Raw genomic sequence first — 72,089 nt, 5'->3', positions numbered from 1 at the left:
TAGAAGAAGCATCAAAAAAATACCTCACAATCAACACCCATAAAGGTCTCTACCAATACAACCGGCTGGTATTCGGAGTAGCATCAGCTCCGGCTATTTGGCAAAGGGCAATGGAACAAGTCCTGCAAGGGATTCCAGGGACCCAGTGTTATTTGGACGACATCCTGGTCACGGGCGAAAATGACAGTGATCACCTTGCCAACCTGGAGCAGGTGCTCACTAGATTGCAGGAATATGGGCTCCAAGCTAACTGCCCCAAATGCGAGTTTTTTAGAAAACAGATCTCGTATTGTGGCCACGTTATCGATAAAGAGGGGTTACATAAGTCCCCAGAGAAGATTGAGGCAGTAGACAAGGCTCCAGCACCGGAAAATGTGTCACAACTGAGGTCGTTCCTCGGGCTGGTAAACTGCTACCTTAAGTTCTTGCCAAATTTGTCTACAGTACCACACCCACTGAACACCCTACTGCAAACTGGGGTGCCACGGAAGTGGAGTGACGAATGTAGATGAGCTTTCCAGAAGAGCAAAACACTAATCACATCGAAAGAGGTATTGGCCCATTACAACCCGGCATTACCAATTCGGTTGGCATGTGATGCGTCACCCTACGGCATTGGAGCGGTGCTGTCGCACAAATTCTCGGACAGCTCAGAGAGGCCAATGGCCTTTGCGTCATGGTCACTAACCTCAGCCGAGCGTAACTATGCCCAGATTGACAGGAAGGCCCTCAGCCTAGTGTGGGGAGTGAAAAAGTTCAATCACTATCTGCACGGGCATAAATTCACCTTGCTGACTGATCACCAGCCTCTTGTCTCCATTTTTAATCTGAAGAAGGGCGTTCCAGTGATGACTGCGCAATGACTACAAAGATGGTCACTTTTTCTAGGGGCGCACCACGATGAGATTGAATATAAGGGCACGAAACAGCATGGAAATGCTGATGGGCTATCACGCCTGCCACTGCCTACTGCGGAGGAAGCACCAGCAGTGGATCCTGTCGAAATATTCCATTCGACTATAGTTGAATACCTGCTGGTAACTAACGCTTGTTTCGAAAAGGAAACCTGAAATGACCTGACACTGTCTCGGGTATATGATTTGACGGTGAAGGGATGGCCAGCACATGGTGACTCACTGTTGCCAGCATTCTTGACAAGGAGAGGACAGCTGTCAGTGTGCCGGGGGACCTTGATGTGTGGATCCCGAGTGGTAATTCCACCCAAGTTAAGGGATAGAGTGCTCAATGAGCTTCATGAGGGTCATCTGGGAGGGGTAAAAATGAAAAGCCTAGCCAGGGCTTATGTGTGGTGGCTGGGAATCGATAAACAAATCGAGGACCCGACCAAGAGTTGCTCAGGATGCCAGAAAGTCCAAAATGCACCACCACAGGCCCCTCTACACCCATGGGAGTGGCCCTCATCTCCATGGCAACAGGTGCATATTGATTTTGCTGGTCCATTCATGGACTCAATGTTTTTAATAGCCGTGGATGCGCACTCGAAATGGCCTGAGGTCATCAAAATGTCCTTCACCACCACGGAGAAAAATTTTGCAGTCCTACAGACCATTTTTGCCAGGAATGGCTTGCCAGAACAGATTTGCTCCAACAACGGACCACAGTTTGTGTCCGAAGAGTTCCGGAGGTTCTTGAAAAAGAATGGGGTAAGGCATTACACATCCGCCCCGTATCATCCAGCCACAAATGGATTGGCTGAGAGGTTCGCACAAACCTTTAAGAAGGCAATAAAGGCTATGTACAATGACAACATTCTGCTGCAGCACAAGGTGGACAATTTCCTGTTCGCCTACCGGAATGCGACACATGCAGTCACCAACCAGGCCCCAGCCATGATGTTCTTTAACCGAAGGTTAAGATCTCGCCTGGATTTGCTCAGACCAAATGTACGAAGAGATGTTGAGAGTAAGCAATTCCAGCACATCCATGAGAAGCCAACAAGGAGCTTGAATGTAGGGCAACCAGTCTTGGCCCGCGACTACCGAACAGAAAAATGGCAGCCAGGAAAGATATGCACACGGCAGGGCCCACTAATGTACACAGTGGACGTTGGGGAGAGCATCGTGAGACGCCATGCTGACCAGATCCTAGAGTCACAGGAACAAGTCAACCCCATGCTTCGCCCACACGTACCTGGTGAAGAACCCAATGTACAGGTCGCATCTACACCAGAAACAGTAGCTTTGGAAGCTGATGAACCAACCGACGACAGGGGGCCAGAATCGCCTCCGCACCAAGAGCAAGACACTCGGGAAAGGCGCTATCCAGAAAGGATCAGGAAGCCTCCCCAAAGACTGAATATATAAATAGACTATTTTCAGCTAATTTTGCATGTTAAAAGTGTAAATTGAAATTAGTTTGATATTTAATTGTTAAATGAGTGTTATGGTACTGTTAATCTAAAAGGGGAGTGTAGTTTATGTGCCTTTAAGACAGAGCTACTTTTGCAGCTCCTGTATACTGTAGTGCCGGCAGTGACCACACCTGTATATAAGCTTTGCGCATGTCTTTGTACCCCCAGTCTTGAGACTACCCTCCTCCAGTAAATACCTGTTTATTGTTAAGTTACAGCATCCGTGTGGTTATTGAATAACAGCATACCCTCAGAATCACGGATCTAACAGTGGCGACGAGTGTCGATTCGAATCTACATGCAACTAAAAAAAAAAAAAGTCGAGGCCAGGAACACGGGCGTCGACCACGAGCAACCGCCCAGTCATCAGGCAGAGAGTGAACATCGCAGGGGAGGCTGTGGAGAGCCGGGCTTGGTTCCCCAGCCACGACGATCAGCAAGAGACTGACGACAGGTCCAGCACAGACCCTTCCCAGGCAGCGGCGGCTGGAGCCGACCGACGGCGGCGAGAAAGCAGAGCAGCGTCGACGGGGTAAGACAGAGGGTGAAGCGTGCAGGGCACAACCGGGGTTGAAAACCGAGCGGTGTCGAAAAAAAAAAAAAAAAAAAACGGAGATAGAGAGGGTAAAGCAACAGTCGGGTTCAAGACTGAGCGGCGTCGAGAAAAAAATAAAAATAAAAAGAAGAACGCGCAGAGCACAGCCAGGGCTCACAGGCTGAACAGGGTCCACGGGGAGAAGAAGGGAGAGTGCGGGAGACGCCATTGAGCCGTGGAGAAGAAGGAAGAGCGTGGGAGATGCCATTTTTAGAAGCCGCAGCGGAGAAGAAGGGCGAGCGCTGGAAGGAAGGAAAAAGCGGGAGACACCATTTTGTGCCAGCGGAGAAGAAGGGGAAGTGCGGGAGACGCCATTTTTGATAGTTAAATCACACCCAGGGATGCCGAAGAGTGGCAGTATCTCTACGTTCGACAATGAAGTCGAAGATTGGGCGACATATGTGGAACGTATTGAGGTGTACTGCAGGGCGAATGAAGTGCCAGATGCTAGTAAAGCACTGGTTTTGTTAAATTCCATGGGTGCAAAAACTTATGGGTTACTGCAGCATCTAATAACCCCGGAGAAGCCGGCGAACAAGAATTTCGAAAGCATAGTAGAAATCCTACAGGACCACTTAAACCCCATGTATTGATTTCTTTGTGGGTTCAATGACGAGACATTTATGAAAGAGAATGTCTTTTAATCTAAAGTCTGTTCAACTCTTTTTAACAGCATTACAGGAGACACCATGCTAGTGATCCATCTAAAAGCGAAACTAAAACTCCACTGCTTGTCTCTGTCACATGCCCTGTGCTGGTCAGGCATAAGTAATCAATCAGGCAAACATGCTGGTAAGGCATCATAATCAAACAGACAAATACCATCACTATTTGCTGATGTCATTACATCTCCCTTTCTTAAAACAAAAGTATTTTACTTTTAACTAACAACATGTTTTCTTTGTATTAATCTGCATTTTAACTGTAACACTTAATGAACTTACATTAACATTAACATTATCAAGTTTTATTAAACCTTGCTTTGTGTGTTCACATGAAATATGTAAATACACTAGAACTTGAAGAAAGAATAAGATAACATTACTTCCTTCTATAACAAGAGTCCTTAAATTTGCTCAATGAGTCTCTCAGGAGGCTTCATGTGTCTTGAGGATCTTCTGATTGATTGTCCTTGAATCTGAGTTGTTGCCTCAGACGATGATTTCTTAGCTGTGTTATAAGGTTGTTCAACAGTATCAGTCTTTTGACTTGCTGTGGCTGGTCCCATGAGAAGATCCCGACGATTTCTTCTCAGAACAGCACCCTCATCTGTCTGAATGGTGTATGATCTTGGTTGAACTTCACTCAGGACAGTTCCCTTCTGAGTCCATATGTTTGTTTTGTCTTTGAACCTTACTTGGTCACCAGTGTGGAGTTCAGGTAGGTTTTGTGTTCCTCTGTCATAGTAGTACTTTTGCTTTTCTTTCTGTTGTTCTTTGAACTTCCTCACTTTCTCCCCCTCTTTTGTTTTCAGGAGGTTCTCCGGGATGGGTAGGTTTGACCTTAGCCGACGTCCCATAAGGAGTTGGGCTGGTGACTTACCACACTCGAGCGGCGTTGTGCGGTATACAAGCATGCTCTGGTAGAAGTCAGTTCCACTGTCTTTTGCCTTGTACATCAGTCTTTTCACTGTTTGGACCGATTTTTCCACTAGTCCATTGGACTGTGGAAAGTGAGGACTTGACGTTGTGTGGACAAAGTCCCACTCTTTGGCAAAGTGTCGGAAACTTTCATTGTAAAACTGGGGTCCGTTGTCTGTGAAGACCTCGCTTGCCACGCCGTGTCTGGAGAATATGGCTTTCATACATGTTATCACAGCATCTGCAGTGGTGGTGTGCAGTCTACAAACCTCTGGATACAGGGAGTAATAGTCTGTGACGACAAGATAGTCCTTCCATTGACATACGAATAGGTCAGCGCCTACCTTCTGGTATGATCTGTCTGGTGCTGGGTGAGGCTTTAGTGGTTCTACCGGATTGCTTGCTCGATATTTCAGGCATATTGTGCAGTTTGACACCTCATTTGTCACATCTTGGTTGATTCGTGGCCAGTACATCACCTCGCGTGCTCTTTTCTTACACTTTACAATTCCCAGATATCCTCCATGGATCCTTTTTAGCATCTCTTTTCTCAGACTCTTTTGGATAACTATTTTACTTCCTTTGTAGATGATGTCTTCGACCTCTGATAATTCTGCCCTGCAGTTCCAGTACTCTGCTATGTCAGGTGAGCAGTCTTGCTTCATGTTGGGCCATCCATCCAAGATGCTTTTTCTCGGTAATCTCATTGTTTCATCTTTGTTTGTCTCAGTCTTTATGAGCTCCATTTTTGCATCTGCTATGGGCAGTGCACTTGTGATCATGTCCACGCAGGCGTTCACTTTTTCATCCATTTTGGTGTTTGCGGGCTCACTTGGGTCAACAGCTCTGTACAACGTGTCTGCTGTATACATCAGCTTACCCGGTGTGTACGCAACATTCAGTGTATAGCGTTGCAGCTTGATCATCATTCTTTGTATTCTAAGCGGACAGCTATTTAGTGGCTTTTGGAACAATGCAATCAAGGGCTTATGGTCAGTCTCTACACTGATTGCTTGTCCTGCCACAAACTGGTGAAATCTTTCACAGGCGTATGTGATGCTGAGCAGCTCCTTTTCTATTTGAGTATATCGAATCTCTGCGTCTGTCATTGAGCGTGATGCATATGCAATAGGTTGCCAGTAGTCATATTTTTGCAGAAGAACAGCACCGAGCCCACTCTGTGATGCATCTGATGATATCTTGATGGGTCTCGCCGGGTCATAAAACCTCAGAACTGGTTCCTCTGTGAGCAGTTTCTTTAGATTGCTCCATGACTTCTCATGCTCATGATTCCATTCCCATTCTATGTTCTTTTCAGTTAGTCTTCTCAGTGGCGCCATCTTTTCTGAGAGGTTGGATATGAATTTACCCATGTAGTTGATCACTCCATTAAACCTCTGCACGTCCTTTTTGCATTGTGGCTTTGGCATATTCTCAATGGCGGACACCTTTCTGGGATCTGGTCTGATGCCCTCACTACTAAGGATATCTCCCACGAATGTCAGTTCTGTCACCCCGAGCTGGCATTTCTCTCTATTCAGCTTCAGGTTTGTTTTCCTTGTTGCTTCCAGCACTTTTTTCAGACTCTCGTCATGCTCAGTTCTCGTGGTTCCCCATACTATGATGTCATCCATTGATGTATCAACTCCCTCCAGGTGCTCATAGATCATATGGATAGTTTTGTGATACACTTCAGGAGCTGAGGCAATGCCAAATGGTAACCTTAGGAATCTGTATCTGCCAAATGGACTGTTGAACGTGCACAGTCTTGAACTTGCCTCGTCCAATTTCATCTGCCAAAATCTTGATGATGCATCTAACTTGCTGAAATACCTTGCATTTGCAAACTGTGCCATGATTTCCTCATGTGTAGGAAGCTTGAAGTGCTCTCTCTTTATTGCTCTGTTTAGATCTCTTGGATCCAGGCAAATTCTGAGCTTTCCATTCTTTTTGTCCACAACGACGAGAGAACTCACCCATTCAGTTGGCTCATCTATCTTCTGAATCACGTTCAGGCTTTCCATCCTGTCCAACTCTGCCTTCAGTTGCTTTTGAAGAGCAAACGGAACTTTTCTGCATGGATGTATAACCGGTGTCATACTTTTATCTACTCTGATCGTGTGTTCTCCTGGAAGGCAGCCTAGACCCATAAATAGATCGTTGTACTCTTTCATGAGTTCATCATAGACTGCCTCTCCTTTGCTTTCCACAACGAGGACTCTCTTTACCAGGTTCAGTATCTCACAGGCTTTTAAACCTAGTATGGCTTGCACATCCTTTGGCACCACGATTAATGCTAGCGTGTGCTCTCTGTCCTTGTGTGTCACTTTGACAATGCATCTTCCTTTCACTGGTATATCAGTACCTGAGTATCCTGTCACTTTCACTTTTATTCCATGTATCTTTGGTCTGGGTCTAATTTTCTTAAAATCAGTCTCTGATATCACATTAACTTGTGCTCCAGTATCCAATTTAAATGGAATATGTATGTCATTCACTTTTAGTGTCAACATCCAGTCTCTTTTTTCTTTCTTGTTTTCAGACACAACATCTACATAGAACTCCTCTATCTCGCTTTCATCTACTGCATGGACCTTGCTTTGTTGCGCTTGGTTCTTGCAGCAACGGGCATAATGGTTGTTTTTGTTGCAACTATTGCATGTTTTACCATATGCTGGACACTTTCTTGGTGTATGCTGTGTACCGCATCGACTACATGGCTTTCGATTGCCCTTTTCATTTTTGTTCGCTGGCCTCTTTTGCCTGCAATTTCACAGTCTCTGTAGCCCTACACAGTGCTAAGGCTTTTCCCAGGTCTAGATCTTGCTCTCTTAGCAGTCTTTCCCTTAGACCATTATCTGGAATACCACACATCAGTCTGTCTTTTATCAGCGAATCTGTCAGTTCCCCAAATTCACATGTTTTGCTTCGGTTTCTCAGTTCAGTCACATACTGATCAATAGTCTCTCCCGTTTTCTGTACACATGTGAAAAATCTGTGCCTCTCAAACGTCACGTTACGTTTAGGTATGCAGTAGGCCTCAAACTGTTCCATTATTTTATCTAGCTTCATTTTGTCTCCAACAGCAGCGAATGTGAAGTTATTATACACCTCCAGCGCTTCATCACCCATGACATGTAAGAACACTGACGATTTCTTTTTATCACTTTTCTCATCAGCTCCGATTGCCACTAAATACAACTCTAAACGTTGTTTGAATCTCCTCCAATTTTCAGCCACATTACCTGTCAACTGAAGCTTCGCCGGTGGGTGAAAACCTTCCATTTTTTCCACTTCGTTAGCTATTCTCCAATGGTAAGTAATGATTTTCTCTTTTGGCTTGCTAATAGGTGGAGAGCTGATTTCACTTCAGATTTTTCCTCTTCATCTCTTTCAATCACTTCTGACACCATGTATTGATTTGTATGTGGGTTCAATGACGAGACATTTATGAAAGAGAATGTCTTTTAATCTAAAGTCTGTTCAACTCTTTTTAACAGCATTGCAGGAGACACCATGCTAGTGATCCATCTAAAAGCGAAACTAAAACGAAACTGCTTGTCTCTGTCACATGCCCTCTGCTGGTCAGGCATAAATAATTAATCAGCGAACTATGCTGGTAAGGCATCATAATCAAACAGGCAAATACCATCACTATTTGCTGATATCATTACACCCCACACCACTGCTGATAGCAGAACGATTTAAGTTCCATAAAGGGAACCAACACAAAGACGAAAGCAATGCTGAGTACCTAACGGAACTGCGCAAGCTATCAACACACTGCCAGTTTGGAGCGGGACTAGCAGATACGTTAAGGGACAAGTTTGTGTGTGGGCTACAAAGTGAAGGAACCCAGAAACGGCTTCTATCAGAAAAGGATCTTACGCTGGACAAGGGTTTCAGTATGGCAGTATCACATGAAGCAGCCGCAAGGGGCGCTGCAGAGATACAACGGAGACCGCAAGAATATGGCACCAATGAAATGTCCTATGGAACAGGGAAGTGGTATCGCTGCGGCAGAACAACACATGACCAGAAGGATTGTTGGTTCAAGGACCAAGTGTGCAGACAGTGTGGAAAATCAGGACACATAGCAAGAGTCTGCAGGTCTGGGAAGAAAACCAACAGTAAGAAATCTCCACAGGAGAAGTACAAAAAGGTACACCAGGTGATGGACAGTGGTTCAGATGAACATAAAAGTGACACAGACTCCGGAAGCAAGGAGCTGGGTTGTCTGAAACTACATAAGGTAACCGAAATGGAGGATCACCAGACTATCTGGGTTACACTCAAGATAGACAGAGTCCAAGTGAAAATGGAATTGGACACAGGATCAGCCCTAACAGTCATAAACCAAAGGGATTACAAGCAGCTATTTTCACATATACCCTTGAAAGCTACAGAGATTGTCTTGAAGACGTATACGGGGCAAAAAGTCTACCCCAAAGGAAAAATAAGGGTGAAAGTGATATATAAAGGCCAGGAAATACCTAAAATGGATATATATGTATTTCCAGTTGGAGGACCACCACTGCTAGGATGTGAATGGATCCGGAAGATACAATTAGATTGGTATTCCATACAGGCACTTAAGGTTGAGGCCAAAAAGGATGACGACATCACACCTGGACGACTGTCAAAAATGCTAACTGACGCAAAAGAAGTGTTCCAGGAGGGACTAGGAACACTAAAAGGCATAACAGCAATGATTAAATAGAGGAAAATGCAAGCCCAAAGTTTCTTAAGTTCAGACCAGTGACTTATGCGATCAGACCAGCTGTTGAAGCAGAGCTGGAAGGGTTGGAACGTTCAGGAGTACTGTCCAAAGTGGACTGGAGCGAGTGGGCTACACCCATCATTCCTGTAATGAAGAGGTCGTTGAGTAATACGCCTGGGGAACCAAAGAAGGTCCGCATCTGTGGGGATTTTAAGGTGACAGTGAACCCAGTCCTTCACACGGTACAATATCCGCTTCCACGAATTGAGGATATTTTTGCCTCGCTATCTGGAGGTAAATGCTTCACCAAAATTGATCTAGCCCAGGCGTACTTGCAAATGGAGGTAGAAGAAGCTTCGAAACAATACCTTACGATCACCACTCATAAAGGTCTCTATCAATACAACCGGCTGGTGTTCGGGGTAGCCTCGGCTCCGGCTATCTGGGAAAGGGCAATGGATCAGGTCCTGCAAGGGATTCCAGGGACCCAGTGTTATTTGGACGATATCTTGGTCACGGGCGAAAATGACAGTGACCGCCTCGCCAACTTGGAGAAGGTGCTCACCAGATTAAAGGAGTATGGGCTACGAGCTAATCGCCACAAGTGCGAGTTTTTCCAGAAACAGATCTCGTATTGTGGCCACGTCATCGATGAAGAGGGGTTACATAAGTCCCCTGAAAAGATTGAGGCAGTAGTCAAGGCTCCAGCACCAGAAAATATGTCACAACTGAGGTCGTTCCTCGGGCTGGTAAACTACTACCACAAGTTCTTACCAAATTTGTCCACGGTATTACACCCACTGAACACCCTACTGCAAACAGGGGGACCATGGAAGTGGGATGACGGACATAGACGAGCTTTCCAGAAGTGTAAAGAATTGATCACATCAAAAGAGGTGTTGGCCCATTTCAACCCAGCACTACCAATTTGTTTGGCATGTGATGCATCACCCTATGGTATTGGAGCGTTGCTGTCGCACAAATTCCCAGACGGGTTGGAGAGGCCAGTAGCCTTTGCGTCTCGGTCACTAACCTCAGCCGAGCGCAACTACGCCCAGATTGACAGGGAGGCCCTCAGCCTAGTATGGGGAGTAAAAAAATTCAACCACTATCTGCATGGGCAGAAGTTTACTTTGCTGACTGACCACTACCACTTGTCTCCATCTTTAATCCTAAGAAGGGCGTTCCAGTGATGACTGCACAACGGTTACAAAGATGGTCCCTGTTTCTAGGGGCGAATCAATATGAAATAAAATATAAAGGCACGAAACAGCATGGGAACGCTGATGGGCTATCGCGCCTGCCACTGCCTACTGTGGAGGAAGCACCAGCAGTGGACCCTATCGAGATATTTTATTCGTCAATAATTGAACGATTGCCAGTAACGAACGCGGATATAGAGAAGGAGACGCGCAATGATCTGACGCTGTCTCGGGTATATGATTTGACGGTGAGGGGATGGCCAACACATGGCGACTCACTGTTGCCAGCATTCTCATCCAGAAGAGAACAGCTGTCAGTATGCCAGGGGACAGTGATGTGTGGACCCAGAGTGGTGATTCCACCCAAGTTAAGGGAGAGAGTGCTAAATGAGTTACATGAAGGTCACCTGGGGGGAGTGAAAATGAAAAGCCTTGCTAGGGCTTATGTGTGGTGGCCGGGAATCGATCAACAAATCGGAGACCTAACTAAGAGCTGCTTAGGATGCCAGAAGGTCCAAAATGCACCACGACATGCCCCTCTGCACCCATGGGAGTGGTCCTCCTCTCCATGGCAACGGGTACATATTGATTTTGCTGGTCCATTCATGGACTCACTGTTCTTAATAGCAGTGGATGCTCATTCAAAGTGGCCTGAGGTGATAAAAATATCTTCAACCACTACAGAGAAAATGATTGCAGTCCTACAGACCATATTTGCCAGAAACGGGTTGCCAGAGCAGATTTGCTCTGATAATGGACCACAGTTTGTGTCCGAAGAATTTCAAAAATTTATGAGAAGGAATGGGGTAAGGCATGACACATCTGCCCCATATCATCCAGCCACAAATGGATTGGCTGAGAGGTTCGTACAAACCTTTAAGAAGGTGATAAAGGCCATGTGCGACGATGAAATTCCACTACAGCATAAGATAGACAATTTCTTATTAGCTTACCGAAGCGCGACACATGCTGTTATCAACCAGACCCTGGCCATGATGTTCTTTAACTGAAGGTTGAGATCTCGTCTGGACTTGCTCAGACCAAATGTGCGAAGAAATGTTGAGGACAAACAATTCCAGCACATCAATGAGAAGCCGACAAGGAGCTTCAATGTAGGACAATCAGTCTTGGCCTGTGACTATCGAACAGAGAAATGGCAACCCGGAACGATATGCACAAGGCAGGGGCCATTAATGTACACAGTGGATGTCGGGGAGAACATTGTGAGACGCCACGTCGATCAGATCTTAGTGTCACAGGAACGCGTCAACCCCATGTCTCGAGTACCTGGGGATGAACCCGACATACCGGTAGCATCTACCTCAGAACCAGTAGCAGTGGAACCCGATGAGCTACCCGATGAAAAGGGGTCAGAATCGCCTCTGCACCAAGAACAAGAACCTCAGGAAAGGTGCTATCCTGAAAGGGTCAGGAAGCTGCCGCAAAGACTGAATCTATAAATGGTCTATTGTTATTTGAATATTAGGGGTACTACTAATCTAAAAGGGGAGGAATTGTAGTGTATGTGCCTTTAAGACAGAGCTACTTTTGCAGCTCCTGTATACTGTAGTGCCGGCAGTGACCACACCTGTATATAAGCTTTGTGCATGCCTCTGTACCCCCAGTCTTGAGACTACCCTCCTCCAGTAAATACCTGTTTATTGTTAAGTTACAGCATCTGTGTGGTTATTGAATAACAGCATACCCTCAGAATCACGGATCTAACAGGGAGGAATTGTAATGTATATACCTTTAATGAGGGAACTATTTTTTTCAGCTCATGTATACTGCAGTACCCGCAGTGACCACACCTGTATATAACACTGAGTAGTAAACTGTACAGATCAGTTGCAGTGTGAGCCACGTTGAGTAAACACCTGTTGTACCGTTCTCCGCAGTCTGTGTCTTATTATACACGGACGTAACAATATTAACAATCCCCTTATGCTTATCCCACCCCCTATACCTAACTAGATTACCTTGAAACCCTTCTGCCCTAGCAGCTCCAGCAGTTTGGCCAATTGCGGGCCATGCTCCTCTTTCGAATCAGTGAACAGGAGAGGTCATCCACATATTGGACCAACTGTCTGGGCTGGCTAAAATCCTTTAAGCTGTTGGCCATACACTGATGGAAAATGCTGGGGCTGTTGTGGAAGCCCTGATGCAAGCAGTTCCACATGTACTGTTGCCCTTTAAACGTAAAGGCAAACTTGTACTGATCCTCCCTCCTTAAAATTGGCCAAAACCCGTTGGAAATATCCAGCACCGTGAAAGTGGTCGCGGATGCTGGAATACTCCCTATGAGGTCGGCAACTGCTGCTACTGTGGGGGCACACGCTGGGATATTACTATTGAGCACCCAATAGTCCACTGTGGCCCTCCAGGAATTGTCTGGCTTTCTGACCGGCCATAATGGAGAGTTCACGTGGGTAGAGATCGGTCTCAGAACTCTCTGCTGCACTAACAAGGAGATGGCTGCTTCCATGTCGGGCTCTGCTTCCCTGGGGAAGTTATACTGTTTCTGTAGTCGGGCCATGGGGTCCCCATCTACACTGACCTCAAACCCGTTGACCCTCCCGCAGTCGTGCTTGTGTGTGGCAAATGTGGCCAGGTGGGCCTGCACAAATGCCTGGAACTCTTGTGGGGTGTTGCCCCCAGGACCCCTCTTCCACCCTCCACTTCCCATTTCATCAGGACACAGATCCACTTGGAGCGGAGCGGTCCTAACTGAATGGCGAGCGGGATGGAAAATGAGCCAGCCTGTTCTTTGCCTGTGAACCCCGACAGAATGTGTAGGACCCCGTTAGATAGAGGTGATGTGGTGGGATTAGCTGAGTAGACCATGGTGCATGATGCCCCCGTGTCCAACAGATAGGTCCCCATCACCTTTTCTAACTCCATCTCCAAAAGGGGTCTTTTCCATTCATCATACCGGAGAGAACACATTTAAACAGGCTGCGCTGGCTCTAGTCATGGCTGTGGGTTGGATGGGGCTGATGGGGTCAGAGCACCGGTGGAGGCTGCTGCACTCACCTGGCCAGTCAATAAGGACCTCTTGGTGTCCAAAAGTGACTCGACCTCTGCGGAAGGGATCCCTGCCCCCGCCTTTTGGGCTGGGGCTGTGGAATGCTTTCCCTTGTTATCCTTCCAAGGGTTTTTGCACTCCTTCCACTAGTAACCATCCTTCCCACACCCGTAACAATTGGTCTTTGTGTTGGGGGGTTTACTCCCTTCCTGGTGCCACTCTTTCCTACCTGGTCCGGGTTTTGCCTCATGCACCTTTCCTTGGGTGGGTGTACATCGGCTCCCCTACCATTTTTATAGGCCAGAGTGAGCTGCCTAATCACCGTAAGTTCAGTGGTCTGGGGATTTTTGGGGTCGAACCAGGCTTCTGCCTTGGCCTGGACCTGTGGCAAGCTGTTTGCCACCAGGCAACGGAGCCAATGGGCCAGGGAATCCCCGTTCAGGAACACTCGGTCCGGCGTCCCCAGACAGGCCCTCCGGTACACCGGCCACAGCCGGTCCGCAAAAGCCTGCGGGGTTTCCCCTGGGAGGTGGATCGTCTTCTCCACATGGAAGAAAGGACTTCCCTCATTCATCCCCATGGCCTCCAGAACCGCATCTCTAAGCTCCTCATACCCGCTCTGCCCCCTTTTACGTTTGTCAGAGAGGGATTGGAGAAGACTACTCTCCAGGGAAAATAGCAGCATCTTGGATTTCTCAGCATCATCGCAGTCATTGACGCTGGCTGCCTGCTCTACTTCCCTGAAGTGGATCGAGGGGTCTCCCTTTTCGGAGAGCCGTGGGATATGGTTGACCATAGCCCTAAGCTGTTGGGTGATACGAACTGGTTTTGGATGGGTCCCTCATTGTCGCCATTGGCGGATGGGCCGAATCTCCGATGCCGTGCTGGGCACATTGGTCCCGGCTCCAACATCTCTGGCGGGGGTTGCTCCATCTCTGCCTCCACCTCTGGCTCCACCACCCCTTGCTGCCAAACCTCGCTGAAACTTGGCGCTATGGGTGGTGGTCGTGAGATCTCCTCTCTCTCAATCGGGTCATCTCTGGGCACTACCGGTGACGTTGGAACTGTCCTCCCCTCGTTCCCCATAAAATCAGTCTGGCCTGCCTTCGGGCTTATGAGGCAGATCATGCCTTTTGCCTTCTGGAGGGCCCGGCTCAGATTTTCTATCCGCTCCTTACAGGGGCCTTGGTCTGCCTCCTCAAACCCCTGCTCGCTCGCTCGCTTGTAAGCGGCTTTTACCTCCTGTACTTTCTCTTCCTGTTCCCTAATCTGCCTTGCCAAGTGGGCATTCTTCTCCCGCAACCTTAACTCATTTCCCTTGGCCTCGGTGACTTGGCACTGTAGGTACTCCAACTGGGCCTTGTGTTCTCCCATTAAATGATCTTGCTCCTGATTTAGGGCCTGAAAAGCTATTAATAACTTTTCCCCTGCTAGAGCCTTATCCTGGATCTCCAGGGCTGACTCCCTTAACTCGAATGCCTGTGCTGCAACGAGCCTGTCCAAAAGCTGGACCTGCTTTTTAAAACACATCAGCCAAACTGCCTTCTCTAATGACCTCTTGTGCTCCTTTCCCTCAATCCACTTAGCTGCTGCATCTACCGGACGCCCAGCCTTTAACAGAGTGGTGATCCACTTCTTTGTGATATTCACCTTGCTAAACACATAATCAGAAATCCTTTCCTCCATCATGGTTCGCTCATCCGAACCATTGTCTGCTGTATCGCAACCCTGTTGCCGGTGTCCTGCCGTGGTCGCCATTCTGTAAGGGGGGGTGGTGGGTGTGGCGCGTGCGCCCAGTCAGTTATGCCTCTGACTGTTTGGTGAGCGGTTCGAATCGCTCCCATGCCCCTTGGGTTCTAGACACCGACTTAGGTACAGGCGGCGATACAGAAAGACTCGAGTAGACAGGTGGTTTGGATGTAAGAAAATCAAGATTTTATTAAAATGGAGAAATAACACAGTCTTATGAGAAATTACTAGCATAAAATACAGGCAAATACAAAATAACTATACTTATACAGGGAATGGGGAACACACGGCACATCGAGGGAAAAACAAACTATATTAACAATCCCCTTATCCTTATCCCACCCACTATACCTAACTAGATTAAGGTATGAGGGGCCAGAATTCATGCTCACCAATCCAAATCAAAGCCAACTGTTAACGAAATGCGGAGTTTGAGGTCTGGTTTTCTGTCCTCTTAGGTACCCCATCGCCAAATGTTCTTCAGGGGCGTGGTGCGAGGGCTGCTCCTGCGGCGCACCTTCTTCTCCTCCGGTACCGTCGTCATCTCGTCCCAATGGGTACTCCTCTTCTTCTCCCTCGGGCGGTCGTCGGCGGTAATGTTATATTTATCGGACAGTCAACAGTCTTTTTCGTTTAGATTTTGTTATCCATGCATCGAACGACAGTTTATTCGTCGAAGCCTAGGCACCTGCATTACAGTGTTTACCAAGATGCTTGTCTTCCCAAGCGCCAGCTTATAACTCGACGCTTGAGTTTTTATTCGATACATTTTTCACTGCCTCGCTCTACCCTTAGTTTATCGAGTTTATCGTCTTCTTCGTCTCTACTCGTCTCGTCTACCTGTCACCTGCTCGAATTCGTCTCGCCTCTTTTGCAGCCTGGGCATCCCAGATGACGAGGGACTCGGGTCTCGTTCTCCTCCCCGGCAGTTGGTATGGTGTACTTAGCTTCTGAAATCTCACCGCGGGGAGCGAGGAGAGACCTGCCACGAGGCCAGGGCACGAGTGAGCCAGGAACCAAGAGCGAGGGCACAGCGCCAGAGAGCAGAGACAGAGCAAGCCAGAGCGAGCCTAGATTGTTACCTGGAGCCTGCAATTATACCCGTCGTTTCCATTTCTTTTCTGTGCGCCAAATCAGGTTGGCTCATTGTTCCAATTTTGGCGGGCTGTTTTAAATAATTACAGCAATATAAACTAAGTGTTTTTAAATGGCCGTTTATCACACCTAATGGCCTGATGTCCAAGCTGTATTGTTATTAATGCATTCTGATCGGCCTGTCCGGCCTCGATGGCTTCCTTAAGCTGTTTGCGATTATTTATGCAGACCACTTGATGGCCTGAATTATAGGCCCGACTGGTTCTGATCTGTCTACGATCTGGCTTAATGCATATTCTAATGTTTGCTGTCTACTTTTTCAAAACACAAAGTCCTTTTCACAGAAACTGCATTTTAGGTTTCGATTTCCCCACAAGCTGCTTGTTCTGTGCTGCAGAGATCAAGCTTTAAAACTTGCAGGCTTTTGGTCACGAGGTGCGGACGCCATCTTTTGGGTACCCTTTTTTAAAAATGTCCATGCAGGGTCCCTTTTATTAATAACTTCGGGGAAAATGTGGAAATTTTGTGAATCCTACACACCAGGCCGACACTCCTTACTAGTGGCCCTCAAAGTCACCACCGCACTCAACTTTTTTGCCTCAGCCTCCTTCCAGCGATCAGCAGCAGACATCAGCAGCATCTCCCAGGTGGCCGCACACACTTGCATCACGCAGGTAACCGATGCCCTCTTTGCCCTCATGCACAATCACATCCATTTCACCAGGGATCGCGCAAGTGTGAGGGCGCGAGCGCTTGGATTAGCTCATCTGGCAGACTTTCCAAGGGTGCAGAGCATCATTGACTGCACACATGTGGCCCTTAGTGCACCCCATCGCAATCCAGGAGTTTTTGTCAACCGCAAGGGCTTCCCCTCCCTTAACATTCAGCTGCTGTGTGACCACAAGAATGGGATTTTGCATGTTTGTGCCAAGTACCCTGGCAGCTGCCATGACTCCTTCATACTGCGCCAGTCTACAGTGCTTCCGCTATTCAGGCCGCCAGATGAACTTCAGGGATGGCTACTTGGAGACAAGGCTATCCCCTGCGGACTTGGCTAATGACGCCATTGAGGAGACCAACCAACGAAGCTGAGGAGCGCTACAACTCCAGCCACATTTCCACCAGACGCATTATCGAGCAAACCATCGGATTGCTGAAGATGCGCTTCAGATGCCTGGATAGGTCAGGTGGAGCCCTACAGTACTCAGCAGCCAGGGTCTCCAAAATCATCGTGGTTTGCTGTGTACTTCACAACATGGCACAGCGTCGTGGCTTGCAGATTCCTCAGGACCAAGTGGCTCCTCACAGACCTGCCTCGGATGAAGATGATGCTGAGGAGGGGGAGGAGGAGGAGGAGGAGGAGGGCGAAAACGACCATCCAGCAGAGGCGCATCAACCAGCGGCACCATTATGCGAGAACATTGCTGCCCGGGATGCAAGGAACGCACTCATCCTGTCCAGATTTACTTAGCCTAGTACATCAAACACTGTAGTCTTACTGCTTCTTAACTGAGCATAGACAATGGCCAAACCCTGCGCATTCCTACCTATTTGACCAGCATCCTGACAACGGCAAGTAATGCTAAGGCCTCAAAGCGAAATCCCCATTCGCCAAATGACACACGCCACAACTGCAGCAGTTGCCATCAGATTTTTTATAAACAAGATACTGATGACATAATAACTATGTACAAAACTTTTCACCCAAGTGACTACCCTTGTGATTAGTGGTGCTTTATTTTACTCTTACGCATGCTCCTACGTAGTGGTTCCCCTGTGGCTTCAGCAGATGTGGAGGCACCTTGCTGACTTTCCTGCTGCTCCTGTCTCAACACCTTTGGCGGGCGTCCTCTGGGGTGGTGAGCCTGTGAGGGCTCGCCAGCAGTCTGCTGCTCCTGCGGCTGTGCAGGGGTTGAGATGCCTATCTCACTTGGGTGTGGACTCCAGCGGGGCTCTGACTGAGGGCTCTGCAGTGGCATGGAAGTGTGAGCGCGTGGAGAGGAACCCCCACTTCCTTGAGGTGTGCCAACAACCTCCCTCTCATGGGTCAGGTCCTCCTCAGCTCCTGCAAGTGGCTTGTAAGGTTCCCAAAATTCCAACATTCCCCCAAGGTTATTAATAAAATGGACCCTCTATGGACAATTTAAAAAGGGTACCCAAAAAGATGGTGTCCGCACCTTGTGACCAAAAGCCTGTAAGATTTTAACAGCATGGACTCTGCAGCACAAGCAGGCAGCTTTGGGAAATCGAAACTTAAAATGCATTTCTGTGAAAAGGAGTTTGTGTTTGAAAAGCCAGACAGCTCGGCAAACACTGAATATGCATTGCGTCATATTGAAACAGATCAAGCCCAGTTAGGCCTAAGCATAAGGCCATTAGTTTGTCCGCATAAATAATTGGACCAGCTCAAGGGAGCCACCAAGGCTGGACAGGCCGATTAAAATGCATTAATGACAATACAACCCGGACATCGGGGCCATTGGGTGCGATAAAGGGTCATCTAAAGCCAGTTAACTCAGATTGGTATAATTATATTAAACGAGCCCGACTAAATTGGACAATGGACTGACCTGATTTGGTGCGCAGATAAGGGCCTTCGACGGGAGTATAATTATAGGCCCATTGGTAGCCACACTTCTCTTCCTCCTGCGCTTGCTACCTGGCCACTGCCCATGTCTTCCGCAAATCCATCAGGGATGCCCGGTACAGCACCAGGCGAACACAGGCTGACCAGGCCAGAAGAGACGAGATGAGACGAGACGAGATGAGATGAGATGAGATGAGATGAGATGAGATGAGATGAGATGAAATGAGACGAGACGAATTGTATAGAAGATTGAAGAACGCTTTGAATAATCGGGCCTTCAATCCAACGTACTTGCGATTGTCTTCATGCAAAATTCAACTACTGCCACCCGAAGAAGAAGAACCATCATCCCTGTGAGGTAAAGTACGCAAGCAAGACTTTAATCTCAGGGTACTTTACCAGGATTACGCCCTTGCAGCGCCCTGAGACAACGTGATGACGGCAGGCCGCAGAGAGCACAAAGAGCGAATCCCAAAAAAACGCAACCGGCTTAATCGACAGGTTTTTGAACTGTCAAAGGAACCCCATTGGTGAGCATGAATTCCTGGCCCCTCTTAGCTTAATCTAGTTAGGTATTATAGGTGGGATAAGGGTTAAGGGATTTTATTAATGTGTGTTGTTCCCTCGATGTGCCATGTGTTCCCCATTCCCATTTGAGTATATTCTTCTGATAAGCCTGTAACTACTTCGTGATTTTTCAGTATTTGTAATATTTATTCATGTTTTAATAAAGTTCACGGGTTTCTTGCACCAAACAAATTGTCTACTTGTTTTCTGTATCGCCGCCTGTACCTAAGTCTGGTGTTGAGAACCCAGGGGTGTGGGAGCGATTCAAACCGCTCACAGGCAGTCTGGGGCATAACTGACTGGGCACACGCCACCCCCTACAGAAAATGATGACCACGGCAGGACACCGGCAACAGGGTTGCGATACAGTAGACAATGGTTCGGATGAGCAAACCATGATGGAGGAAAGGATTTCTGATTATGTGTTTAGCAAGGTGAATATCACGAAGAAGTGGATCACCACTCTGTTAAGGGCTGGGCGTCTGATAGGTGCAGCAGCTAAGTGGACAGAGGGAAAGGAATATAAGAAGTCCTTAGTGAAGGCAGTCTGGTTGATGTGTTTCAAAAAGCAGGTCCAGCTTTTGCACAGGCTCGTTGCAGCACAGGCAGCCGAGTTAAAGGAGTCAGGCCTGGAGATCCAGGATAAGGCTCTAGCAGGGGAGAAGTTAATGGTAGCATTGCAGGCTCTGAATCAGGAGAGATTGTATTTAATGGGAGAACACAAGGCCCAGTTGGAATACCTACAGTGCCAAGTCACCGAAGCCAAGGGAAATGAGTTAAGATTGCGGGAAAAGAACGCCCGTTTGGCAAGGCAAGTTAGGGAACAGGAAGAGAAAGTGCAGGAGGTAAAGGCAGCTTATAAACTAGCGAGCGAACAGGGGTTTGAGAAGGCAGACCATGGCCCCTGCAAGGAGCGGATAGAAAATCTGAGCCTGGCCCACAGGATTGCAAAAGGCATGGTATGCATTAAAAGCACGAAAGCAGGTCAGGCGGATTTTATGGGGAACGAGGTGAGGACATTTCAAACATTACCGATAGTGCCCAGGGATGACCCGGTTGAGGGACAGGAGGTCTCACGACCGCCACCCGTAGCGCCAGGTTTTAGCGAGGTCTGGTAGCAAGGCGGGGTGGAGCCAGAGGTGGAAGCGGAGGTGGAGCAACCCCCGCCAGAGAGGTCAGAGCCGGGACCAATGTGCCTGGCCCGGCAACGGAGGTTCGGCCCACCCGTCAATGGCGATGATGAGGGACCCCTCCAAAACCAGTTTGTATTACCCTATAGCACCCAACAGCTTAGGGCTATGGTGAGCAATATCCCGAAGCTCTCCGAAAAGGGAGACCCCTCGATCCACTTCAGGGAAATAGAGCAGGCAGCCAGCGTCAACGACTGTGATGGTGCTGAGCAGACCAAAATGCTGCTACACTCCCTGGAGAGTAATCTCCTCCAATCCCTCTCTGACGAGTGTAATAAGGGGCAGAGCGGGTATGAGGCGCTCAGGGATGAAGTTCTAGAGGCCATGGGGATGAATGAGGGAAGCCCTTTGTCCCGTGTGGAGAAGACAGTCCAGCTCGCAGGGGAAACCCCGCAGGCTTTCACGGATCGGTTATGGCCGGTGTTCCAGAGGGCCTGTCCGGGGACGCTGAACCAGGTGTTCCTGAATGGGGATCCCCTGGCCCATTGGCTCCGTTGCCTGGTGGCGAGCAGCTTGCCACAGGTCCGGGAAAAAGGAAGAAGTCAGGTTCGACCCCAAGAACCCCCAGACCACCGAATTTATGGTGATCAGACAGTTGACTCTAGCCTATAAGAACGGTAGGGGAACCGATGCACACCCACCCAAGGGGAAGGTGCATGAGGTAAAACCCAGACCGGATAGGAAAGAGTGGCACCAGGAAGGGAATAAACCCCCCAACACAAAGACGAATTGTTAAAGGTGTGGGAAGGAAGGTCATTGGCGGAAGGAGTGCAAAAACCCTTGGAAAGACAATAACGGAAAGAATTCCACGGCCCCAGCTGAAAAGGCAAAGTGGGAATCCCTCCCGCAGGGGTCGAGTCATTCTTGGACACCATGAGGTCCTTACTGACTGGCCAGGGGTGGGTAGCAGCCGCTACCGGTGCTCTGACCCCATCAGCCCCACCCAACCCACAGCCCTGACTAGAGCCAGCGCAGCCTGTTTACCTGTGTTCTCTCTGGAACGTTGAATGGAAAAGACCCCTCGTGGAGATGGAGGTGGAAAAGGTGACGGGGATCTATCTGTTGGACACGAGGGCATCATGCACCGTGGTCCATTCAGATAATCCCACCACCTCACCGCTCTCTAACGGGGTCCCAGACAGTCTGTCAGGGTTCACAGGCAAAGAACAGGCTGGCTCATTTTCCATCCCGCTAGCCATTCGGTTTGGACCGCTCCGTGCCAAGTGGACCTGTTGTAAGGGTTGGGGGCTTCTTTAAACTGGTTTAAAGTAATTTTCCTGGTCTTGCAGCCTTTGCCTGCACTCAGACCAATTCCAATAAAACCAATTTTAAAACAGCGGTTCCGAATCGCTACCCCTCCTCTAGTTCTGAGTGGAGGAACTTATAATTAATGATTTTAAAATGGAACAAGTGATTTGGATGAGAGAAAAAAAATCAAATTTTATTACCTAAATAAACTACAATCAAAAGAATAAACTATACCACACGAACACAGTAATTACAGTAAAACTATATAACAGGGGGTTGCAGACGGCGAAAACGAGGGATACAATGGCTACAATGTTATTTAAACAATCTTAGCAATACCCTTAAATCACCACCCCAAACTCCTGCTAGGTTGCCTTGTTGAGGAGTCAGAACACTCTGCTCACCTGTGGTCCAGCGAAGAGAGAGAGAGAGAGAGAGAGAGACTCACCTATGGTCCCAGGAAGTAAAGGGAGAGATAGCTTCTCAGAAGCTATCTTATATATGGTGAGCCCCCCCTCCCCCCTGCTGCTCTGCCCTGCAAGGGCTGTGTGCAAAATTCCCCGCCCAAAGGGCCCAATACACAAGAGAAAGCTGTGATTGGCTAACTCAATGTGGTTAGACTGGGTTAATGTGTCTTCCGGAGCTCCCTGGGCTGAAACAAAAGAATGCAACAGCCCTATTGTCCAGTGCTGGGTGATTTAAAACCCATTCAATTCTTAAACGTTTCCCATTCAAGGTACAACAGTCTCTTCTGCAGTTTAGATATATCCACTCGATATACAAACAAATGCTAATAGCATTCAATTGCTTTGTAAACAAAGCATTGTCCTTTGTCTTCGGCCATGTGGTGACAGCCATTTTTATCCCTGGAAATTTAAAAGCACATCGCCCAGGGATTCTTTAATCAAAAAAATTGATCTTAGAACTGTAAATTATTGCGAATTCGTACACTGTGTCCTGATGAAACGGGAAGTGGAGGGCGGAAGAGGGGTACTGGGAGCCGACTTTATTGTAGGCCATGGGATTCTAGTAGATTTGAGGAATCATTGCTTATGGGGTGCAAGTAAAGGAAAGGACGGCGAGATAGTAGTAATCCCAGGAAAGGAAGGGAAGGGGACTCTATGCACCATGAAGCAAAAAGAGGGTTATAACCTCAAGCTCATGGTCAGTAACACCCCACAGGAGTTCCAGGCATTTGTGCAGGCCCACCTGGCCACATTTGCCACACACAAACACGACTGCGGGAGGGTCAACGGGTTTGAGGTCAGCGTAGACGGGGACCCCATGGCCCGACCACAAAAACAGTATAACTTCCCCAGGGAAGCGGAGCCAGGGATGGAAGCAGCCATGTCCTTGTTAGTATAGCAGGGAGTTCTGAGACCGATAGCCACCCACGTAAACTCTCCATTGTGGCCGGTTAGAAAGCCGGACAATTCTTGCAGGGCCACGGTGGACTATTGGGTGCTCAATAGTAGCATCCCAGCCTGTGCACCCACGGTAGCAGCAGTTGCCGACCTGATAGGAAGTATCCCAGCATCCGCGACCACGTTCACGGTGCTGGACATTTCCAGCGGGTTTTGGTCCATCCCTTTAAGGAGGGAGGATCAGTACAAGTTTGCCTTTACGTTTAAAGGGCAACAGTACACGTGGAACTGCTTGCCACAGGGCTTCCACAACAGCCCCAGCAATTTCCATCAGTGTATGGCAAACAGTTTAAAGGATTTCAGTCAGCCCAGACAGCTGGCACAATATGTGGATGACCTGCTCCTGTTCACTGATTCAAAAGAGGAGCATGGCCCACTACTGGCTGAACTGCTGGAGCTGCTAGGGCAGAAGGGTTTTAAGGTTAACCCAAAGAAAGCGCAGATCGGCCAGCAGGAAGTAAAATTCCTGGGTCTGTCTGTCCGCGCTGGAGAAAAGGCCATAGATAAGGCTAGGAGGGAGCTGGTACAGGAGTTACCGGTCCCCAACACAATCACGGGTGTGAGGTCGTTTCTAGGGCTAACCGGGTACTGCAGAGACTTTATTGAGGACTATGCAGCCACAGCAGCCCCTCTGCTCCAACTCCTACACAAGGGAGTGGAGTGGCTTTGGGGTGAGGGTTGCCAGGCAGCATTTGTCAGGCTCAAGAAAGATTTGCAGACCGCACCATCTTTAGGGGCCATAGATGGGGGGAAACAGTTTTTCCTGGAGGTAGCAGCCAGCGGGGATAGCCTGAGTGCTGTGCTGCTCCAAGAGCAGCACGGCAGGCTAAGGCCGGTGGTCTACTCCTCCAGGATACTCAGGGATGTGGAGAGGAGCTACGCCAATTGTGAGAGGCACCTCTTGGCCACAAATTGGGCTGTGAAGAGATCACTGATCTTCTCAGGCACCTCTCCCATCACCCTCCTCACCCATCACACACCCACCCAGATGCTTCTGGATGGGAGGACCAAGGATGGAACAGTGAGCAGTGCCCGCATTGCCCGCTGGACCCTACTCCTCTCACAGATGGATTTTCAGGTGAAGGGTCACTGCGAGCCAAAGCTCGGAGTCAACATTGTATATCCTGGAACAGCCCACTGGTGTTCCATTGAAGGGGTTTGGGAAGTGAACATAGGTTTACTGGCTGGGATACATCACACGGGCCACGAGATCTATGTAGACGGTTCCAGCACGGTATCTGCTGGCGAGCGTCTCATGGGGTGTGGAGGTTATGACCCAGTGGCAAACATTGCCCTGGCGATTAAGCTCCCCAGCACCATGAGCGTCCAGGAGGCTGAACTGTCCATGGTAGTGTACGTCGTTACACACCCCAAAATCTTCCCTACCCCATACATTATTTGCTCGGACGGCATGTTTACGTGCAATTCGTGTACGGAGTACCTGGCCATCTGGTCCCGCCGTGGATACACCTCCGCCGACGGGAGACCCCTCACAGTAAAACCCCTGCTGGAAAAGATCCTAGCAGCAGTGGGGGAGGAAGAGGAGGTTTTCATCCACAAGGTGAAAGCCCATTCCTCCACAGAACCCCGCAGTCAAGGCAACCAGCAGGCTGACATGCTCGCCAAGGAGGGTGCCCGCGCAGGCACTTTATGGACCCGTATGGGTCCAGACCCATGGCGGCGGTCAGAGGTAGGGACGGGACCCAGGGGAGTACAGGGATAGCTTTAGCCCCGGACCTTAAGATGTTCCAAGCCCAAGACCCCGTCCTCAAGGCGGTCCTCAGTGCGGTGACCGAGGGAAAAGGGGTAAAGGGTCCGTACGGCACAGCAGCCCTCTCCGTCAAAGAGGGCATGCTGTTCTAGAGGGAACAGTGGGTTGTGCTGCAGCAGCACCGGAGGGAATTCCTTCAACTGGCCCATGAGGGTCCAGGAGCGGGACACCCCGGGACTGAGACCACCTGGCAGCGGGTGGAACAGGTGGGATGGTGGCCAGGACTCAGGGAAGATGTCCGCGAGTTCTGTGCCGGCTGTCTTGTGTGCGCTGCTAATAACCCTGACCCCCACAAAAGGAAGGTACCTATGGGACACATCAGGAGGGTAGAGGGACCATGGCAGTTGATACAGGTCGACTACATCAGGCCCCTGCCCACCGCCCAGGGACGCTATAGGTACTGCCTAGTCCTGGTGGATGTGTTCACCAAATGGGTAGAAGCCTTCCCCTGCAGAACAGCCACAGCTCTGGGTACTGCCAGGATCCTGGTCTAGGAAGTGTTTTCGCGGTGGAGACTACCACAGTATGTGGAGTCCGACCAAGGGAGCCACTTCACCGGACAGGTGATGCAAAATACCCTTATGCTGCTAGGCATCGAGGGGAAGTGGCACATGGCCCACAACCCACATTCATCAGGGATTGTGGAAACAATGAATAGGACCTTAAAAGAAAGGTTGTGGAAGGAGACGGTGGACTTGCCCTGCAAATGGGCTGAAGTCCTACCATTGGTCTTGATGGGGATCCGGGCCAGCCAGTCTTAAAGGACGGGGTACTCCCTGTATGAGCTGATGACTGGCAGGGTTATGCAGACCCCCACCCATGTACTAGCCCCGGTGCTCACAGAGGGTCAGCTCAGGGAGGTAAACCGGGACAGGTTCGCCCGAAACCTTTTTGAGCACCTTAAACAGATCCACGAACAGACGGCTGGGAACATGGGAAGACAGCATCGGAGTAACCGATTGCTGCTCGAACCCCGAAAGCACCACGAGTGGGAGGTAGGAGATCAGGTCATGGTGAGGAACTATGCCCGAGTAGGAAGTTTGGAACCATTGTAAATGGGGCCCTACAGCATTGTAGATAAAGGCAGCCCCATGGTATACGCCATTAAGATGCCTCGGCGTATGTAAGATTTGCAAAATTTCCACATTTCCCCAGGGTTATTAATAAAAGGGACCCTATGGACAGTAAAAAAAAAAGGGTACCCAAAGATGGCGTCCGCACCTCGTGACCAAAAGCCTATAAGATTTTAAAAGCTTGGACTCTGTGGCAGCACAAGCAGCTTTGGGAAATTGAAACTTAAAATGCATTTCTGTGTAAAGGACTTTTGTGTTTGGAGAGCCAAACAGCTAAGCAAACATTTGAATATGCATTACATCAGATCGAAGGCAGATCATAATCAGTTAGGCCTATACTTGAGGCCATTAGGTTGTCTGCATAAACTGAATAAATAATTGGAAACAGCTTATGGAAGCCGCTAAGGCTGGACAGGCCGATTAAAATGCATTAATGACAATACAGCCCGGACATCGGGCCATTAGGTGCGATAAACGGCCATCTAAAACAAGTTAACTTAGATTGGTACAATCATTTAAAACAGCCCGCCAAAATTGAAATAATGAACTAAACTGATTTGGCGCGCAGATAAGGGGCCATCGGGAAAGGTATAACTGTAGGCCCTTAGTAGCAACTGCTCTCCTGGTGGTGGACTCTTCTCTCCGGTCGCTCTGCCCTCATCAGGCTTGGGGCTGCCGCCACTTGCACTCGTGCCCTGGCCTTGTGGCGGGTTCTCTCCTCGCTCCCCGTAGCAGAGTTTCAACAGCTAAGGACACCATACCAACTGCAGGGGAGGGGAACGAGACCCGAGTCCGTAGTCATCCAGGACACCCAGGCTGCAGAAAGGGGCAAGACAAAACTGAGCAGGTAGCCCAGGGCTTGTATAGTAGCTATACATGACGAGACCAGTTGAGACGAAGAATAGGGTAGACCCGACAAAGAGCAGAGAAGGGCAGCAGAAGACGTATTAATTAAAAACCCGAGCGTTGAGTTATAAGCTGACGCTCAGGGAAGAAAGTATCTGGGGACAGTGAGTCAAAGTTGGTTGGGCGAACCTTGCAGTTAAGCTGGCGCTTGAGGGCAAGCCTCTTGTTGAACTTTGCGAATAAACGCAGGTGTCCACGCCCTGATGAATATGTTGGCGTTCTAAGCTTGGGTAGCAAAATCTAAGCAGCAAAAACTGCTAATCGTCTCAGTGATGTAACGTTGCCGCTGACAACCGCCCGAGGAAGAAGAAGAAGAGAACCCAGCGTGACGAAACGATGACGGCAGCTGAGGAGAAGAAAGGTGTGTCACAGCAGCAGCTCCAGCACCACACCCTGAGACCACGTGGCGACGGGGTACCTAAGAGGACAAAAGACCAAACCTCAAAACCATCATCCGTTAAAACAATTGGCTTCGCTTTGGATTGGTGAGCATGAATTCTGGCCCCTCATAGCTTAATCTAGTTAGGTATAGGAGTGGGATAAGGATTAAGGGGATTGTTAAAGTAATTGTTTTTCCCTCGATGTGCCGTGTGTTCCCCATTCCCTGTATAAGTATATAAGTATTTTGTATTTTGCCTGTATTTTATACTATTGACTTCTCATAAGACTGTTTTAATTTCTGTTTTAATAAAATCTTGGTTTTCTTACATACAAACCACCTGCCTACTCGAGTCTTTCTGTATCGCTGCCTGTACCTAAGTCCGGTGTCTAGAACCCAGGGGCGTGTGTGCGATTTCAACTGCTCACCAACAGTCAGGGGCATAACTGACTGGGTGCACGCACCACCCGCCACCCCCTACATGTACCAAATGGTTTCACATTAACCAGTGCAAACTGTATAAACCTGAGAGGAGAAAACAGCCAATTGGGGTAGGGTCTGAGGATATAAATACTCAGCCTGCAGCAGGAACGAGTTCACAGACTGCACGGGCAGGCGCTGTGACTTGTTTAAGGGGAGGAGCCATCCCGCCCACCGATTGGGACACTCCCCCGCTCTTCTGGCCCCCCAGCTAAGATTTATGTAGACAAGGAGGCACCGCCAAGGTTTTTTAAACAACGACCTGTGCCTTATGCCATGAAGCCAAAGGTAGAGGCTGAGCTTGAGTGTCTATTGAGAGAGAACATACTGGAGCCGGTGAAATGTTCGGAATGGGCAGCTCCCATAATACCTGTTTTAAAACCAGACAATTCGGTAAGACTCTGTGGAGACTACAAATTGACTGTCAATTGGGTGTCCAAACTAGAGCAGTATCCTATTCCGAAAACAGAGGATCCCTTTGCAAACCTGGCTGGAGGAAAGAAATTCACAAAGTTGGATATGAGTCATGCCTACTTGCAGATTACACTGGATGACGAATCAAAGAAGTATGTCACCAAAAATACACACAAGGGCTTCATTACATATAACCGCTTACTGTTTGGTGTCTCATCTAGTCCAGCTATCTTCCAGAGGACAATCAAAGGTGTACTGCAAAGGATTCCACATGTTTCCATCTATCTGGATGACATTCTGGTGATGGGAAGAACCGACCAGGAGCATCTGAGCACTCTGAGAGAGGTACTACAGAGATTGGAGAGGGCAGGGTTCCGGCTCAAGAGGAGTAAGTGCACTTTCCTGGGGAATGAGGCAGTGTTCCTGGGACACAGAGTGGACACCACCGGGCTCCATCCACTCAAGGAGAAGGTACAAGCGCTGCAGGACGCCCCTGCTCCTACAAATGTGGTTGAGTTAAAAGCTTACCTGGGACTGCTGAACTATTATAACAGGTTTTTACCCAACTTGTCAACTGTGTTAGCAACTCTTCACAAACTACTGCGCAAGGAGACACAGTGGCAGTGGGGAGAGAAGCAGGGGGTTTCATTTGAATAGTCCAAGAAACTGATGCTGTTGTCGGATGTGCTGGTTCACTACAATGCAGAGAAAGACATCATTCTCTCTTGTGACACTTCACCTTACGGGGTGGGGGCAGTTCTTTCACACTGCATGGAAGATGGAACTGAAAGACCAATAGGGTTTATGTCCTGAACTCTAACACCAGCGGAAAAAAACTATTCCCAGTTAGACAAAGAGGGGTTAGCAGTAATGTTTCGGTTACAGAGGTTCCACAAGTACATATATGGCAGGAAGTTCACCATATGCTCCGATCATAAACCTCTTCTCTCTCTTTTCAATGAAATGAAAGCAGTTCCACAGATGGTGTCACCCCGGATCCAGAGGTTGGCAGTGATGTTGAGGGCATGTGAGTAGGTCATTGTCTACAAGGTGGGCAAGTACCATGGGAACGCAGATGCCTTGAGCCGTCTTCCACTGCCAGGCACACCTATCCATGCAGCTCCAGAGGACAGAGTATTGATGTTGGAGGACACTGACACGGCAATTGTGACTGCAGAGCAAGTAAGAACATGGACAGGTAAAGATCCAGTAATATCTAGAGTTTGAGAATATGTGGTGAGGGGATGGCCACAGCATCCGGAAGGGGCTGACTTCACACCCTACAGTGTCAGGAAAACAGAGCTAAGTGTGCAGGATGGCTGCGTGTTGTGGGGAGCACAAGTGATTATTCCACAGCCAGCACGACAGTCTATCCTAGTGCAACTACATCAGTGTCATCCTGGGGTCTCACGTATGAAAGCCTTGGCTAGGAGTTACTTGTTGTGGCCAAAGCTAGATGAGGAGATAGAAAATCTAGTCAAGACATGCAGCACTTGTCAGGAACACCGGAAGGCACCAGCAGCGGCTCCTCTCCACCCCTAGGAGTGGCCGGATAAACCATGGAGAAGATTGCACTTAGATTATGTGGGTCCATTCATGGGGAAGTTGTTCCTCATAATCATTGATGCACATTCCAAATGGCTGGATGTTTATCCTGTAAATTCTGCTCCCGCCACTACTACTACAGACTGCCTGCGTCGGAGCTTCAGTGATCAAGGGCTACCGGAGATCGTGGTGAGTGACAATGCCACTTGTTCTGTGAGTACAGAGACATAAGGGTTCTTGAGAAAAAATGCCACAGTGCAGGTAACCTCAGCTCCATATCATCCGTCCTCGAATGGACTTGCGGTGAGAGCCGTACAAACATTTAAAGAGATGATGAAAAAAAGTGCAGAAGGGAGTTTAGCAGCCAAAGTGTCACGGGTTCTGTTCAGCTACAGAATAACACCTCAATCCACCACAGGACTCTCTCCTGCTGAGATGTTATTAGGTCGTAGACTACGCTCCACTCTTGACCTTGTCCACCCAGACATAAAAAGGAAAATGGAAAACAGAGAAATCAAACAAAAAGAGAACCATGACAAAAGAACAAAGAGCCGAAGTTTTGGAGAAGGAGATGCGATCCTTACCAGGAATATCAGTTATGGACCAAAGTGGATTCCTGGCTTCATAGACTCAATGACAGGTCCAGTATCATAAAAAGTCATGTTGGGAGATGGTAGGGTAGTACGCAGACATGTAAATCAGATACTTCCCAGACAAGGTGAAATTGAAATGAAGGTTCCAGATGCAATGACTGAAGACAGGGTTGACCCCAGTTATCCAAGTGCATCTGTGGTGCCACCACCAGGGACAGAGATAATTCCACAGGAACCTATCTGTCAAGAGGAAACCATCGTTGCAGAGTCAGATACTCTGAGCACTGCTCAGGAGCAACTGGTGGCTTCACCACAAACAAGCAGGGACTTTACTGTTAGATGTTCACAAAGGACTCGCAAGCCACCAGAGAGATTGATACTGAACTGTTAGATTCATCAAGTATGGAACATGATGAATGGAGACTCCTTATGTGACCCTCAGGAATGGTTGTTTGTTAAGAAATTCTTACTGAAATCTTAAGGGGGGAGGGATATAGTAACCTGGGATATTACGATTTAGGTTATCCACCAGGTGGTGCTGTAGCCAATGCTGATACTAAGGTCAGAGGTTTGCTTCCTGTTAAGGTCAGAGGTTTGCTTCCTGCTTAGGTCAGCACAAGGTGGAATGCCAATATGCTGATGCAGGCTGTCTGTAAACGTGTTTCCCAGTTGTTAATAAAGTACTCGTGTTAATTCTAAGATATTGCCTCTTTGAGTCCTTGTTCCACGAAATGGATTTATCACAAAACCCCACCCGCCAAAGTCCCTAGAAGGTCCCCACGGACGCCCCAGCTGAGAAAGCCATGGTCACCAGCTCCCCAGTTTAAAAGGACAGCCTCCCGAGCCAGGGGGAAGTCAAAGGACAGAGGTCCCCAGCCAGCAGCCACGGGCGGCGAGGGACCAACAGTGCAGGACAGTGTGGCCACGCCAGAGGGAGCGGTGTGCCACATCCCAACCAGGAATTAGCCTGGCCGCCCGGAGATGGGCAGCGGATGTACATAGTTTAGGTAATTTAAGTTTTGGTTATTGTTAAGTTTAGGTATTTAGCTTAAGTTTGGGTGTTTTAGCTTAAGTTAAGTAAGGTGATGGGTAGCTTTAATTAAGTAGTAATCTGCTAAGAGTGTGTATATTTGAGTCGAGGTTGCGAGACCCGACAATGCTTCACCCAAGTCAGAGAATCTCTTGGGGACCTGGCTGTATGTTTTTGTATCTGTTGCAGAAAGACTTTCAGAATGAAGGGGAGTGTAATCCTACTCGCCCTGATTGGACTGAGCCTTAGAAGGAGGGGCGATGTAGAGGACTCTCATATCTATGGGTGCTTGGGGGAGAGAGCACCTATAGCAACCGACAGAAGCGGCAAATGGGATGTGGAGGAGACCGCCGTCTACGTCCACGACGGAAGGTGGCCAGGGTCGCTTGTGTCCAATTCATCTCAGTACTCCAGCCAGGCCAGGTTCACGTACGGGGAGGCCTCCCTCCTGTGCCCCAGGGTACGGGTCATTACGACGAGGGTCAGCGTCACTGTAGGGAAACGTGGATGTTTAACGTGCAAGGGACACATTCCTTTGGATAGGTGGTGGTGGCTCAGAAAGCTGAGCAAAGATATGAGAAACCCTGCAGTCGAGTGGGAACGGTTGGGGAACAATACCCACCGGATAATTACAGGGACTCACGGGGGATTAAGTGTGTGTTGGGACAAGTGGTGGGAACCAGATCAAGGGATTTACATCTGTATTTGGGGGTCAGAGAGAGTCTGCCCCGCAGGCATATCCATTGATTTCCACCGACAGTGGCGAGACACCGGGGAGGGGTTGAAGTGGGATACCAGCCGGAAGGTGTGTGCAGTCCCATTCTCCCCAATCCCAGTCAATGCCACTGAGCTTGTGACCCATCCCCGAAGGCCCCTGCCCACGGCACAGGTGGCGAAGTTACCCAGGGAAGGGTGCCCCACCACCAACAAGGTACCAGGGAATGGGCTGGTACTAGTGCCTACGGATCAGGTACTGTAGCAAGGGGTGCACTACGTGGTAGCCTCCGTGATTTTAAATCTCACTGAGGTACATTTACCGGAGTGGTATCCCAAAGAAACAGAGCAGCTATACCAGGCCCTATTAAAGGACATGTTCAGGAAGTTTTATGAGTTCGATTTTGCCAATGTCGACAAAACCAAACTGTACACCAGACACTGCGAGTTTTTGGGTAATACTCAAAGCCGTTACGGTTTCACAGAAACATTTTTACACTCTAGAGCAGGAAACAGTAGAGATAGGGGCTAAGATATTGAATATTGTGATTCTACACTGGTGGGACATTTTCAATAACATAGAGTTCCCTTCATGGATCAGACTGGCTTCCCACATTCTATTGGTCTGCCAGTTAGGGATAGTAATTGTGATAAATCCATGTAGTGAGACAAGGACTCGAAGAGGCGATATCATAGAATTAGCACGATTACTTTATTAACAAACAGAGTAACAAACATCATGCCTGCATCCTGGCATTTCACCTTTGCTGACCTTGACAGGAAGGAAACCTCTGATCTTAACAGGACGCAAACCTCTGACCTTAGCAGCAGCATTGGCTACAGCACCACCTGGTGGATAACCTTAATCATAACATCCCAGATTACTATATCCCTCCCCCCTTAAGATTTCAGTATGAATTTCTTAACAAACAAACATTCCTAAGGGTCACATAAGGAGTCTCCATTCATCATGTTCCATACTTGACGAATCTAACAGTTCAGTATCAATCTCTCTGGTGGCTTGCGAGTCCTTTGTGAATGTCTAACAGTAAAGTCCCTGCTTGTTTGTGGTGAAGCCACCAGTTGCTCCTGAGCAGTGCTCAGAGTATCTGACTCTGCAACGATGGTTTCCTCTTGATGGATATGTTCCTGTGGAATTGTCTCTGTCCCTGGTGGTGGCACCACAGATGCACTTGGATAACTGGGGGCAACTCTGACTTCAGTCATTGCATCTGGAACCTTCATTTCAATTTCCCCTTGTCTGGGAAGCATCTGATCTACATGTCTGTGTACTACCCTACCATCTCCCAACATGACCTTGTATGATACTGGACCTGTCATTGAGTCTATGAAGCCAGGAATCTACTTTGGTCCATAACTGAAATTCTTGGTAAGGACCGCATCTCCTTCTCCAAAACTTAGGCTCTTTGTTCTTTTGTCATGGTTCTCTTTTTGTTTGTTTTGTCTGTTTTCCCTTTTCCTTTTTAGGTCTGGGTGGACAAGGTCAAGAGTGGAGCATAGTCTATGACCTAATAACATCTCAGCAGGAGACAGTCCTGTGGTGGATTGAAGTGTTATTCTGTAGCTGAACAGAACCCGTGACACTTTGGCTGCTAAACTCCCTTCTGTACTTTTTTTCATCATCTCTTTAAATGTTTGTACGGCTCTCTCCGCAAGTCCATTCGAGGACGGATGATATGGAGCCGAGGTCACCTGCACTATGCCATTTTTTCTCAAGAACCCTTTTGTCTCTGCACTCACAAAACAAGTGGCATTGTCACTCACCACGATCTCCGGTAGCCCTTGATTACTGAAGCTCCAATGGAGGCAGTCTATAGTAGTAGTGGCGGAAGCAGAATTTACAGGATAAACATTCATCCATTTGGAATGTGCATCAATGATTATGAGGAACATCTTCCCCATGAATGGACATGCATAATCAAAGTGCAATCTTCTCCATGGTTTATCCGGCCACTCCCAGGGGTGGAGAGGAGCCGCTGCTGGTGCCTTCCAGTGTTCCTGACAAGTGCTGCATGTCTTGACTAGATTTTCTATCTCCTCATCTAGCTTTGGCCGCCACAAGTAACTCCTAGCCAAGGCTTTCATATGCGAGACCCCAGGATGACACTGATGTAGTTGCTCTAGGATAGACTGTCGTGCTGGCTGTGGAATATCACTTCTGCTCCCCACAACATGCAACCATTCTGCACACTCAGCTCTGTTTTCCTGACACTGTAGGGTGTGAAGTCAGCCCCTTCCGGATGCTGTGGCCATCCCCTCACCACATATTCTCAAACTCTAGACAGTACTGGATCTTTACCTGTCCATGTTCTTACTTGCTCTGCAGCCACAATTGCCATGTCAGTGTCCTCCAACATCAAAACTCTGTCCTCTTGAGCTGCACGGAAAGGTGTGCCTGGCAGTGGAAGACGGCTCAAGGCATCTGCGTTCCCATGGTACTTGCCTGCCATGTAGACGATGACATACTCATATGCCCTCAAAGTCAATGCCCACCTCAGGATCCGGGGTGACACCATCTGTGGAACTGCTTTCACTTCATTGAAAAGAGAGAGAAGAGGTTTATGATCGGTGCATATGGTAAACTTCCTGCCATATATGTATTTGTGGAACCTCTGTATCCCAAACATTACTGCTAACCCCTCTTTGTCTAACTTGGAATAGTTTTTTTCCGCTGGTGTTAGAGTTCGGGACATAAACCCTATTGGCCTTTCAGTTCCATCTTCCATGCAATGTGAAAGAACTGCCCCCACCCCGTAAGGTGAAGCATCACAAGAGAGAATGATGTCTTTCTCTGCATTGTAGTGAACCAGCACATCCGACGACAGCATCAGTTTCTTGGACTGTTCAAATGAAACACCCTGCTCCTCTCCCCACTGCCACTGTGTCTCCTTGTGCAGTAGTTTGTGAAGAGGTGCTTTTAACTCAACCACATTTGTAGGAGCAGGGGCATCCTGCAGTGCTTGTACCTTCTCCTTGAGTGGATGGAGCCCGGTGGTGTCCACTCTGTGTCCCAGGAACACTGCCTCATTCCCCAGGAAAGTGCACTTACTCCTCTTGAGCCGGAACCCTGCCCTCTCCAATCTCTGTAGTACCTCTCTCAGAGTGCTCAGATGCTCCTGGTCGGTTCTTCCCATCACCAGAATGTCATCCAGATAGATGGAAACATGTGGAATCCCTTGCAGTACACCTTCGATTGTCCTCTGGAAGATAGCTGGACTAGATGAGACATCAAACGGTAAGCGGTTATATGTAAACAAGCCCTTGTGTGTATTTATGGTGATATAATTCTTTGATTCATCATCCAGTGTAATCTGCAAGTAGGCATGACTCATATCCAACTTTGTGAATTTCTTTCCTCCAGCCAGGTTTGCAAAGAGACCCTCTATTTTGGGAATCGGATACTGCTCTAGTTTGGACACCCGATTGACTGTCAATTTATAGTCTCCACAGAGTCTTACCGAATTGTCCGGTTTTAAAACAGGTACTGGGGAGCTGCCCATTCCGAACATTTCACTGGCTCCAGTGTGTTCTCTCTCAATAGTCGGTCAAGCTCAGCCTCTGCCTTTGGCTTCATGGCATAAGGCATAGGTCATTGTTTAAAAAACCTTGGTGGTGCCTCCTTGTCTACATAAATCTTAGCTGGGGGGCCATTAAATGCACTGAGTTCCTCCTTGAACACATTCTCATGTTCACTCAACACTTTTTGCAAAGTCAACTGTTTGCCCGCATCTATTTGATGTACTGCTCCCCAGTCTAATTTAAGTTCTTTTATCCAGCCCCGACCTAACAGGTTTGGTCTGGTACACGATACTATAACTACAGGTAGCTGTTCCGCTGTGTCCCTGTGTTGCACAGTTACATTAGTTGTACCTAATGTCGCTACTCGTTCACCTGTATATGTTATAAGATGCAGGGAGCAAGCCTTTAACTCTGGAACTTTTGCACGGTTCCACAATTTTGAGTACTCTGCCTTGTTCATTATGGTCACGCCACACCCTGTATCCACTTCAAAGTTCACCTTGGAGTCATTTACTGTCAGTTGCAATGTGATAGGAGCCACTTTTGGAATGTTCTCTAACATGCTATACATTATGAACATGTTCACTTCTTCCTCAGCTTCCCCGCTGATGTGGTGTGCTCCATGTTTTTTCACTTCTCTCCCTTGGTTTTGCTGTCCTCCCCCTTTTGGTTTGGATTCCTCCACAGGTGATTTTGCCCTGCAAGCTCATTTTATGTGTCCTTGTTTCCCACACTTGTAGCACTTTTCCTCCAGAAACTAGCATTCACTCGCCAGGTGATCGCCCTTGCATCTATAACATGCCTTCACATGCTCATGTTGTGGTTTCTGATGCATGTTCAACTTGTGCACAACAACCTGACCTGCGACTTGCGTAGCATTAGCCCTGTCTGAACCCTGTATTTCTTTTACATCTCGGTTCGCTGTCTTTATGGCTTGAGCAAGTTCCAATGCTTTTTCATAAGTAAGCCCAGTCTCAGATAATAATCGACGCTGCATTCGGTTGTGCATAATTCTGCAAACTAGCCTATCTCGCAGCATTTCCTTCAGGTTGTTCCCATGATTGCAATCTTGTGCTAATTTAAGCAACACCGCTATATAGTCCATTACGCCGTCTTCCTCTTTCCTGTTCCTTGAATTAAACTTGAACTGCTGTACAATCTCACTAGGCTTAGGGTTGAAATGTTCTTTTAGCAAAGCCACTAATTCAACAAATGATTTGTCTCCAGGCTTTTCAGGACTGAGCAGATTCTTCATCAAACTGTAGGTTTGGCTTCCCACTGAACTAAGCAGAATGGCTTTCCTTTTTCCGGCATCATTTATTTCATTTGCTTTGAAAAAATAACCCAACACTTCACAGTATTCTTCCCAGGTTTGTGTTTGAATATCAAAAGCGGAAACTGTTCCTAACGTGGCAGCCATGCTCTCTTCCAGCTTGTAGCTAACTTTAGCTCGTGATTTTGTTGTTTAAATGTCCCGGCAGACTTTTCTTCTTTATGCAGGGTCCTTTAGCTGCCTTGTCGCCAAATGTGATAAATCCATGTAGTGAGACAAGGACTCGAAGAGGCGATATCGTAGAATTAGCATGAGTACTTTATTAACAAACAGATTAACAAATATCATGCCTGCATCCTGGCATTTCACCTTTGCTGACCTTGACAGGAAACAAAACTCTGACCTTAGCAGCGGAATTGGCTACAGCACCACCTGGTGGATAACCTTAATCATAACATCCCAGATTACTATAGTATTGTATCTAGTCTGCACTCAGTGCAAGGGAAAAAGTCAGATGCTAGAATTCCAAAACCAGAGGATGTGGAAGGAACATTATGTGAAGGTGGAGGGAGATATGCCTGTTTGAGTTTTGTTTGTATTTTTGATTAAAGATTGTTGTTTCTTGTGTTTTGTTGTATTTAATAAAGATTTTTGCGATGCGTTGTTTTAAAAATGTATGTGTACCAAGTGGTGCAGGGTTGTTGGACCCCCTCCATGCTTGGATGTGTGTAAAAGACTGTAGTTATTCTATGTATGCTTATGTACACTACATTTTCACGGAATGGGAAGTGCATGTGTCGTGGAATCATAGATAGGTAATTACAGGGGAAGATTGACTATGGAGGGTCAGAAATTTTGCTCACCTTGTAAGGATGATACTTCAAGCAAGTTTCAGTATCACAGGGGGGAGTGCAAGGTTCCCAAAATTCCCACATTCCCTCAAGTTTATTAATAAAGGGTCCCTGTATGGACAATTTATAAAGGGTACCCAAAAAGATGGCGTCCGCACCTCGTGACCAAATGCCTGTAAGATTTTAACAGCATGGACTCTGCAGCACAAGCAGGCAGCTTTGGGAAATCGAAACTTAAAATGCATTTCTGTGAAAAGGAATTTGTGTTTGAAAAGCCAGACAGCTAGGCAAACATTGAATATGCATTGCATCAGATCGAAACAGATCAAGCCCAGTTAGGCCTCAGCATAAGGCCATTAGCTTGTCCGCATAAATAATCAGAAACAGCTCAAGAGAGCCACCAAGGCTGGACAAGCCGATTAAAATGCATTAATGACAATACAACCCAGAAATCAGGGCCATCAGGTGCGATAAACTATCATCTAAAGCCAGTTAACTTAGATTGGTATAATTATATTAAACGAGCCCGTCTAAATTGGACAAAGGACTGACCTGATTTGGCATGCAGATAAGGGCCTTCAACGGGAGTATAATTATAGGCCCATTGGTAGCCACCCTTTTCTTCCTCCTGCGCTTGCTACTGCCCGTGTCTTCCCCAAATCCATCAGGGACGCCTGGTACAGCACCAGGCGAACACGGGCAGACCAGGCCACACGAGACGAGACGAGACAAGACGAGATGAGATGAGATGAGATGAATTGGAAGAAGATTGAAGTACGTTTTGAATAATCGGGCCTTCAATCCAACGTACTTGCGACTATCTTCATGCAAAATTCAACTACTGCCACCCGAAGAAGAAGAACCATCATCCCTGCAAGGAAAATACCCAAGCAAAGACTTTAATCTCGGGGTACTTTACCAGAATGATGCCCTTGCAGCACCCTGAGACCACGTGATGATGGCAGGCCGCGGAGAGCACAAAGAGTGAATCCCAAAAAACCGCAACCAGCTTAATCGACAGGTTTTCGAACTGTCGAATGAACCACATTGGTGAGCATGAATTCCTGGCCCCTCTTAGCTTAATCTAGTTAGGTATTATAGGTGGGATAAGGGTTAAGGGATTTTATTATGTGTGTTGTTCCCTCGATGTGCCGTGTGTTCCCCATTCCCATTTGAGTATATTCTTCTGATAAGCCTGTAACTACTTAGTGATTTTTCAGTATTTGTAATTTTTAATCCTGTTTTAATAAAATTCACAGTTTTCTTGCACCAAACCAATTGTCTACTCGTTTGCTGTATCGCCGCCTGTACCTAAGTCTGGTGTCGAGAACCCAGGGGTGTGGGAGCGATTCAAACCGCTCACAGGCAGTCAGGGTCATAACTGACTGGACACACGCCACACCCTACAGGCTGGAGAGTGCCTTGCTGCACATGAGGGGGGCCATGGGGGCCCGTATCTGCACTGGAAGTCCTACTCAGAAGGACTTCCATTAAGGTCTGGTTTCTGTGTTCAATAGATGCCCATCGCTCCTCAAGAGATGTCATTCTATGGTATATAGACATCCAAACAGTAATGCGGAGGTTGGGGATGGCATTAAAAGGGAAATTAGAGAAGCGTGCAATAAGGGCACAGCCATCATCATGGGTGCCTTTAATCCACATATAGATTGGGCTAACCAAATTACTAACAATAGTGTGGAGGAGGAATTCCTGGAATGTTTAAGGGATGGTTTCCTGGACCAATATGTCGAGGAACCAATCAGAGATCAGGCGATCTTAGACTAGGTATTATGTAACAAGAAAGGATTAATTAGCAATCTTGCTGTACGAGACCACTTGTGTCAGAGCGATCATAATATGATGGAATTCTTCATTAAGATGGAGAATGAAGTAGTCGAATCAGTGACTAGGGTCCTAAATTTAAATAAAGGAAACTACGATGGTCTGAGGCACGAGTTGGGTAGGATTGATTGGGGAATGGCACTCAAAGGGTTGACTGTGGATAGGCAATGGCAAACATTCAAAGACCGCATGGATGAACTACAGAATTTGTTCATCCCAGTTTGGCATAAAAATAAAACAAAAAAGGTGACTCAACCGTGGCTAACAAGGGAAATTAGGAATAGCATAAGATCCAAGGAGAGTAAATATAAATTGGCCAGAAAAAGCAGTAAACCTGAGGATTGGGAGCAGTTTAGGATTCAACAAAGGAGGACAAAGGGTTTAATTAAGAAAGGGAAAATAGAATATGACAGTAAGCTTTCAGGGAACATAAAAACTGACTGTAAAGTCTTTTATAGATATGTGAAGAGAAAAAGATTGGTGAAGTCAAGCGTAGGTCCCTTACAGTCAGAATCAGGGGAATTTATAATGGGGAACAAAGAAATGGCACACCAATTTAGTACATATTTTGGTTCTGTCTTCACAAAGGAGGACCCAAATAACCTCCCAGAGATGTCGGGGAACATAGGGTCTGATGAAAGGGAGGAACTGAAAGAAATCAGTAATTGTCGGGAAATGGTGTTTGGGAAATTGATGGGATTGAAGGCCGATAAACCCCCAGGGCCTGATAATCTACATCCTAGGGTACTTAAGGAAGTGGCCCTAGACATAGTTGATCATTTGCTGATCATCTTCCAGCATTCGATGGAATCTGGAACAGTACCCATGGATGGGAGGGTAGCTAATGTTACCCCACTATTCAAAAAAGGTGGTAGAGAGAAAACGTGGAATTCCAGACCAGTAAGTCTGACATTGGCAGTGGGGAAAATGCTAGAATCCATTTTAAAAGATGTAATAGCAGAGCACTTGGAAAACAGTGACAGGATCGGACAAAGTCAACATGGATTTACAAAAGATAAATCATGCTTGACTAATCTACTGGAATTTTTTGAGGATATAACTGGTAAAATAGATAAGGGAGGACCAGTGGATGTGGTGTATTTGGACTTTCAGAAGGCTTTTGATAAGGTCCGGCATAAGAGATTAGCGTGTAAATTTAAGGCACATGGGATTGGGGGCAAGGTATTGAATTGGAGAGAGAACTGGTTGGCAGACAGAAAGCAAAGATTTGGAATAAATGGGTCTTTTTCCGAGTGGCAAGTAGTGACTAGTGGGGTACCGCAGGGATCAGTCCTTGGGCTCCAGCTATTCACAATATATATTAATGATCTAGACAAGGGAACTAGATGTAATATCTCCAAGTTTTCAGCTGACACAAAGCTGGGTGGGTGTGTGTGCTGTGAGGAGGATGCCGAGAAATTCCAGGATGATTTGGACAGGTTGGGTGATTGGGCAAAAGCATGGCAGATGCAATATAACGTGGACAAATGCGAGGTTATCCACTTTGGTGGCAAAAACAGGAAGGCAGATTATTATCTGAATGGCAATAGATTGGGAGAAGGGGAAGTGCAACGAGACCTGGGTGTCTTTGTGCACCAGTCGCTGAAGGTAAGCATGCAGGTGCAGCAGGCGGTTAAGAATGCAAATGGCATGTTGGCCTTCGTAGTGAGAGGGTTTGAGTACAGGAACAAGGATGTCTTGCTGCAGTTGTACAGGGCCATGGTGAGATCACATCTTGGGTATTGTGTGCAGTTTTGGTTGCCTTATCTGAGGAAGGATGTTATGCCATGGAAAGAGTTCAGCGAAGATTCACCAGGCTGATACCTGGGATGGCAGGATTGATGTATGAGGAGAAATTGGGTCGATTGGGCATATACTCGCCGGAGTTTAGAAGAATGAGAGGGGATCTCATTGAAACTTATAAAATTCTGACAGGACTGGACAGAGTAGATGCAGGAAGGATGTTCCTGATGGTCGGGGAGTCCAGAACCAGGGGTCACAGTCTAAGGATAAGGGGTAGGCTATTTAGAACAGAAATGAGGAGGAATTTCTTCACCCAGCGAGTGATGAACCTGTGGAATTCTCTACCACAGAAGGCAGTTGAGGCCAACTTATTAAATATATTCAAGAAGGAGTTGGATATATTTCTTAAGGCTAGGGGGCTCAGGGAGTATGGTGATAAAGCAGGGACCGGGTACTGAATTTGGATGATCAGCCATGATCGCATTGAATGGCGGAGCAGGCTCGAGGGGCCGAATGGCTTACTCCTACTCCTATCTTCTATGTTTCTATGTTTCTATTCTGAACACTCACCATGTTTTCCATAACCTGGCGACTAAGCTCCTCCATGGCCGTAGCCTTCCTCTCCTCTACCACAGCCATCCTCTCCTCTACGGGAGCCAGCCTTACCACAGAGGTAGCCATCTTTTCCGTGGTGATGTGTTCATGCGCCAATGACTCCACTAAGGCTCTGCTCATTTTCGCTATGGACTCCTCCATTCGCTCCACACTCGCAGCGATCCTGGAGACAAAACCTGCCAGAGACTCCTGCATCTGTGCATGGAGATCCATCACCTTTTCTCTTGTGGATGGACCCGGAGGCACAGGGTCGACATGCAGTTGAGCTGAGATGGCAGAGTCCTGCGCACTCCGACGAGAACTCTCCACTGCTGTCCCTGTCTCCACAATCTGCTGATGCTCACTTGTGAGCTGTGAAACAACAGGTGACAACACTACTCTATGTCCCGAAGCTCCCCCCGAGGTGTGAGTGTCTGCGCTGGTGCTGTGTTCGCTTACTTCTGCTGATGCTGCACCCTCAGATGTTGGAGCTTCCTCTGAGGATTCTGGCTGCTCAGCCTCTTCCTCCTCCACAGTGGGGACGGGGGCTCTGGATGGTCCTGTGAGGGAGTAAAGGAAAGAGTTCGATATATGATGCCAAGTTTACATGCACATTGGATTTTGCAGATGCTCATAAGTCCAAATGATGTAGCTTCAGAATCATAACAGCTTCTCATGCTATGTCAATGAGAGAGATGGGAAACTATTCTGTCACCAGCTTGCGGGACTGCCCCTGTCTCTCCTTCCCCAACTTCCGCAGCCACATCAGCACCGACAATTTCCAGCACTCCTTCCTCCCAGAGGGTCAGGTGGGCTATTGAGGGTGGGCCTCCTCCAGTCCTGGCTCGCTCTCTGTTGTTGTGAGCTCTCTTTTCCTGCAATGAGGGAGACAAGTGGAGTTTGAGTGAGAATGAAGGAATGAGTGTAGAGATTGCATAGCATAGACACTTAGAGGGAGACACAGATGGTGTGAGGCTGTAAGACCAAGGGCCCTCCCTGTGTGTTGTCAGTTGTGTTCAAAGCATCAGAGTGAGCGGGATTGTGAGGGCTGCATGGTGGAATAGTTATGTGAATGTGAGCATAGAGAGAGGGAATGGGTAAGGGTGCATGGATGTGACTGTGAAGTGGGATGTGGAGGAAGAGAGTGCTAAAGCTGAGTGCTGGTGGGGAAAGTCAATGGGGATCAGTTTGAGGGTGATGGAAACTTCATACTTAGTTTTTCTGTGCGGTGAAGGTCATGGAATCGTTTCCGACACTGTATCCAGGTTCTTCTGGTGACTCCCAGTGAGTTGGCATTTGCAGACACCTGCACCCATGCAGCCTTGGTCTCAGTGGGAGGCCTCTTCCTCCCTGACCCATGGTAGAGGACCTCCCTTTGGGCCCTAACCCCATCCAATAATGCCTGCAGTGAAGCCTCGTCGAATTTGGCGGCAGCTCGGGGTCTGGCACTGGCCACAGCTGCTGCAGGCTCCTCTGCCATCCTGTATGGTTCGTTTGGAAGCCTGCAGAGGAAGCAATGCTTGCTGTGGACCTTAAAAGCACCACAAATGATGACATCATACTGTGCGACTTTATGACTGGAAGTAGTCAATCAGCAAGGGTTCCCACACGCTGGAAATGAATTGGCCAATTGAGGGAAAATTGCATCAATCTGGCAGACCCATTTCGATTCGTGTGGGAACCCGACATTCGGGGAACCCGACTGTTAGATCCGTGTATCTTGATGTTATGTCCTTCAATAATTAGACAAGAGACTGCAGAGAACAATCAACAGGTGTTTACTGAATGAGGATTAATCTAGAACTAACTGTAAAGATCACTACTCAGGGTTTATATACAGGTGTGGTCAATGCCGGTACTACAGTATACAGGAGATGTAAAAAGTAGTTCTCCCTTTAAAGGTACATACACTACAATTCCTCCCCTTTTAGATTAACAGTACCATAACATTAATTTAACAATTAAATATCAACTAATTACAATTAACACTTTTAACATGCAACATTAACTGAAAATAGTCTATTTATAAATTCAGTCTTTGGGGCGGCTTCCTGATCCTTTCTGGAATGCGCCTTTCCTGAGTGTCTTGCACTTGGTGCGGAGGCGATTCTGGCCACCTGTCGTCGGTTGGTTCATCAGCTTCCGATGCTACTGTTACTGGGGTAGATGCTACCTGTATGTTGGGTTCATCACCAGGTACGCGAGACATGGGGTTGACTCGTTCCTGTGACTCTAGGATCTGGTCAACATGGTGTCTCACAATGTTCTCCCCAACATCCACTGTGTACATTAGTGGCCCCTGCCATGTGCATATCGTTCCTGGTTGCCATTTCTCGGTTCGGTAGTCGCGGGCTAAGACTGGTTGCCCTACATTGAAGCTTCTTGTCGGCTTCTCATTGATGTGCTGGAATTGCTTATTCTCAACATCTCTTCGTACATTTGGTCTGAGCAAATCCAGACGAGATCTCAACCTTCGGTTAAAGAACATCATGGCCGGGGTCTGGTTGGTGACGGCATGTGTCGCATTTCTGTAGGCTAACAGGAAATTGTCCACCTTATGCTGCAGTGGAATGTCGTCATCGCACATGGCCCTTAATGCTTTTTTAAAGGTTTGTACGAACCTCTCAGCCAATCCATTTGTGGCTGGATGATACGGGGCGGATGTGTAATGCCTTACCCCATTCCTTTTCATAAATCGTCGAAACTCTTCGGACACAAACTGTGGTCTGTTATCAGAGCAAATCTGCTCTGGCAAGCCGTTCCTGGCAAATATGGTCCGTAGGACTGCAATAGTTTCCTCTGTGGTGGTGGAGGACATTTTGATCACCTCAGGCCATTTCGAGTGCGCATCCACGGCTATTAAAAACATTGAGACCATGAATGGACCAGCAAAATCAATATGCACCCGTTGCCATGGAGATGAGGGCCACTCCCATGGGTGTTGAGGGGCATGTGGTGGTGCATTTTGGACCTTCTGGCATTCTGAGCAGCTCTTTGTCAGGTCCTCGATTTGCTGATCGATCCACGGCCACCACACACAAGCCCTAGCAAGGCTTTTCATTTTCACCCCTCCCAGATGGCCTTCGTGAAGCTCATTGAGCACTCTCTCCCTTAACTTGGGTGGAATTACCACTCGGGATCCGCACATCAAGGTCCCCTGGCATACTGACAGCTGTTCTCTTCTGTATGAGAATGCTGGCAAAAGTGAGTCGCCATGTGTTGGCCATCACTTCACCGTCAAGTCATATACCCGAGACAGTGCCGGGTCATTTCGGGTCTCCTTCTCTATATCAGCATTAGTTACTGGCAAGCGTTCAATTATAGTCGAATAAAATATTTCAACAGGGTCCACTGCTGGTGCTTCCTCCACAGTAGGCAGTGGCAGGCGTGATAGCCCATCAGCGTTTCCATGCTGTTTCGTGCCCTTATAGTCGATTTCATATTGGTTCGCCCCTAGAAAAAGGGACCATCATTGTAGCCGTTGCACAGTCATCACCGGAACGCCCTTCTTTGGATTAAAGATGGAGACAAGTAGTTGGTGGTCAGTCAGCAAGGTGAACATATGCCCGTGCAGATAGTGGTTGAACTTTTTCACTCCCCACACTAGGCTGAGGGCCTCCCTGTCAATCTGGGCGTAGTTACGCTCGGCTGAGGTTAGTGACCGAGACGCAAAGGCTACTGGCCTCTCCGAGCTGTCCGGGAATTTGTGCGACAGCACCGCTCCAATGGCATAGGGTGATGCATCACATTCCAACCGAATTGGTAGTGCTGGGTTGAAATGAGCCAACACCTCTTTTGATGTGATCAATTCTTTGCACTTCTGGAAAGCTTGTTTACATTCGTCATTCCACATCCATGGTACCCCAGTTTGCAGTAGGGTGTTCAGTGGCTGTAGTACTGTAGACAAATTCGGCAAGAACTTATTGTAGTAGTTCACCAGCCCGAGGAACGACCTCAGTTGTGACACATTTTCCGGTGCTGGAGCCTTGACTACTGCCTCAATCTTTTCAGGGGACTTATGTAACCCCTCTTCATCAATAACGTGGCCACAATACGAGATCGGCTTCTGGAAAAACTCGCATTTGTGGCGATTAGCTCGGAGCACATATTCCTTAAATGTAGTGAGCACCTGCTCCAGGTTGGCGAGGTGATCACTGTCATTTTCGCCCGTGACCAGGATGTCTTCCAAATAACATTGGGTCCCTGAAATCCCTTGCAGGACTTGATCCATTGCCCTTTGCCAAATAGCCGGAGCTGATGCTACCCCGAACACCAGCTGGTTGTATTGGTAGAGACCTTTATGAGTGTTGATCGTGAGGTACTGTTTCGAGGCTTCTTCTACCTCCATTTTCAGGCACGCCTGGGCCAGATCAATCTTAGTGAAGCGTTTCCCTCCAGATAGCGAGGCGAAAATATCTTCAATCCGCGGAAGCGGATGTTGTACAGTGTGAAGGACTGGGTTCACTGTCACCTTAAAGTCCCCACAGATGCGAACCTTCTTTGGTTCCCCAGGCGTATTATTCAATGACCTCTTCATTACAGGAACGATGGGTGTAGCCCACTCACTCCAGTCCACTTTGGACAGTACTCCTGAATGTCCCAAACCTTCCAACTCTGCTTCAACGGCTGGGCCTTAAAAAACTTTAGGCTTGCATTTTCCTCTATTTTGATCATCGCTGTTATGCCTTTTAGTGTTCCGAGTCCCTCCTGGAACACTTCTTGTGTGTCAGTTAGCATTTTTGACAGTCGTCCAGGTGTGATGTCGTCATCCTTTTTGGCATCTACAGTCAGTGCTTGTATGGAATGCCAATCTAGCTGTATCTTCCGGATCCATTCACGTCCTAGTAGTGGTGGTCCTCCATCTAGCAATACATATAGGTCCATTTTTGGTGTTTCCTTGCCGTTATATATAACGTTCACCCTTATTTTTCCTTTGGGGTAGAACTTTTGCCCCGTGTACGTCTTCAAGACAATATCTGTATCTCTGAAGGGTATATGTGAGAATAGCCGCTTGTAGTCCCTTCGGTTTATGACTGTTAGGGCTGATCCTGTGTCCAATTCCATTTTCACTTGGACTCCAGCTATCTTGAGGGTGACCCAGATAGTTTGGTGATCCTCCGTTTTGATCACATTATGTAGTTTCAGACAACCCAGCTCCTTGCTTCCGGAGTCTGTATCACTTTTCTGTTCATCTGCACTACTCTCCTTCACCTTATGTACCTTCTTGTACTTCTGCTGTGGGGATTTCTTGCTGCTGGTTTTCTTTTCTGACCTGCAGACTCTTACTATGTGTCCTACTTTTCCACACTGTCTGCACACTTGGTCCTTGAACCAGCAATCCTTATGGTCGTGTAAGGGGTTTCGCTTCCTCGAGAGGTTTCCCAGAGGTTTCTCTTGCACAGTAAACCTTGAGTGGTTCGACCCACTCGCCCCTTAGATTCTGTACTCTGGACTTAGGCGCAGGAACTACAATGTAGAGAAAACTCGTGTAGACCAAGTTTGATGAAACAAAATGAAATTTTATTGCATAAGGAAAAATATCAAATCAAATGCAAGCAGATAAGGGAATACATGGGAGGGAAAAACACACAAACAAATCATAACGACATTATAATAACTAAGGCAACTACAGGCATCTTATATTCTACAAAGATCATCATGAAATAAGGTAGCACACGGAACATCGAGGGACAACAACTCATGTTAATTGTACCCTGAAATCCACCCCCCTTATTAAACCTATCTAGATCTGATTGTGAAAGGCCAGAAACATGCTCACCAATCCCACTAGGAAGTGCAAGGTTTTGAAAACGAGTCTGTGTTTGGTCCTTTCAGGCGTCTCGTCTCCACGTGGATTGTGGAGCCCCTGCGAGCTGTGCCACACCTCTCTCCTGAGGTGGGGGTCAGGGGCGGCTGGACACCGGCGGGCCTGGATGTCGGCGGGGTCGAGGACCGTCGGCAACAGCCCGGGAATGGTCGATGATCTCCCAATGTGCTTCCCCGGGGCGGAACGCCTGCGATTAACTGCTCCTTCTTCTGGGAGTCCGGATTCAAGCTGTTTGTTTCCAGCTCTCCAACCCGGCGTGTCTGTGTTCAAGCTGCAGGCTTGCAACTGTCTGCCTTCCAACTCGCTCTGGCCTGCCTGTCCCGACTGCTTCCGAGTGCTTCTTGTGTCTTTAACTGCCGAAAAGTCTCTCCAGATATCTCGTTACCGAGCCCTTGGTGCTGTCCTCATGAATATATATTGTCCTCTTTCGTCTGGGTCAACATTTAGATGGCCCCTGTCTCCAAGCCGATCTTGAGTGGATCTGCATCTAAACCATATGCATGCCTATGGGTCTGGTTTCGTTCTCTCATAAAACGGCTTCCAGAACTTACTAAGGGTTCAATCCACATAGCTGTCTGAGGTTGCGCAGGAACCATTTTAAAGTGTCCCAATAAGCTGGTCACATGATACGGTGGCCATTTTGTATGCCCCTTTTTCTGGGCTTCTTTTAAAACAGTCTTTAAAATCACAGCCTCTTCTGCCATTCAACACTTATTAATATGAAATCCAATTTTGCGAATCCTAGTCGTGTGTTGTTCTGCCGCAGCGATAGCACTTCACTGTTCCGTATGACATTTCATTTGTGCCATATTCTTGCGGTCTCCGTTGTATCTCTGCCACGCCCCGTGCTGCTGCTTCGTGTGATACTGCCATGCTGAAAGCCTTGTCCAGCGTAAGATCCTTTTCTGATAGAAGCCGTTTCTGGGTTCCTTCACTTTGAAGCCCACACACAAACTTATCCCTTAAAGTATCTGCTAGTCCCGTTCCAAACTGGCAGTGTTTCGATAGCTTGTGCAGTTCCGTTAAAAACTCAGCATAACTTTCATCTTTATGCTGGTTCCTTTTGTGAAACTTAAATCTTTCCGCTATCAGCAGCGGTGTGGGGTCTAAGTGGTCCTGTAGGATTGACACTATGTTTTCAAAATCCTTTTCCACTGGCTTCTCTGGGGTTACTAGGTTTCGCAGTAAGCCATACATTTTTGCACCCATTGAATTCAACAATACCAGTGCTTTCCTGTCATCTGGCACTTCATTCGCCTTGCAGTACACTTCTATGCATTCGACATATGTCGTCCAATCTTCGACCTCATTGTCGAACGCTGTGACACTGCCACTCTTCGGCATCCCTGGGTGTGGTTAGACTGGCTCAAAATGGCGTCTGCCGCACTCTCCTTTCTTCTCCGCTGCGGCTCAAAATGGCGTCTCCCGCGCTTTCCTTTCTTCCCCGCTGACGCTGCTCGGCCCTTGAACACCAGCTGCGCTCTATGCGTTTTCCTGCGCGCCTCTCTCTCTCGTTGACGCTGCTCGGCCCTTGAACACCGGCTACACACTGCTCTCTCTCGTTGACGCCGCTCGGTCCTGAACACCGGCTGCGCCCTGTGCGCTCTACCCTCTCTCTTCTCCCGTCGACGCCGCTCGGTCCTGAACACCGGCTGCGCCCTGTGCGCTCTACCCTCTCTCTTCTCCCGTCGACGCTGCTCGGCCTTTTTCTGTGCCGTCGGTCGGCTCTAGCCGCCGCTGTCCGGGAAGGGTCTGCGCCATACCTGTTGCCAGCCCATTTCACTGGACCACCGTGACTGGAGAACGAAGCCCATCTCTCAACAGCCTCCCCTGCGATGCTCAAGTCTCCGTTGGATGGTCAACGCCCGTGCTTCTGGACTCGGCCTTCTTCTTTCACTGTTCTCCAGGAGCGAATCCCTGGGAGGTGATGCAGAGTTGCAGGTAGGTTTGAATCTTCTCGTCGCCAATGTTAGATCTGTGTATCTTGATGTGTCCTTCAATAATTAGACAAGAGACTGCAGGGAACAATCAACAGGTGTTTACTGAATGAGGGTTACTCTTGAACTAACTGTACAGATCCCTACTCAGGGTTTATATACAGGTGTGGTCACTGCCGGTACTACAGTGTACAGGAGCTGTAAAAAGTAGTTCTCCCCTTAAAGGTACATACACTACACCGACAATTCCCCACACCTGCAGGAAAATCGAGCCCCATGTCTTTCAAACTCCTGTAATCATAATTAACCAAGAATTCCCTGTGAAAGTCACTCCTCTCTCCCGGTCGGGCATCCGCTCCTGGGGTGAGATACCTCCGTTGACATATGGGGTTCATTGGGGAAGGCGTAGTAGGAGGTGGTTTATTCTTTTTCCCAGGATTAGGTCCTAACTTCCCTTTTTCTTCAACCTCCTCCCACTCACTGTCTGATGATAACCACCCAAATAAAGGCTGTTCTCCCAGGGTTATAGCACAAACCATTCCCTTTGCACTCCTAGTTTTTCTCCTAACACTTTAACCTTCCTTTTACATTCTGCATGGTCCTGCTGTCCTCCTTGTTTCACAACCTGTTTCTGCACCACCCTAATGGCAGCTTTCAAATCCTCATTATCCTTCTCTGCTTTTTTTGCCCATTGTTGTTGGCTACTAGCTTCCTCTTTTCAAGCTTTACTCTCGTTCCCTTGATTCACACACTGACTTTCCAAATATTGCTCTTTATTACACCATCTCGCATTCTCCTTCTCAAGCACCTCTTTATCTTCCTTATGACCTTCTCGTTCTTCCTCTAATTCCTTAAGAAGCCGGTTTACCACCGCTTCTCTATCATTGGCTTTTCCTGCCATATCCTCTATTTCCCTTTGTGACGTAATCTTTCCACGCTCATCGTTTTTAACCTGCCTTTGATAGGCTAACAACGAGACGGCTTTCATTATCCGTTGCCGACGTGTGGACCCTTGTGTCCATTGTTTGGCCTCATAATCCAGATCATCACTGTCAATAATAACCTGTAACCACCTCTCCTGGAGAGGTAACTCCCCGCAACATACATTGCAACTAACTCATCCATTGTCTTGGCGGTTTTTCCACCCGTATTAATGGTCTGTAAGTTTCTCGCTCAATGTCCCATCTGGGCCGTCAAAATCTGTAAGACATGCAGAATTATCCCTCGCCCCGTCCAACAGGTTATAGAGTTCGGACTTGAGATTGATGAGAAATTACACCAGACACACGGGTTCTGTTTTTAACCTTTTATTGTTTCTAAGACAGATTCAAAACCCCAACCACTAATCGAGCAGTACACCAATAATGTTACAATAAATTATACATACAACCACCCGCTGATGATTGGTCCAGCATTGATTGTAGGTCCTCGTAAGCGAAAAGACTGGCCCGGCCCCTCCTTCCGACTGCAGCCTGATCCTCGTAGGCGAGATGACTAATCAAACCACCACCTTCTGACTGCAGTGCTGATTTTCTTTAGCCACTGTGGTTTTTACAGCTTTCCTTGTCTTTTACAGTAAATCATTCATTCAGAGATAGTGAAATGTTCCTTTGATGTTGGTCTGAGCTGTTTGAGCTGTCAAACGTTCATACTCACACATCGGGCTGGATTTTGCTACGGGGGCGGGTTGGAGGTGGGAAACCCACATTCGGGCTTGTTGTCCCGCCTCCATGGAGATGTGGCCAACCCACTGGATTTTCCTCTGATTGACCTTGTTGAGCCCGCCCTGTGGGCTCAGCAGGCCAATTAAGGGCCACCCGGCAACAGGTGACGTCAGAGATTGACATTTCATCTGTCAAAAGCTTTTGGCAGATGAAATATCAGTGTTTAACAGCTGCTTGAAGCTGTCAAGCACTGAAAAACTGCTAATTCAGCCTCAGTCCTTTCTCAGGATAACTTTAAAATCATTTTGCTGCAGAAACCAAGAAGCTGAATTTTTTATAAAAATCGGAGCTTCTGTGGTTCTTGCAGCCGACTCCCGAAACCGGAATGCAGGACTCCTGTAAAGGTAAGTAAAAGTAAGTTAAACTTATTTAAACACTTGCAAAACACTTGCAAAACACTTACCTTTGCACTCCTGCACCCCTCACTCACCTGAACACTGGGCATCTCGACCCCTCCAAGACCTCAGACCCACGTCCCGCCTCGAAAACTTTTCGTGGTTTGGAGCTGTCGGGAAGCCCACAAACCTGCAATAAAAATCGCGAATAGGCAAAAAACTACCTGTTAACTACCTGTTAACAGGCAGTTTAATTGCCTTTAATCCCTTCCCGCCTCTGGGAGTCGGGTTCCCGCACTTGTCGGGAACCCGACTCCGATGAAATTGACATGGAGGCGGGTTGGAGGCGGGATGGGGTCGGGACCCCCGGATCTCCGATTTTTATCGCCCGCACGCCTCCAACCCGACTCCAGGGGCTTAGGAAAATCCAGCCCATCCTGTGTGGCTATCCATCAGTTGTCCTTATCACAGCCCAAAATTGTTCATTCACTCCTAAAGTTTACAAAAGTGGCAGAAAACCGTTTGGTTACAGTCCATGAGTTACGTCGTATTCTGCATTTCAAAACTTCAAAGGTTTGACTTCTCTCCTTTAACCTTCGAAAAGTCATCAGAGACACCAGGCTCGATTTTGTCAGTGTGGGCGGGCTGGGGCGTGTCAGGTGGAAATCGTGTCAGGACCCCGAATCCTAAGTGAAGTGTTGAAAAAATGCGATTTTCCCCTAATTGGCCAATTGATTTGCTGCATGCGGGAACCACTGGCCCAATTAGTCTTTTCATACAGAAAGTCGCCTCCGATGACGTCATCAATGCTGTTGTATATAAGGCCTGCAAGCAGCCTTGATTCTATTGTAGACTGCAAAGGCTCTGCAATTAATATGAAGGAGCTGAATTGTGGAAAATGTCAACGATCAAGCAAAAGTGTGCTTCTCGGTTTGATGAGCACTCCCTCCAAGCACTGGTGTACGGAGCCAGCTTTAATAAGGAGGTGCTGTTCCCTTCCTCAGGGAGAAATAAGCCACCCAGCAGACAAAAGCTGTGTGGCTACAAGTGGCCCAGGAGGTCAGCTCCATCTCACTGAGCCGCAGAACCTGGCTGCAACGCAGGAAGAGGTTTCATGACCTTCTGCGCAGAGGAAAAGAGAGTATGAATTTCTCATCACCCTCAATCTGATCCCCAATGCCTCTCCTCACCAGCACTCTGCTTTGCCAACCTCTTCCTCCACATTCCACTTGACACTTACATCCCTGCACCCTTACCCATTCCCTCTCTCTCTATGGTCACAGTCACTAAACTATTCAACCATGCAGCCCTCACACTTCCTGTCACTGTGATGCCATGACAACAACTACTTACAACACACAGGGAGGGTTCTTTGTATCCTTCTAACCATCTATGCTATGCATTCACTACACTCACTCCTTCCATGGTACATGGAGGAGCTTAGTTGCAAGGGTATTGAAAACATGGTCATTGTTCAGAATAGAATGACTTCTCTTCAGGAGCGATGGTCAGCTAGTGGGCAAACAAAGCAGACGTTCATGCAAGTCCTCTGGAGTAGGACTTCCAGTGCAGAAATGGATCCTCATGGCCCTTCTGCAGTGCAGCAAGGTGCTGTCAAGCCAATTGCTACCTCTGAAGTGGGGCTGACCCATGAGAGGGATGTTGGTGGCAGACAACAAGGAAGTGGGGGCTCCTCTCCAAGTGCTCACACAACCATGACACAGCAAAGCCCTCGATCAGAGCCCCACCAGAGTCCTCACCCAAATGAGTTGGGCATCTCAGCCACTGCACAGCCGTAGGAGCAGCAGACTGTTGGTGAGCCCACACAGGTTCGGCACCCCAGAGGATGCCTGCCAAAGGCATCTAGACAGGAGCAGCAAGAGAGCGATTAAGAGGCCTCCACATCTGCTGAAGCCACAGGGGAAGTGCCACGTAGGAGCACGCGTAAGAGGAAGATAAAGCACAAGTAGTCACAAGGGTAGTCACTTGGGTGCTGTGCTGTTTTGTTTTTGGACCAGCCATCATTGTGATTGTATTATAATGCGGCAAAGCCAGCAAGGGACTCCTGTATGACTATATAACTGCCTTTAACAGAGTGCTACAGCACCTATGTTTGTTTACTGTTTGTAAATAACCCGTTCTCGGTAAGTTCCAGAACCAGCGCGATGACGTCATCACGTTGGTCACGTGACGTTCCGAACGGCGGGAAACGTGATGACGTCAGGCTGGGAGGTTCCCAGGTCAGACCTCGTGAGGCTAGCCTTAAGAAAAGACCTGTTGATTGTTTCTCCTGCATTCCATTGTTTGTTCTTTAGTTTACATTAAACTTTGTTTAATTATCGGACTGACTCAACCTCAGTATTTCAGCTAGGGATCTGACGATTCCTACAGTGGTGACACCGAAGCTTCGCGGACGATTTTCGCGGAGGAAGCGCAACGCAGCACGATGGATGTTAATGCAGTGACCTTCAAGCTCCCTCAATTTTGGGAACAACAGGCGGCCTCCTGGTTCGTCCAAGCGGAGGCTCAGTTCCAACTTCGGAACATCGTGCTGGATCAGACCCGTTATCTTTACGTGGTCTCCGCATGGGACAGCTCGACGGCTTCGAGGATCATCAGCCTGCTGGAAAACCCGCCCGTGGATAACAAGTATGATACGCTTAAGGTGCGACTAACGCAGGTTTTCGGCCTCACGAAAGCGGAGCGCGCGCAACGCTTACTCACACTGCCTGGGTTAGGCGACGCCAAGCCATCTGAGTTGATGAGCCAAATGCTCACGCTCCTAGGTTCTGAGCCACAGTGTTTTCTGTTCCGGGAACTGTTCCTGAGCCAGCTCCCCGAGCAGGTGCAAACAGCCCTCGCCAGGTCGAAGGCTACGGATGGTGTAGCGCTCGCGGCCGAAGGCGACACTATTTATGCGGTGATGCAGCATTACTACGCCACCTCGAAGCGTCCCGCCCCGAAGAACCCTTCCTTGGCGCCTCCACCATCCGGTCTCTGTTACTATCACACCCGTTTCAGCCCAAAAGCCAGATGCTGCCGTCCTCCCTGTAGTTTCGTGCCTAATGCAACGAGAAAGCAACAGCACCGACTGCGTGAACAGAAGAACGACCCCGAGGTCAGTTTCGCATCTACGATGGCGGTTGGAGATTCCGGGAATATCAGAGTCGTTCGAACAGGCTTGTCCGACCTCCTCTGCAATTGACGTTTGTGGTTAAAGACACTTCTGGGGGGGCGCATGTGGCAAAGCCAGCAAGGGACTCCTGTATGACTATATAACTGCCTTTAACAGAGAGCTACAGCACCTATGTTTGTTTACTGTTTGTAAATAACCCGTTCTCGGTAAGTTCCAGAGCCAGCGCGATGACATCATCACGTTGGCCACGTGACGTCCCGAACGGCGGGAAATGTGATGACATCATGACGTCAGGCTGGGAGGTTCCCAGGTCAGACCTCGTGAGGCCAGTCTTAAGAAAAGACCTGTTGATTGTTTCTCCTGCATTCCATTGTTTGTTCTTTACTTTACATTAAACTTCGTTTAATTATCGGACTGACTCGACCTCAGTATTTCAGCTAGGGATCTGACGATTCCTACAATAAAATACTTTGATGGCAAACTGTTGAAGTTGTGGCCTGTGTCATTTCACAAATGGGACTTTCACATTGAGGGCTTAGGGCGCCTTGCGATTATCAGAATGGTGGTCAGAGTGATAGGATGCTGTAGGTTCTTCTCCATTGTCGATGATCTGGTAAGAAGGAGCGAGACTCAAGAGTTTGATTGTGCAGGCTAAGCAAATCTGGCCAGGATGAGTGCATCCCTTGCATCCCAGGCAGCAATATGGTGGCGCTCTGGCGCCTTCTGGCCTGTGCATCTTCAGGTGGGTAACTAGCAGCTTGGCGCTCCTGTTTATGTTTCTGCTGTTGGTGCTGCTGTTGCTCATGGTTCTGCTGCTGCCGCGGCTGGTCTTCATCTGAATCTGATGTCCAGGAGGAAAGGAATTAAATGCTTCTGGTATATGCCTCAGTTGAGGAAGTGCTTAGTCAAGGTTGGAAGAGGGGTTTCCAAGGTGGTCACACTGGAGATGGGTGTCAGGCTCCAAACTTCCACAACACTGAGTATGCCTGCTCAAAGTTCCCCCAGACCTGAAACAACAAAGTTCTGCCACCTGCAAATGATCATCGGTGAAAACTCCTTTGTAATGGTGGAGCTGCAGCTGTTCATAAGCAATCCACTAGTGAGGCCACCAGGATTACCTGGCGTGTTCCAGAGGAGGCATGTAGGATTGGGGAAATGTGTTAAAATCAGAAAGGCCTCTCAAAATGGGATTATAGAGGCAATTAAGTGGTTGTTAAGAGTATTAAGGGCCTATCCCGCCTCTTGGAGGCGGGATGGAAACGGGTTCAGAAAACACGCACTTGGGAAAATTGCTCGGAGGCGGGAACGGGCCCACCCGCCAGTTTTAGTGATTTTAACAACTCGCACGCCTCCAAACCCGCCTCCTTGGGGCTGGGAAAATCGAGCCCAGGATGTCTGCAAAACTAAGGGGGTTTGTTTATCTCTGCTGTCTATTAAAGCAAATCCCATGTGCCTTCTCAATGACAACTTTATATTCCACTTTGAAAAAAACCTTTTGGCCTGGCAAAGCATTTCAATATATATATCGAAATTAAAAATTAAGAATTAAGGGTCTGTGTATGCCTACAGTATCCGTATGCTTAAGGCTTAATTCAATCTCACTTTAATCTGTAATTAATGTGTGGATGTTCAATGATGCTAGCACTTAAAAAAAATCTATGTTGCCCATTCACTTATACCACGATTCCTTAAAAATCATATCAACCTTGTTGCTAATTTTACCCTAGCCAATATTAATGCTCTTAGTCAGGCTGCTAAAACATTTAAGTGAATGCATATTCAATACTAAAGTGGTTTCTATTTCAATAAATGCTTTGTAGTACAAATCTAAAGAAAACATTTGTTGGAATATGCACGTATGGATTATGCTGCCCTCTTTTGATTACCATACAGAGTTGTAGGAATTATTTATGACTTTGACACCTCCCACAAAGGGTGTTAGTGGGGTGTTCATGGACTTGAATCTGCCTTAACAGAAACACATGGATACACTACCTCGCACAGAGATTATCTTTATTTAGCCACTAATACACAGATTAAATAGGAAACACAACTAGACCCGTCCTGGAGTCTTCAAGTGCCTGGTGGTCAAACCGATGATCACTTGAAATCTGCTGAAACTTTAGGCATCTTCTTTCCATTAGACTAGGACGCGATCGGTCCTGGCTGACTGCAGTGCAAGAGCTAGATGTTGTTAAGTTTTTATATTCTTTGCATCCACACTTGCGCATGATTTTCACATGCACATCTCAATGATCGGTTCCTTCAGGCATGCCTCTACCCCTTGTTGTTCATGGTTGGTTCAAAGTTTAGTGGGGTTACTTCATCATGCAACGAGAAGGGATTAATTAAAAATGTCCTAGTAAAGGATCCCCTTGGAATGAGTGACCATAACATGGTTGAATTCCATATTCAATTAGAGGGTGAGAAGGTTGGATCTCAAACAAGCGTGCTAAGCTTGAATAAAGGAGACTATGAAGGTATGAGAGCGGAATTGAGTAGAGTGGATTGGGAAAATAGATTAAAGGGTAAGACGATACATGATCAGTGGTGTACATTTAAGGAGTTACTTTACAACTTCCAAAAAATATATATTCCGCTGAGAAGAAAAAGGTGTAAAAGAAAAGACAGCCATCCGTGGCTAAGTAAAGAAATTAAGGATAGTATTCGACTAAAAACAAGGGCATATAAGGTAGCCAAATCTAGTGGGAGGATAGAGGATTGGGAAAACTTTAAAAGACAGCAAAAAATAACAAAAAGATTGATTAAGAAAGGGAAGATAGATTATGAAAGTAAATTAGCAAAAAATATAAAAACAGATAGTAAGAGTTTTTATAGTTATATAAAAAGAAAAAGGGTGGCTAAAGTAAATGTTGGTCCCTTAGAGGATGAGACCGGGAAATTAATGGTGGGAAATATGGAGATGGCAAAAACACTGAATGAATATTTTGTATCAGTCTTTACAGTAGAGGACACTAAGAATATCCCAACACTGGACAAACAGGGGGCTATGGGGGGGAGGAGCTAAACACGATCAAAATCACTAAGGAAGTGGTAATCAGTAAAATAATGGGACTCAAGGCGGATAAATCACCTGGACCTGATGGCTTACATCCTAGGGTCTTGAGGGAAGTGGCGGTAGGGATTGTGGATGCATTGGTAATAATTTTCCAAAACTCCCTGGACTCGGCAAAGGTCCCGGCAGACTGAAAACTGCTAATGTAACACCCTTATTTAAAAAGGGCAGTAGACAGAAGGCTGGAAACTATAGACCGGTTAGCCTAACATCTGTGGTAGGTAAAATTTTGGAGTCCATTATTAAGGAGACAGTAACAGGACATTTGGATAATCATAATTTAATAGGACAAAGTCAGCATGGTTTTATGAAGGGGAAGTCATGTTTGACAAATTTGCTGGAGTTCTTTGAGGAAGTAACATATAGGGTGGATAAAGGGGAACCAGTGGACGTAGTGTATTTAGACTTCCAAAAGGCATTTGACAAGGTGCCACACAAAAGATTATTGCTTAAGATAAAAAATCACGGGATTGGGGGTAATATTCTGGCATGGATAGAGGATTGGCTATCTAACAGAAGGCAGAGAGTTGGGATAAATGGTTCATTCTCAGACTGGCAATCAGTAACTAGTGGTGTTCCGCAGGGGTCAGTGCTGGGTCCCCAACTCTTTACAATCTATATTAACGATTTGGAGGAGAGGACCGAGTGTAACATATCAAAGTTTGCAGATGATACTAAGATGGGAGGGAAAGTAGTGAGTGAGGAGGACATAAAAAACCTGCAAGGGGACATCGACAGGCTAAGTAAGTGGGCAGAGATTGGGCAGATGGAATACAATACTGGAAAGTGTGAGGTTATGCACTTTGGCAGGAAAAATCGTAGAGCAAGTTATTATCTTAGCGGCAAGAAACTGGAAAGTACTGAAGTACAAAGGGATCTGGGGGTCCTGGTGCACGAAACTCAAAAGGTTAGTATGCAGGTGCAGCAAGTGATTAAGAAGGCCAATGGAATGTTGGCTTTCATTGCTAGGGGGATAGAATATAAAAATAGGGAGGTATTGCTTCAGTTGTACAAGGTATTGGTGAGGCCGCACCTGGAATACTGTGTACAGTTTTGGTGTCCATACTTAAGAAAGGACATACTTGCTCTCGAGTCAGTACAAAGAAGGTTCACTCGGTTAATCCCGGGGATGAGGGGATGGACATATGAGGAGAGGTTGAGTAGATTGGGACTCTACTCATTGGAGTTCAGAAGAATGAGAGGCGATCTTATTGAAACATATAAGATTGTGAAGGGGTCGGATCGGGTGGATGCGGGGAAGATGTTCCCGATGATGGGTGAAACTAGAACTAGGGGGCATAGTCTTAGAATATTGGGCTGCTCTTTCAAAACTGAGATGAGGAGGAACTACTTCACTCAGAGGGTGGTAGGTCCATGGAATATGCTGCCCCAAAAAGCTGTAGAAGCTACATCATTACATAAATTTAAAACAGAAATAGACAGTTTCCTAGAAGTAAAGGGAATTAAGGGTTACGGGGAGCGGGCAGGAATTTGGACATGAGTCTAGGTTCGGATCGGTCATGGCCCTGTGGGTAGCGGAGCAGGCCCAGGGGCCGTGTAGCCTGATCCTGCTCCTATTTTGTGTGCCTAATTCTGTTAGATTCAGGAGATGGTTCTGTGATAGTGGATTGGCGGTTAGGATCAGATCAGCCATGATCTTATTGAATGGCGGAGCAGGCTCGAGGGGCCGATTGGCCTACTCCTGCTCCTATTTCTTATGTTCTTATGTTCTTATGCATGTCACATGTTGCAGTTTAATGGGGTGTTATCTCAAGACTGTGCCATTCTGTTCTGTTGATCCCATCGCTACACAAGATTTGTCCTTGCTTACCATTGGCCTTTGTTAATGTTCCTTTATATTCTTGTTTCTCAACTTGCATTTCAACATGGTTTAGCCATCATTAAAGTTCTCTTTTGTATTGAAGTTCTTGTTGTTGTTAGGTATGTTTAAAACAGATATTTCCTTCAGAGCCTGCAACATTTAAAGAATAAATTCTCGTCCCTTGAACATACTTCAATGATTTTTCTATCTTCATTATGATTCTTTCTCCTTCTTCCAGTTTTCTCTGTCTCCTTGTTGAGATACAGTTCCAAAGCTGCTGGCAGTCCTTTGGTGTCTCATTTAAGTGATAAATCTGTGTGTGCACGAGCCTAAGAATGAATGTCAGTGATTCTGTTCAACTAAGAGCCTCGCAGGCATGACCCATCCTGCCCTCAGCTCATCACACTTTCCAAACAAGCGCCAACCATTTGACAACATGAAGAAAGAACCTGCATTTATATAGTGCCTTTCATGATCTCAGGACATCCCAAAGCGCTTTACAACCAATGGAGTACTTTTGGAGTGTAGTCACTGTTGTAATGTAGGAAACGTGGCAGCCAATTTGCGCACAGCAAGCTTCCGCAAACAGCAATGTGATAATGACCAGGTAATCTGTTTTAGTGATGTTGACTAAGGGCTAAATGCTGGCCAGGACACCGGGGTGAACGCCCCTGCTCTTCGAAATAGTGCCATGGGACGTTTCAGGTCCACCTGAGAGAACAGATGGAGCCTTGGTTTTTAACGCCTCCTCCGAATGACAGCACCTGCGATAGTGCAGCGCTCCCACAGATAATTCTGAAGCTAAACGCAACTAATTCTGAAGTAGCCCTAGCTGAGACAAGCTAACTCAACACAGACCGAGGATTGAACCTGGAACCTTGCTTAGTTTTGGCTCTGTTTTTTGACATTTAGCATGCATTTCCCCCTTAATTAAGGGAGTATTTCAGCAATCTTGGAGACGATTGGCCATAATTCCTTCTGTATGTGAGATGCAGACCTGCATCTTTCCTCATTGAAGCCCAACTCTGGCTTTTTTTCCACTCAGAACTCACTAAAATTTAAAAAAAACTTTACATAAAACAATGAATGTTAAAATATTTTAAATTCTGATATTTTCACTTATTATAACCCAACTCTAATTATGCATTCTAATTTTTCACCTACAGGATAAAGGTGACATATGGTTGATGGCTGTGTCCCTGTTGAATCAGGATTTAATGAGCTCATCTCTCTAATTTTTGCTGATGAGATGTATACCTTTTCTACTTGGCGATTGAAGATTAAAAGGTAAGATGAAATAAATTGAGAACAGGTTGCTTTATTATGAAATTAAAAAGCTGTAAGTGGGAAGGGAAGGAACGTAGAGGGAGTGAATTGAACAAAGAGAATAGAGTGTTAGTTGAAAAACAAATTATTCCATGCCAATCTGGGAAAATAATTGGGTAAGCTTTAAATATTACATCGAGCCGACTGCACAGAAACAGTCCATTTGGCCCAACTGGTCTATGCCGGTGTTTATGCTCCACACGCGCCTCAATAATACACGGACTTCGGGAGAACAGTTGAACAGGTACTTTACTGAACAAGAGGCAGCATGAAACTGAAACTACAGAAGCCTGCTAGGGTCTTTTATACAGGGGTGGTCACTGCCGGTACTGCAGTCTAAGACCAGTTATTCCCTTAAAGGGACATACACAACAATTCCTCCCCTTTTAGATAAACAGTACATAACATTCATTTAACAACTAAATAATAACTAATTACAATTACAATTTTCTCAGTAATATATACATCAACAGGAATAGTCATTTATAAGTTCAATCTTTGAGGAGGCTTCTGTATTGATTTCATTGTGGGTTGAATGACGAGGCATTTATGAAAGAGAATGACTTTTTATCAAAAGTATGTTCAACTCAGTTAACAGCATTTACAGGAGACATCATGTTAGAAATCCATCTAAAGCGAAACTAAAACTAAACTGCTTGTCTCTCTCACATGCCCGCTGCTGGTCAGGCATAAGTAATCAATCAGGCAACTATGCTGGTAAGGCATCATAATCAAACAGGCAAATACCATCACTATTTGCTGATATCATTACATCTCCCTTTCTTAAAACAAAAGTATTTTACTTTTAACTAACAACATGTTTTCTTTGTATTAATCTGCATTTTAACTGTAACACTTAATGAACTTACATTATCATTATGATGATCAAGGTTTTTTAACCTTGCTTTGTGTGTTCACCTGAAATATGTAAATACACTAGAACTTGAAGAAAGAATAAGATAACATTACTTCCTTCCATAACAATAGTCCTTAAATTTGCTCAATGAGTCTCTCAGGAGGCTTCACGCATCTTGAGGATTTTCTGATTGATTGTCCTTGAATCTGAGTTGTTGCCTCAGATGATGTGTTCTCAGCTGTGTGATCAGGTTGTTCAACAGTATCAGTCTTTTGACCTGCTGTGTGATCAGGTTGTTCAACAGTATCAGTCTTTTGACTTGCTGTGGCTGGTCCCATGAGAAGATCTCAACGATTTCTTCGCAGAACAGCACCCTCATCTGTCTGAATGGTGTATGATCTTGGTTGAACTTCACTCAGGACAGTTCCCTTCTGAGTCCATATGTTTGTTTTGTCTTTGAACCTTACTTGGTCACCAGTGTGGAGTTCAGGTAGGTTTTGTGTTCCTCTGTCATAGTAGTACTTTTGCTTTTCTTTCTGTTGTTCTTTGAACTTCCTCACTTTCTCCCCCTCTTTTGTTTTCAGGAGGTTCTCCGGGATGGGTAGGTTTGACCTTAGCCGACGTCCCATAAGGAGTTGGGCTGGTGACATACCACACTCGAGCGGCATTGTGCGGTATACAAGCATGCTCTGGTAGAAGTCAGTTCCACTGTCTTTTGCCTTGTACATCAGTCTTTTCACTGTCGGGACCGATTTTTCCACTAGTCCATTGGACTGTGGAAAGTGAGGACTTGATGTTGTGTGGACAAAGTCCCACTCTTTGGCAAAGTGTCGGAAACTTGCATTGTAAAACTGGGGTCCGTTGTCTGTGAAGACCTCGCTTGCCACGCCATGTCTGGAGAATATGGCTTTCATATATGTTATCACAGCATCTGCAGTGGTGGTGTACAGTCTACAAACCTCTGGATACAGGGAGTAATAGTCTGTGACTACAAGATAGTCCTTCCCTTGATATACGAATAGCTCAGCGCCTACCTTCTGGTAAGGTCTGTCTGGCGCCGGGTGTGGCTTTAGTGGTTCTACCGGATTGCTTGCTCGATATTTCAGGCATATTGTGCAGTTTGACACCTCATTTGTCACATCTTGGTTGATTCGTGGCCAGTACATCACCTCTCGTGCTCTTTTCTTACACTTTACAATTCCCAGATGTCCTCCATGGATCCTTTTTAGCATCTCTCTTCTCAGACTCTTTGGGATAACTATGTTACTTCCTTTGTAGATGATGTCTTCGACCACTGATAGTTCCGCCCTGCAGTTCCAGTACTCTGCCATGTCAGGTGAGCAGTCTTGCTTCATGTTGGGCCATCCATCCAAGATGTTTTTCCTCAGTCGTCTCATTTTTTCATCTTTGTTTGTCTCATTCTTTATGAGCTCCATTTTTGCATCTGCTATGGGCAGTGCACTTGTGATCATGTCCACGTAGGCGTTTACTTTTTCATCCATTTTGGTGTTTGCGGGCTCTCCTGGGTTAACAGCTCTGGACAACGTGTCTGCTGTATACATCAGCTTACCCGGTGTGTACGCAACATTCAGTGTATAGCGTTGCAGCCTGATCATCATTCTTTGTATTCTAAGCGGACAGCTATTTAGTGGCTTTTGGAACAATGCAATCAAGGGCTTATGGTCAGTCTCTACACTGATTGCTTGTCCTGCCACAAACTGGTGAAATCTTTCACAGGCGTATGTGATGCTGAGCAGCTCCTTTTCTATTTGAGCATATCGCGTCTCCGCGTCTGTCATTGAGCGTGATGCATATGCAATAGGTTGCCAGTAGTCATATTTTTGCAGAAGAACGGCACCGAGCCCACTCTGTGAAGCATCTGATGATATCTTGATGGGTCTCGCTGGGTCATAAAACCTCAGAACTGGTTTCTCTGTGAGCAGTTTCTTTAGATCGCTCGATGACTTCTCATGCTCATGATTCCATTCCCATTCTATGTTCTTTTCAGTTAGTCGTCTCAGTGGCGCCATCTTTTCTGAGAGGTTGGATATGAATTTACCCATGTAGTTGATCATTCCATTAAACCTCTGCACGTCCTTTTTGCATTGTGGCTTTGGCATATTCTCAATGGCGGACACCTTTCCGGGATCTGGTCTGATGCCCTCGCTGCTAAGGATATCTCCCACGAATGTCAGTTCTGTTACCCCGAGCTGGCATTTCTCTCTATTCAGCTTCAGGTTTGTTCTCCTTGTTGCTTCCAGCACTTTTTTCAGTCTCTCGTCATGCTCAGTTCTCGTGGTTCCCCATACTATGATGTCATCCATTGATGCATCAACTCCCTCCAGTTGCTCATAGATCATATGGATAGTTTTGTGATACACTTCAGGAGCTGAGGCAATGCCAAATGGTAACCTTAGGAATCAGTATCTGCCAAATGGACTGTTGAACGTGCACAGTCATGAACTTGCCTCATCCAATTTCATCTGCCAAAATCCTGATGATGCATCTAACTTGCTGAAATACTTTGTATTTGCAAACTGTGACATGATTTCCTCACGTGTAGGAAGCTTGAAGTGCTCTCTCTTTATTGCTCTGTTTAGATCTCTTGGATCCAGGCAAATTCTGAGCTTTCCATTCTTTTTGTCCACAACGACGAGGGAACTCACCCACTCAGTTGGCTCATCTATCTTCTGAATCACGTTCAGGCTTTCCATCCTGTCCAACTCTGCCTTCAGTTGCTTTTGAAGAGCAAACAGAACTTTTCTGCATGGATGTATGACCGTTGGCATACTTTTATCTACTCTGATCGTGTGTTCTCCTGGAATGCAGCCTAGACCCTTAAATAGGTCGTTGTACTCTTTCATGAGTTCATCATAGACTGTCTCTCCTTCGCTTTCCACAACGAGGACTCTCTTTACCAGGTTCAGTCTCTCACAGGCTTTTAAACCTAGTATGGCTTGCACATTCTTTGGCACCACGATTAATGCTAGCGTGTGCTCTCTGTCCTTGTGTGTCACTTTGACAATGCATCTTCCTTTCACTGGTATATCAGTACCTGAGTATCCTGTCACTTTCACTTTTATTCCATGTATCTTTGGTCTGGGTCTAATTTTCTTAAAATCAGTCTCTGATATCACATTAACTTGTGCTCCAGTATCCAATTTAAATGGAATATGTATGTCATTCGCTTTTAGTGTCAACATCCAGTCTCTTTTTTCTTTTCTGTTTTCAGACACAACATCCACATAGAACTCCTCTATCTCACTTTCATCTACTGCATGGACCTTGCTTTATTGCGCTTGGTTCTTGCAGCAACGGGCATACTGGTTGTTTTTGTTGCAACTATTGCATTTTTTACCATATGCTGGACACTTTTTTGGTGGATGCTGTGTACCGCATCGACTACATGGCTTTCGATTGCCCCTTTCATTTTTGTTCGCTGGCCACGCCTCTTTTTGCACATTGGCGCCCTTTTTGTTAAACGGTTTGTGTCCGTTCTTTCTCACTGTATCCACGTTGCAGCTATTGTCACTTAACATCTCTTTTACTTGCGACTTCACAATCTCTGTAGCCCTACACAGTGCTATGGCTTTTCCCAGGTCTAGATCTTGCTCTCTTAGCAGTCTTTCCCTTAGACCATTATCTGGAATACCACACACCAGTCTGTCTTTTATCAGCGAGTCTGTCAGTCCCCCAAATTCACATGTTTTGCTTCGGTTTCTCAGTTCAGTCACATACTGATCAATAGTCTCACCCGTTTTCTGTACACATGTGAAAAATTTGTGCCTCTCAAACGTCACGTTACGTTTAGGTATGCAGTAGGCCTCAAACTGTTCCATTATTTTATCTAGCTTCATTTTGTCTCCATCAGCAGCGAATGTGAAGTTATTATACACCTCCAGTGCTTCATCACCCACGACATGTAAGAACACTGACGATTTCTTTTTATCACTTTTCTCGTCAGCTCCGATTGCTGATAAATACAACTCCAAACGTTGTTTGAACCTCCTCCAATTTTCAGCCACATTGCCTGTCAACTGAATCTTCGCCGGTGGGTGTAAACCTTCCATTTTTTCACTTCGTTAGCTATTCTCCAATGATAAGCAACGATGTTCTCTTTTGGCTTGCTAATATGTGGAGAGCTGATTTAACTTCAGATTTTTCCTCTTCATCTCTTTCAATCACTTCTGACACCATGTATTGACTTCTTTGTGGGTTCAATGACGAGACATTTATGAAAGAGAATGACTTTATATCTAAAGTATGTTCAACTCAGTTAACAGCATTTACAGGAGACATCATTTTAGAAATCCATCTAAAGCGAAACAAAAACTAAACTGCTTGTCTCTGTCACATGCCCTCTGCTGGTCAGGCATAAGTAATCAATCTTATCAATGCTGGTAAGGCATCATAATCAAACAGGCAAATACCATCACTATTTGCTGATATCATTACAGCTTCCTGATCCGGACTGGATAGCGCCCTTCTCGAGTATCCTGTTCTGGCTGTGGAGTCAATTCTGTCTCATTGTCATTGGTTGGTTCGTCAGCTTCCAATACCCCTGCTTCTGAGGTAGACGCAATCGGTACTTCGGGCTCATTACCAGGTGCACATGCTTGTGGTACAGGTTTGGCTTGTTCCTGTGACTCTAGAATCTGGTCAGCATGGCGTCTCACGATGCTCTCTCCAACGTCCACTGTGTACATTAGTGGTCCCTGCTGTGTGCATATCGTGCCTGGCTACCATTTTTCTGTTCGGTAGTCGCGGGCCAAGACTGGTTGCCCTATCTTGAAGCTCCTGGTTGGCTTCTCATTTATGTGCTGGAACTGCTTATCCTCAACATCTCGTCTTATGTTTGGTTTGAGCAAATCCAAGCGACATCTTAATCTCCGGTTGAAAAACAGTACGGCTGGAGTTTGGTTGGTTACTGCATGTGTCGCATTCCGGTAAGCAAACAGGAAGTTATCCACCTTGTGTTGCAGTGGTATGTCGTCATTATACATTGCCTTTATGGCCTTTTTAAAGGTCTGAACAAACCTCTCAGCCAATCCATTTGTGGCTGGATGATATGGGGCAGATGTGTAATGTTTCACCCCGTTATTCTTCAGGAACCTCCGGAAATCCTCAGACACAAACTGTGGGCCATTGTCGAACAGATCTGTTCTGGCAACCCATTCCTGGCGAAGATGGTCCGTAGGACTGCAATAGTTTTCTCCGTGGTGGTGGAGGACATTTTAATGACCTCTGGCCATTTCGAATGAGCGTTCACAGCAATTAGAAACTTTGAGTCCATAAATGGACCAGCGAAATCAATGTGTACCCGTTGCCATGGAGATGAGGGCCACTCCCATGGATGTAGCGGGGCCTGTTGTGGAGCGTTTTGGACCTTCTGGCATCCTGTGCATCTCTTGGCCATATCCTCGATTTCTTTATCGATTCCCGGCCACCACACAAACACCCTGGCTAGGCTCTTCATATTTACCCCTCCCAGATGACCCTCGTGAAGCTCATTGAGTACTCTATCTCTCAACTTGGGTGGATTTACCACTCGGGATCCACACATCAAGGTTCCCCGACACACTGACAGCTGTTCCCTCCTTGGCGAGAATGCTGGCAACAGTGAGTTGCCATATGCTGGCCATCCCTTCACCGTCAAATCATAGACCCGAGAGAGTGTTGGGTCATTTCGGGTTTCCTTCTCAATACTTGCGTTTGTAACAGGCAAACATTTGACTATGGTCGCATGGAATATCTCCACCGGGTCCACTGCAGGTGCTTCTTCCGCCGTAGGCAATGGTAGGCGCGACAGCCCATCAGTGTTTCCATGTTGTGTCGTACCTTTGTACTCTATGTCATACTGATGTGCCCCTAGAAAAAGTGACCATCTTTGCAGCCGTTGCGCCGTCATCACCAGAACGCCCTTCTTTGGGTTAAAAATTGAGACCAGGGGTTGATGATCAGTCAGTAGGGTGAATTTCTGCCCGTGCAGATAGTGATTGAACTTCTTCACCCCCCACACCAGGCTGAGGGCCTCCCTGTCAATCTGGGCGTAGTTACGCTCGGCTGAGGTTAGCGAGCGCGATGCAAAGGCTATTGGCCTCTCTGAACCGTCACGGAATTTGTGCGACAGCACCACTCCAATGCCGTAAGGTGACGCATCACATTCCAGCCAAATCGTTAGTGTTGGGTTGTAGTGGGCCAATACTTCTTTTGAAGTGATTTGGCATTTACATTCCTGAAAGGCACGCTTACACTCATCACTCCATTTCCATGTTACACCAGCTTGAAGGAGGGCGTTCAGTGGGTGCAGAATTGTAGATAAATTCGGCAAGAACTTATGGTAGTAGTTCACCAACTCGAGGAACGACCTCAGTTGCGATACATTTTCTGGTGCTGGAGCCTTGACTACAGCCTCAATCTTGTCCGGCGACTTATGCAACCCTTCCTCATCAATCATCTGGCCACAATACGAGATTTGTCTCCTGAAGAACTCACATTTGGGACAGTTGGCTCATCGCCCATATTCCTGCAATCTCGTGAGCACCTGTTCCAGGTTGGCAAGGTGTTCATTTTCATTTTTGCCCGTAACCAGGATGTCGTCCAAATAACACTGGGTCCCCGGGATCCCTTGCAGGACTTGTTCCATTGCCCTCTGCCACATAGCCGGGGCCGATGCTACCCCAAATACCAGTCGATTGTACTGGTAAAGGCCTTTGTGAGTGTTTATCATGAGGTATTTCCTAGATGCTTCTTCCACCTCCATTTGTAGATACGCTTGAGCCAGGTCAATCTTTGTAAAACGTTTCCCTCCAGATAGTGAGGCGAAAATATCTTCTATCCACGGAAGTGGGTACTGTACTGTGTGCAGGACTGGGTTCACAGTCACCTTGAAGTCCCCACAGATGCAAATATTCCTCGGCTCCCCAGGCGTGCTGCTCAATGCTTTCTTCATTACAGGAACGATGGGTGTGGCCCACTCACTCCAGTCCACCTTAGACAGCACCCCCGAATGCTTCAGACTCTCCAGTTCAGCTTCCACAGCTGGGCGTATCGCGTATGGCACCGGTCTGGCCTTGAAAAATTTTGGGGTTGCGTTATCCTCAATCTTTATGGTTGCCTTTACTCCTTTTAGAGTCCCAAGTCCTTGTTGGAACACCTCTTCCGCGTCAGATAGAATTTGTGACAGACGTCCAGGTGCGACGTCATCATCTTTTTTGTCAGTCACAGTTACTGCCAGAATGGAATGCCAATCCAATTGTAGTCTTCGGATCCATTCACGTCCCAATAATGGTGGTCCTCCATCTCGTAGTGTATACATGTATAGTTTCTGTGTTTCCTTTCCGTTATATTCAACTGGCACCTTTATTTTTCCTCTGGGGTAGACCTTTCGCCCCGTGTATGTCTTCAAAACAATGGACGTGTCCTTTAAGGGTATGTGTGAGATTAGCCGCTCATAGTCTCGTCGATTCATGACAGCTAGGGCTGATCCTGTGTCCAATTCCATCTTCACTGGGGACCCTGCTATCATGAGGGTGACCCAAATGGTTCGGTGATCTTCTTTTGCGATCACATTGTGTAACTTTAAACAATTTAGTTGCCTGCTCCCGGAGTCCTTATCACTCTCCTGATCTTCTGAACTACTATCTGTCAGTTTCTTTGCTTTCCTGCACTGTTCCTTAGTAGTTCTTGTCATGTTGGTCTTCTTTCCCGACCTGCAGACTCTTGCTATATGTCCCATTTTCCCGCATTGCCTAAATATTTTGTCTTTAAACCAGCAGTCCTTCTGCTCATGGGTTTTTCTGCCACAGCGATAGCACTTTTCTGCTCCATACGCCATTTTGTTAGCGCTGTATTCTTGTGGTTTCTGTTGTATTTCCGCAGCTCCCCGTGCTGCTGCTTCGTAGGATACTGCCACGCTGAAAGCCTGTTCTAGCGTCAGGTCTTTTTTGAAAGTAGTCGTTTCTGGGTTCCTTCACTCTGGAGCCCGCAGCCAACCTTATCCCGTAAGGTGTCTGCCAGTCCTGCTCTGAACTGGCAGTGCTTCGATAACTTGCGTAGTTCCGTAAGATAGTCAGCATTGCTCTCATCTTTGTGCTGGTTTCTTTTATGGAACTTGAATCTTTCTGCTATCAGCAGTGGTGTAGGGCTTAGATGTTCCTGTAAGATATGAACAATCTCCTCAAAACTTTTCTCCATTGGTTTAGCTGCGGTAATTAAATTCCACAATAGGCCGTACGTTCTCGCACCCATCAGATTTAATAATACCGACGACCTCTTTCCATCAGCCACCTCATTTGCCTTGCAGTACACTTCAATTCTTTCCACACACGTGGTCCAGTCTTCTACCTCGTTGTCGAAAGCAGTGATACTGCCACTTTTCGGCATCTTGGGCAATTTAAAATGGCGCCTCCTGCGCTTTTGCTTCTTCCCCAATGGAATAAAATGGCGCCTCCCGCGCTTTTGCTTCTTCCCCAATGGGATAAAATGGCGCCTCCCATGCTTCTGCTTCTTCCCCTTACTGCCACGCTGCTCCTAGCGGTCTACGGGGTAATGGCGGCGACCCGCAGCTTTGGCGCGTCTCGCTTTCCTTCCCCCCATTTAGTTTCTCTCCGCTGTCCTGTTCTCGAGCACCGACTGCGTCCTGTGCGCTCCACCCTCTCTCTCTTGTTTTCTTTTCCCAGCGACGCTGCGCAGCCCAATTTGTAGAGCCGCTCGATCGAGCTTGAGCCTGCCGCAGTCCGGAAGGGTCAGCGCGCTACCTGCTGCCAGCACGATTCGCTGGAACCACAGTCTCTCCCGCAATTCTCCAAACATCGATGGATTCTTTGGGCGGTTGCCCTCAGTCGACGCCCGTTGCTCAGACTACGACCTTCCAGGACCTTCCTTTCAGGCGAGATCCCCGTGAGATGATGCCACACTGCAGGTGAGTTCGAACTTACTCATCACCACTGTAAAGTCCGCGCCTCAATAATACACGGACTTCGGGAGAACAGTTTAACAGGTACTTTACTGAACAAGAGGCAGCTTGAAACTGAAACGACAGAAGCCTGCTAGGGCCTTTTATACAGGGGTGGTCACTGCCGGTACTGCAGTCTAAGACCAGTTATTCCCTTAAAGGGACATACACAACACCTCTTAATCTCACCCCATCAGTACATCCTTCTATTCTTTTCTCCCTCATGTGATTATCTAGCTTCCCCTTAAATGCCTCTATGCTATTCACCTCAGCCACTCCCTGTGGTAGCGAGTTCCACATTCTAACCAATCTCTGGGTAAAGAAGTTTCTCCTGAATTCCCTGCTGGATTTATTAGTGATATACCTATCAATTCAGTTCATGAAAAGCGACGAGTTAAGTTAGTAACTATAGGTTTTTATTGGCTAAATAACAGAGCCCACCCTCGTGGGTGATCGGATCCAACAAGGAGGAATACCAGCCAGTCGACCACCTTTATACCTGGGCAAGCAGGCGGAGCCATGGGCGGAGTCAGCTGTGGTCAGCCCAGGTATAACAGCGTGGCAAGAGGTGACTCCATCTGGCATGACGGTTTATTCCTGAAACTTATCGAAAGCGGGGTAGGAGGGAAAACATATGATGTAATTAAATCAATGTATACAAACAACAAATGTGCAGTTAAAATTGGAGACAAACAAACAAAATACTTCCCACAGGGGCGGGGGGTGACGCAGGGCTCGCCAATTGCACCGACACTCTTTAATATTTACATAAATGGATTGGCAAAACTACTTGAACAATCTACAGCACCCGGCCTCACCCTATATGAATCCAAGGTTAAATTCCTCCTCTATGCAGACGACCTGGTTCTGCTGTCACCAACTAAGGAGGGTCTACAGCAGAACCTGGACCTGCTGGAGTCGTACTGCCAGACTTGGGCCCTGACAATAAATCCCCAAAAAACCAAAGTCCTTGTGTTCCAGCAAAGATCCAAA

Source organism: Somniosus microcephalus, chromosome 1 (genome assembly GCF_052327205.1).
Source record: "Somniosus microcephalus isolate GS21.2 chromosome 1, FLI_Smic_1.0, whole genome shotgun sequence".
NCBI classification, from domain to species: domain Eukaryota; kingdom Metazoa; phylum Chordata; class Chondrichthyes; order Squaliformes; family Somniosidae; genus Somniosus; species Somniosus microcephalus.
This window is presented reverse-complemented; position numbering follows the sequence as displayed.